The sequence below is a fragment of the Pituophis catenifer genome, unplaced genomic scaffold (genome assembly GCF_029215685.1).
Source record: "Pituophis catenifer annectens isolate HBS135680 unplaced genomic scaffold, rPitCat1.0.hap2 SCAF_9, whole genome shotgun sequence".
Taxonomy (NCBI): Eukaryota; Metazoa; Chordata; class Lepidosauria; order Squamata; family Colubridae; genus Pituophis; species Pituophis catenifer.
The window spans coordinates 28,097,721-28,168,163 of NW_027256889.1; the positions used below are offsets into that span (position 1 = coordinate 28,097,721).

A 70,443-nucleotide genomic window follows, 5' to 3' on the forward strand; every position below is an offset into this window, starting at 1 on the left:
GGGGCGAGGCTGAAGAGTAAGATGGAGGAGGATATTCAGCTGATGCTTTTGAAGCTTCGAAAGGCCAAAGATGGCAACTAAATTCTTATCCTGGAATGTTAATGGTTTAAATTCACCACAAAAGAGAAAGAAAGTATTTCACTACCTGAAACAATTTAAGAACGATGTTATTCGTTTGCAAGAGACACATATTAGATTATTAGACCAAAAATACTTGATAAATTCAAGATTAGGTACACATTTTGTGGCATCAGCACCAGAGAAGGAAAATGGGCTAGTTATATATGTAAAGAAAGGACTATCAGCTAATTTAACTGAGGCAGATACTCAAGGAAGATATATTGCAATTGAACTATTAACTCAGAGTGGAAAGATGCTTTTAATTGGAATATATGCACCTAATCAACAACAGGATAAATTTTATAAATTTTTACACACTAAAATAATACAATGGAACTATAAATCTTTTATCCTAATGGGTGATTGGAATGGAGTAATAGACACACAGAAAGATAAAAAAAGTTTATCAAAGATCTCAACACGTGCGAAATTACCTAAATCTTTTTTTAATATGATGGAAGATATGGAGCTGAGAGATATTTGGAGAGAGCGGAATGCTGAGGAAAGAGATTTTACATTTTTTTCCGATAGACATCAATCCTTTTCCAGGATTGGTTTTATACTAATTACAAATGATTTTTTTTTCTAGGGTGAAGAAGACGAAGATATGTCCAAGAATCTTAACCAATCATAGTCCGGTCTGGGTGGAATTTGAACAGGAGAGGGGGGAAAGGAGGTCTTGGAGGTTAAATGAAAATTTATTTAGATATGAAGAAAATGTGAATGAGCTTAAAAAACAAATGAAAGAATTTTTTGCTATTAACATGCATAAGGGTACCTCTATGGAAATGGTATGGGATGCAAGTAAGGCCTTCATGAGGGGAGCTTTAATACATATGAATAATAAACATAGATTAAAACAACAGAAGAAGAGGAAAGAGATAGAGGAAGAAATAAAAAAGAAAGAACAATTACTTATAATTAATCCAGGAGATAAGAAAGTAAAAAAAAACAATAAATATATTACAAGAGCAATTCAATATGTTAATGGCTGATCAAGTGGCAACTAGTTTACAATATGCTAAACACAATACATTTTGTAATGCTAATAAACCAGGCAGGTGGTTGGCTTACGTGTTGAGGAAAAAACAGAAGTCAAGTCATTGGTAAGATAGAATTTAGAGGTAAGGAGGTTTATCAACAGAATATGATCAAAAAAGCCTTTTTAGAATTTTACACAAAGCTATATGCCAGTGATTCAATACAAGGTAAAGATATAGCTAGATACCCAACAGAAGGGAATATCTCTGAATTAACGTTAGAACAGAGGGAAGGATTGAATCAGCCAATAACCTCTGAGGAGATTATTGCAGCAATTAAACAGTTAAAAACAGGTAAAGCTCCGGGAACAGATGGAATAACAGCTGTTTGTTACAAGAACTTACAGTCTGAAATGGTAGACCCGCTTAGAGTTTTATTTTGTAAAATTCAATCAGGGGGAGGTGTTCCACCCTCTTGGAGAACAGCTTTTGTTTCATTGATCCCGAAGGAAGATCAAAATTGTGTCAAACCTGAAAATTTTAGGCCAATATCACTTTTGAATACTGATTACAAAATCTTTGCCAAGATATTAGCGAATAGATTAATGCCAGTTATGCAACAAACAATTCATAATGATCAATCAGGGTTTATAAAAGGGAGGCAAATGAAATATAATGTTAGACAAATTGTAAACCTACTGGAATATTTGGAAAAAAACAACCAAGTCCCTGCAGCGTTCATATTTTTGGATGCAGAGAAGGCATTTGATTGATTGAATTGGCAATTTTTGTTTAAGATAATAGAAAAAATGCATTTTGGACAGTATTTTATACAATCAATTAGAGCAATATATCAGGAACAAATAGCACAAATAATAGTTAATGGAAGTTTAACAGATGTTTTCAAAATTGAGAAAGGAACAAGGCACAGTTGTCCTTTGTCTCCATTGCTGTTTATTCTAACTTTAGAAGTTTTGTTGAACAAGATACGTGATTCTGACAAAATAAAAGGAATTGTAATTAGATAGCAAGATTATAGATTAAGAGTGTTTGCAGATGACTTGGTTGTTATTTATCTTGACCTATAGAAACAGCTCCGCACATGTTGGATATATGGTCAATATGGTAGGGTATCTGGATTTAAAGTAAATCAACATAAGACAAAGATGATAACTAAAAACATGTCTATATCTCAAAGAGAAGACGTTTGCGAATTTAGCAGAAATGGCGAAAATTTCAGCGTATCTGAAGGACTATAGACAAGAAAGATACATATCGGAATGGAGAAGATGGATTGATTATATTCAAAATAAGTATCAGACAAGAAAATATCAAATAGCTTATGAATGAATGTTAAATTCTAGCCATAGTGGAGTTAAGGTTTCAGGGGGGGATTTGGTAGTTTAAGAATAAGTTAGGTTAATTTAGCTTATGATTGTTAATTGAAATGCCCTGTATTTTGCTCTGGGAAGTCTGGGGGGGAGGGAGGGGGGTGGGGTTGGTGGGGAGGGAAAGAGGGGGGGGAATATTGGGGGGGGATTTTCTTTGTAAAACTTTTCAATAAAAAAAACAACAACACTTAAAATGTAAAAAGTCCCTAGATCCCCATGAATCCAGCTCCCTGCCTCCCAATAGACTGCTGCCCAGGTTCTACTCGACCACATGTCATGAAGAGAGCCCATCTCTCACACACACACTATCTCTGGGTTTCACAGCTGAACAGTTCTTACTTTGAGGGGAAAAATGGATAACCTTCAGTGACATGCCTTGATGTAACATAGCCATGATTCCATGCCTCGCCTTCTACAATGATAGACATAAGGACAACTTTTTCTGACATTCTTTTAGGTATCTCAAGATTGGTGCTATATTATATCTGTCAGCTGAAGCATTTGTATGTCTCCAATGACCAGAAAGCAATAGGACAAAATATGGACCTCAAAGATTACATGCTCAAAATGTGCCATAATTGCATACTGTAACCTTGTTACATGACTTACATGAAAAATTTATATAATAAGAAATACTGGTCTAGAACAAATAGAAACAAGAATTAAAATACTTAGGAAAAGAGGTAAAAAACTTTGGTACAACTGATATCACCTTGATGTCTGGAAGCAAAGAACTTAAAGAATGTCATTGAAGGTTGAAGAATTGTTCTAAAACAGAAAAGGCTATTCTGATGCTCCTTGTTGAAAAAGCTTATGATAAGGCAGTGGGCACAAATAGGCAAAGAAGTTGAAGCAGTAACAGGTTTCCCCTTCCTAGGCACAGGGATGATGACTATAGCCATGAAATAAAGAGGAATTTCTTGCTTGGGAGAAAGGTGATGACAGATTTAAACAAAAATGTAGAGACAGCCTTTTGGCAATCATAAACATATTGCAAAGCGGTGACTTTCTCTCTTGTAAACTGTGACATCTGGACCCCAAGAAAGATGGAGGAGAGAATAATCAATGCCCACTGCTCCAGGAATCCAAAACTAGTATTCCAAGAAGCAAGCAGTTCAAGAAAATGTCAGTCTTGGGTTATAAACTTCCTTTTCAACACAATTAATTCCTAAAAAAGATTTAGGAATACCTCATTGGTTCTGGATTCTTATTGAAACCAAAATATCCCTTCCAAAGTCAATAAGGCCATAATTACATTGAAAAAATAAATTATAGAAAGTTTATTTACATTTCTAAGTGTTGGTAAAATTATCCTCAGGCAGCCTTTCTTCAGTGCTGTAGACCTCAACACACCACTTGGGAGGCTGCAAAAATATTAACATACATTTTTACAAGAAATTAGTTGCTTAATGAGGCCAGTAATAATGCTGTTATGATTTTATTGGATTTAAATTCCATTGTAGTGGGATACAATAAAGTGTCTAACATGTAAATGACAAGTTGACTTTATTTAATTTATCTTTGACTGACAAAGTCAGGAGATCAATGTCATCATTTCAAGCCAAGGGAAGAGGCATGATTTCATTCAGAGCAGGGCAGAGCAACAAAACTATTCTGTAAAGAGAGAGCCTTAAACAATACCTTTTAAGTAATGGTGGGCCCAGTGGAGAGAAGCCAATGGTCAGAAAATTTGCCAAGCACAGCCACTCCTCAACAGAACAGCTGTCCTAACCTTCAAAGGATTTCCTGGATAACAAGAGACACAAAGCAAATGACTGACTCACCTGAAGGATTGCCACATAGAAATTAGTACAGATTTCTTTGATACTGCTTGGGAGAAAGATGATGACAGATGTAGACATAAGGGCAGAGACAGCATTATGAATTAGCAGTTTCAAAAACAGCAAAGACCACAGAAATGTAGAGCTGGAAAGATCCTTTAATGGAACTTTTTGAAACATGCAGGGGAAACCAATTAAACCATTCTTGATGAACTGTTCAGATTCTTCTTAAAAATCTCCAGATATGGAGAATCTATCATCTCAGCCAGGAAATTTTGCACTAAGTGAAATCAAGGTAACTGCAACTTGTATTCATTATTTCTGGTTCTAATTTCTGTGGGAATGGAAAAGGGTTCTTGAACTTTTATCCCTTTTTACACTTTTGAGCACTGATAAAATCTCTCTCTTTTGTACTCTCCTCTCCAGACTGAACATCCCATGTCCCCTCATCAGAACTGGTAACCACCGGTTGTTACATATGTACATAGGATTTCCAACAGATCTCGTTAGCACAAAGAAGAGGGGGATACAGTGCTTTGATACAACACTTCTTTGAATGAAATCCTGGAAAAGATAATCAAGCAGAGGATTTGTGAGAACGTAGAAATGAACAAAATGATCTCTAGAAGCTAGCCTGGGTTTGTTAAAAACAGATCGTGCCAGAAAGCCTTATTGTCTTTTTTGATAAAGTGACTAAATTGAATTTACCTAGTATACTTGTACTTCAGCAAGGCATTTGACAAAATAGACCACAGCCTACTTCTTGATAAGATAGAACAATGTGAGATAGACAGCACCACCACCAGATGGATTCACAGCAGGCTAACAAACTTCACTCAATGGATAGTCCACAATGGAACTACATCGACATGGAGGGAAGCATGTAGTGCATTTCAACATCTTCATAATGCTCTAGATGAGGGGAAAGAAGGGGAACTTATTAAATTTGCAGATGACACCAAGCTGGAAGGAATTGCTAATACTTTGCCCCACAAAGCGACCTTGACTATGTGTCAGAATGATCACACAATTGGCAACTCTAAATCTCAACCAACAGCTCTGTCTTACACCTTGGCAACAAAAATCAGAACACCAAATACAAGCTGGGCAGATACAACCTCGTAGACGACCCCCACTCTGTTAAGGACCTAGAAGTACTCATCTCAAATGATCTAAGCCCCAGAACTCACTGTAACAGCATCACCAAAAAGGCATTAAGAGTTGCTAACCTAATTTTGCGAAGCTTCTTCTCCGGTAACATTGAACTGCAAACTAGGGCATACAAAACCTTTGCCAGACCAATTCTCGAATAAAGCTCATCTGCCTGGAATCCACAGTGTATATCGGACATTAATACAATTGAGTGGGTCCAGATGTATTTCACGAGAAGAGTACTCCACTCCTCTGGCCACAATAGAATACCTTATGCCACCAGGCTTGAAATTTTGGACTTGGACAACCTGGAACTACGCTACCTATGGTCTGACCTAAGTATAGTACACAAAATTGTCTGCTACAACGTCCTACCTGTCAATGACTTCTTCAGCTTCAACCACAATAATACACGGGCAAACAATAGATACAAACTGAAGGTAAACTGCTCTAAACTCGATTGTAGAAAATATGACTTCAGCAACAGAGTGGTCAATACCTGGAATGCTCTACCTGACTCCGTTGTTACATCCTCATACCCCCATAGCTTCCACCTTAAACTGTCTACCGTGGACCTCAGCCCATTCCTAAGAGGTCCATAAGGGGACGTGCATAAGCACACCATCATGCCTACCATCCCTGTCCCATTCTCCCATTTATTTGTACTCATTACCTGTGCTCATGTCCATGTTTATATTTATACCTGTTATCTCGTACGTTTGACAAACTAAATAAATAAATAAATCCAAAAGGATCTTAACAGACTTGAGCATTAGACCCTATCCACTCAAATGGAATTCAGTTTTCTTTTTGGGCTATGAATGAAATGAATGAATGCTGTCATTCAAAGGCACCTGGCAAAAAAAATAATGTGTGGATAAGCTTAATAATATAGTATTTCTTTTGCTACAAACAGTGGTGGCGCAGTGGTTACAATGCAGTACTGCAGGCTACTTCTGCTGACTGCCAGCTGCCAGTAATTTGGCAGTTAGATCCTGACCAGCTCAAGGTTGATTCAGCCTTCCATCCTTCTGAGGTGGGTCAAATGAGGACCCAGATTGTTGGGGGCAATAGGCTGACTCGGTAAACCACTCATAGAGAACTGCAAAACACTATAAAGTGGCATATAAATCTAAGTGCTAATGCTAATACAGATCCTTTGCTATTGATCAAAATAATCCACAGAAATATAAACAAAATATCAAAATATCATTTTAACCCTAGCTGCAAGAGGGAGATGAGGATTATAAACTGTTCCACTTCAACAGTCCAAGAGGAGTTGAGGACTAACTTTTAATTATATTTCATCATTACCTCAACAGGATAAAATTCTCGATAAATCCAGTATTCATTAAACAAAACTAATTTTCATTAATTTTTAAACTAATTTTTATTTTTTATAAAATTATGGTTTTATAAACTTTAATTTTTAATAAGTTAAATTATTATTATTAAATAAGGTTTTAATCTTTTAAATATTTTTTAACTTTTAAAATCTTTTAAAATCTTTTTAACACTTTTAAAATCTTCAAAGAATGGTAGAACCCAAGGTCTAATAAATTACATAAAATTGGACATTAGAAATTCTGCTAAAGAAAAGATTGTGCTATTAATAAATCCTGCATTAAATCAATTTCTTTGTAAATATAAAACCACTTTTTTAAGGGATCCTGGTTTGAAATCATAAGGAGCATTTGAGTTACAAGATTAATAATATAGTCATGGAAAAACACATAGTTATGGTGGGGGAAATTCTAACATTGTTGTGATCTTCAAAATATGTGCCATGTATGTATTCATACCTATAGAAATATAATCATACCAAATTATATCTATACCAAAAGTAAGCTGATTGAATTACTCGAGGAAAACATAAAGGATCTAGAAGATAGAGCAAAGAGTCTAAAGACAAGTCTAGCCACTCTGAGACTCAAGCAAAAAAAATGGCAAACCCCAACTAAAGGAAGAAGACTGAAATCAAACTGAACACCATAAGGAACAAATAACTGTCAGAAATAGTGAACATTTAGAAATAGACTCTCTAAAAGGTGTCATGTCACTCATAGAAGAAAAAAAATCCAATCCAGTCCAGCCCCACTGAAGCTAAACATAACCTCTTCTTGGAAAACAGCATGCAGATATCTGGAGAAGGAACATTACCAGGTATGCTAATGACAAGGGGACAAAAGTAGACCAGACCAGAATGTAGATCATCGTGTTCAGGACTTATAGCGGAGGTCATCGTGCAACGTCTAGAAGCCACAGCACTTCCACAAATATAACCGAGAAAATATGGATCAGATGATACCTTCACCACAATAAAATAAGGACCAATTAGAGAACACCCATCAATAACATTTTTAAAGAAATCCAGTTTGCTAGAGAAGAAGAAAATAACAACTCGCCACCCTTCCTGGACATCCTGATCAGCAGAAACCACAATGCTAAAGTAGAAATGCAAGTCTACCAAAAAACCACCCATACTAACCAGGTGCTCCACTACCAAAGCAACAACCCAACCTCCCACAAGAGAAACTATGTAGGGATTTTATTTAAAAGAACCCAAATACACTGCATCTATACAACACTTTCCAAAAAAATGGATACCCATGCAACTTGACCACTGACCACTCAACCTATTACAGCACAGCCAACACAAACCCTAAAAAGAATTACACTACCATACATCAAGAATATCTCAGAAACCACCAAGAGACTACTACAACTACATGGAATCAGCGTAGTACACAAGCCAACTAAAGTCCTTCAAAACATTCTAAAGCAACCAAAAGACTCAGCAACCCCAGAAGTTCTACATCAGGGGTCTCCAACCTTGGCAACTTTAAGTCTGGAGAAAAGCTGGCTGGGGAATTCTGGGAGTTGAAGTCCTCCAGGCTTAAAGTTGCCAAGGTTGGAGACCCCTGATCTACATCATTCAGTAAAGCTGGCTGGGGAATTCTGCGAGTTGAAGTCCTCCAGGCTTAAAGTTGCCAAGGTTGGAGACCCCTGATCTACATCATTCAGTGTAAGAACTGCAGCAACTATTATGTAGGACAAACAGGCTTAAAGTTGCCAAGGTTGGAGACCCCTGATCTACATCATTCAGTAAAGCTGGCTGGGGAATTCTGCGAGTTGAAGTCCTCCAGGCTTAAAGTTGCCAAGGTTGGAGACCCCTGATCTACATCATTCAGTGTAAGAACTGCAGCAACTATTATGTAGGACAAACAGGCTTAAAGTTGCCAAGGTTGGAGACCCCTGATCTACATCATTCAGTGTAAGAACTGCAGCAACTATTATGTAGGACAAACAGGCAGAAGACTGCCAGAACGCATCCATGAATACCAACTGGCAGTCAGAAGACACAATGAAAATTCTTGAATTTCATAACATATAGACAGATTTAACCATAATTTCAATTGGGAAAATGTGATAATCCTAGACCAAGCCAAGTCCAAAAATGGCAGGGAATTTCTAGAAGCCTGGCACTCTAACAAATCAGGCATCAACAGACACATAGACATTAAAAACATCTATAAACTATGCATAAGAGACAATCAACCTGCTCAAAATAGAACAAAGAGGCTCCAGCACCTGTCCACCAGTAATCAGCAGCCAGATCAGTATAGATTAACTCCAAGGTTAACATCAGACCAATAATCATGTAAACAAGACCCCAATCAAGAAACTGTTAAAGTCGATGGTTCTAGCCCAATAACTCACTAATCAAAATGTATTTTATTTTCAAGCTTTTATTTTAGACCTGGATAGATCCTAGGCCTCTTTATTCATTAGACCTTTAACGTTATGTTTCTCTCTTTTAGATACACAACTGGAACAGCCCAGATTTACTTCAGAGAGACCTTTTTATACCCGAGGGGAGGAGTCAGGAATCAGGTAGGGTTATGGAAATGAGGGGGCGTGTATTATTGTTAACCCTTGCAGAGATGTAAGAAGGTAGAGATACAGACAAGATATAAACAAGTTAGACATTTTACATAACAAAACCCCCTCTAAATGTCTAACTGATGGCTTGTACATAATATATACATATATAACTAAAAAAATTAATATTGATGAACATGAAGATAAATGGTTTATATACAAACGTGAAATTTTGACATGAGGTATGAGTGTTGCTTGTTGGGTAAAGGTTTGGTAAGTATGTCAGCTACTTGTTCCTCAGTGTCACAATGTATAGCTTTAATGAATCCGATTTCTGAGAACTGTCTAACGTGCTTACATTTAATATCTATGTGCCTTGACCTTTGTCCAATGGCATCAGAATTTGAGATTTCAATGGCAGCTTTATTATCTTCGTAAATAATTATAGGATATGATGGTTCTGTCCATATGTCACTGAGCAAGTCATCAAACCAAATTAAATTATTTGCTGCTTTAGATAGACAAATGAATTCTGCCGCGGTGGTGGAGGTAGCTACTAGTTTTTGTTTTCCTGTATACCAATGGATTGGGCAATTATTGAGAAAAAATACATATCCAGAAGTACTTTTTCTGGTTTTAATATCTCCTGCCCAATCTGCATCCTCATAACACGATAATTTGGGTTTTGTGGATAAGTTAGGTTCAAGGCATAATTGGGCATTAATACTATGTTTTAGATATCTGAGCAATTTCTTTATAGCATTCCAGTGGAATGTGGTGGGATTACTTACATGCCTGGATAATAAGTTAACAGCTAAAGCAATGTCGGGTCTAGTCCAATTTGCAATGTATAGTAATGATCCAATCGTGGATCTGTATAATTTATTATCAGGAAAGGGCTCTGCTTTATTGTACATATTTTTCAAAAAATCTTGTTGCATGGGAGTTTCGCTGGGTTTTGCTTCTGACATGTTGCATTTTAATAAAAGTTCGGTTATTTTCTCTTTTTGTGATAGTCGAAAACCTTTACTTGTTTTTGTTGCTTGAACTCCCAGATATTTGTCTATTTTTCCTAATGATTTTAATGAGAAGTGGTTTCCTAAATCAGAGGCGAATTTCTTACATTTAGCTTTTTCTTTACCTATATATAATATGTCGTCCACATAGACGAGGATGCCTTCAAAAGATCCCTTCTCTCTCTTTATGAAGAAGCATTTGTCTGCGGAGGTGGCGGTGAAGCCCATTGAGTTGAGTGCCTTAGATAGGCACTCGTACCACCTCTTGCCAGATTGTTTTAGTCCATATAGACTCTTATTAAGGAGCCATGTGTCGTCTTTTCCTTTGTTGTATCCTGGTAGAGCTTTTACATAAATTTCTTTGTCCAGTTTTGCATGAAGGTAGGCAGTTTGGATGTCAAATTGAAATACTTCCAACCCTAGGATGGTGGATATTACGAGGGCGCTCTTGACACTTTCAGCTCTGACAGTTGGGGAATAGGTATCTGTATAGTCTTCTGGGTACTTCTGAGCAAAACCCTGTGCCACTAGCCTTGCTTTGTACAATACGTTGTTGTTTTCTAGGGTCTTGATTCTGTACACCCATTTTGTCCCTATGGGTTTTTTATTTTCAGGTGTTTGTGTTGGTGAATATACTTGCAGGTCTCGGAGACTCTTCATTTCCTTTTCCATTGCTTCTTTTCATTTTTCTCTCTCCTCTAGGGGAAGTTTGAGTATATCTTCATATGAGCTGGGTGTTATGTTGTTGGTTTGTATGGACATAATGTAATCCTCGAGTCTTTTTGGTTTTTTGTTTCTACTTTCTCTGATTGGTTTGTCATTTTGTTTGTTTGTTTCGTGTAGGTATTCAGTCTCTTCATCAGTGAGTTTATCTATGTTCAAAGTGGGGTGTTCTTCCTTCCATTCTTTGACTTTTATTTCATGGTGTTTTGGTTTGTATGTTTCTGTATCCTCTTTCCTTTCAGTGATCAGCCGCTTATTCTCGTTTCTGTGTATGTGTATTTCTATTTGCAAAAATGTCATTGGAGTGTAACCTTGACCAATTTGAGTGTTCATGGAAGTCAGCTGATCTTGATACAACAAATTTGTTGTTCTGATCTAAGAATCTGAAACCTTTTGTTCCTGGTTCGTATCCCATAAATCTCATTCTTTTGGATATTTTATCTCCCTTCCTTCTTAATTGTCTGGGGATATGAACATCAGCGGGAACGCCAAATACGTGTAGGTGGGCCAGGTTGGGTTTTCTTTTGTACATCATTTCATAAGGGGTTTTGCCAATTGAACTAGACCATAATCTATTTAATGTGTAATTTGAGTAATGTAATGCTTCCGACCAAAATGATTTTCCCATCCCAGCATCCTCTAGAACACATCTTATCATGGTTTGGAGTACACCTTGTTTTCGTTCTACTACTCCATTTTGAAAAGCTGAGAAAGGTGATGAAGTAAAATGTAATATGCCTCGTTCTCTTACCCAACTCGTGAATTCTTTAGCCATGAATTCTGAACCTCGATCAGTCATTAATTGTTTGATTTTTGTATTGTGTTGTAATTCGATTCTTTTGTAAAATTCCTTAAACTTTTGGAATGCTTCATTCTTGTGTCTGAGTGAATATACATAACCATATCGACTGTAGTCATCTACAATGGTTAGGAAGAATCTTTCTCTATACCTAATGGATGGTCTCAGGGGTCCTACCAGGTCCATGTGTACCAGTTGGAATATAGAATCAGTGGTTCGCTCTGATTTCTTTGGTCTTGCTTTGACCTTAATTTTAGAACATTTGCAAACAGAACACTCCAAGTAATTTTCACAGTTTTTTACTTTTAGACCCTCGGCGCATTCCAACATTTTTTTGACAATTGGGAAACTAATATGCCCTAATTTTCTATGGAGAAGGTGAGCACAATTGTCATGCAACGGTTTGCCTACAGACATTTTACTTTTACTTGGTGAATTACACTTGTCCGGTCCTTCTGTTTCTTTGTTTCCTTCTGCCTTATCAGCAGAGTTTATGTTAATGCTTCCCTCTCTGTTTTCTATGGGTGTAAAGTAAGGTAGTCCATCGTGTATGATTACTTCCCCAATGTTTGTCCCCTGATTTGATACATATACTTTGCCTTTCTTAAACATCACTTCGATGTTTGTGTCTTGTGTGAGTTTTACTGTTGCTAGCACGTTGTATGGAATATCTGGTACATGCAAAACCCCCTCTATTTCTCCTATTCCTGAGATATGCACACTTCCTTTACCTATTACTTTAGCCTTACTCTGGTTGGCTACTTTGATCTCAAAATTTGTTTTCATGAGTGAGGTGAATAATCTTGGGTCATGTGAAGTATGGTTAGTGGCTCCCGAGTCTAGGAGCCACATGTTCTTGTATGTTTCTAGTTTGGTGTTTGAGTTCTCGTGTTTAAAACCATACATTGATTCAGAGTATCTATCTCGTGAGCTGTTTCTATGCTCGTAATTTCTCCTAGTGCTGGGAGACCAACCACGCTCTCTCTCTCTAAAAGTTCTGTTATCTGGTGAGCTTCCCCTTATGTGCCTTCTTCCGTGCTCAGGTCTCTCCCTACGATCAGTGTATCCTTTGTTTTTGTAGTTGTAGACAATCTCTTTTTAAATGATTTCTAGAACCGCAAGAAAAACATTCCTGTGAATTGCTTACTCTATCTTGGAATTCAACTCTCCTTATAGGTTTGGTTCCCTTCTAGATATATGGCAGTCCTTTCTCAGGTTGTCTTCTGCAATTAATCGATTTGTGAGTGTGCTCAGGGATATCTGCTCTAAGTTTATGCTATCTAATTGTGTTACAAAGTTGTCCCAGCTAGAGTCCAATGAATTAATAATGATACTCATCATGCTTTCTTGAGTTATTATTTCCCCCCTTTGTAATAGTTCTGCTCTAGTAGCATTAAGTTTCCATAGGTGTTCGCTCATGGGGACCCCTGGCCTGAGTTTTGCAGAGTGAAATTCCCTGGATATTCTAGTGGTGGTTGCTCTGCTTTGACTGTAGAATAAACTATATAATTTTTGCATAACTTCATACACAGTTAGGTTGTTATCTATGCTAGGGTACATAGTGGGTGGTATACTTGTTAATAATAGACAAAATGCTTTGTGGTGGATACAATCAATTTCAAATGACCAGGGTTTTTTTGGAGGTTTAGAAATTAAGAAAAGTACATTTTCTCTCATAAAAATAATTTGTAACTGTTGACTCCATTCTAAAAGGTTTCCTCCATCTAATTGTAATTTTGGAAAATTAATAGGCAGTGTTCCAGAATTATTAGAATAATTACTTACTGGGGGTAGCTGTCCATGGTCTGGGATGTGACTGAATTCACAGTAGGGCAATGGTATGCTTGGGCTAATGGAAAAAAAACTGTCAGTAAAAATTCTTTTTTCTATCATTGCAGGTAAGTACTGCGCATGCGTGAAGCCCATTTCGCGCTGGGAGCTGTCAGGTGAGGAGCTCGCGGCTGCTGCTCCTCGGCCTAGGCCCAGGCCTGCCAATGGAATGCTGGGATCACCTCCTGCACACCTGGATTCTACACTGGATGCATGGATCTGTCGCTGGGTGGCTGGATCCCCGGCGATGACAGGCAGAAGACGCGGCGGCAAGGCGGTCGTAAGACGAGGATCATCGGGGTTCGAAGGCTCTGCGGCGGCGACGGCAGCGGCGGCGAGTCTTGGCCCATGGAGGATGGTTCCTGGATGATCAGAAAAACCTGGTGGAGGTCGTAGGATAGGTGAGTTGTTGATTTGATTTTCTTTTCTTGGGTCCCGTTCCGGCAGTAGTATGGGTGGTGAGTTCGAATCTTGCCATGTAATTGATTTGTAGTCGGTTGGTGTTTTTTGTTTGTCGTGGTAGTTTATTTCTTCTCTGGGTGGTATTAGGGTTGGTATTTTATTGCTTGTAGTCATGTTGGTTTGTATTTGATTTTCGGGTTTTTCTTTGTTTGTTTTAAAGTTTTGGTTAATTTGCTGAGTTAAATTTGAATATTGGCTTTCTATTGGTTGTTGGCCATTCCAAGATGGCCGTCGGAGCCGGAGCACGGGAACAGATTCGGCTATTTCTGGGTTGTCCGACTGAGGTGGCTTATCTTTGTCTGAGGTGGTGATTTCTCTAATCATCGCTGATGCTTTGGTAGTTGTTTCATGGTTTATTAAGAGGTTTTGGAGTTTAGCGATAAGATTTTCTTCGCTGTCCGGCATCTCCATTAACCTCATTATGGATAGTCTTAGCTCATCACCTTTTTGTGATTTTTCTTCTTCTTGGTCCTCATTCCTGAGCAGCGAGATTTGATTGTTGTCTTGCTCACCCTCATTTAAAGTAGTTCTTGTAGTGGCATCTTTGGTTGTCAGCTGTGCAGCCATTTTCTTGGTGAAGGCTCTTGTGTTTACTCTGTTTATATTTTCAGAGTAAGCATTTGTTTCAGTCATTTTACAGAGTTATGGGCAACCATCCCCTAGCTACCATTTTGTTAAAGTCGATGGTTCTAGCCCAATAACTCACTAATCAAAATGTATTTTATTTTCAAGCTTTTATTTTAGACCTGGATAGATCCTAGGCCTCTTTATTCATTAGACCTTTAACGTTATGTTTCTCTCTTTTAGATACACAACTGGAACAGCCCAGATTTACCTCAGAGAGACCTTTTTATACCCGAGGGGAGGAGTCAGGAATCAGGTAGGGTTATGGAAATGAGGGGGCGTGTATTATTGTTAACCCTTGCAGAGATGTAAAAAGGTAATTTATGTAAAAAAATGTAAAAATACAGACAAGATATAAACAAGTTAGACATTTTACATAACAGAAACTGCCAAAGAGCCATCAGTAAACAGCCCAACCAAAGAATCTCTTAAGGCCACCCCCCACGCACAGACAAGCAAGTCACTGGAATATATACTAACAGCAGTTAGTTCCCTAGTTAGGGTACTACATCTACATTCAGGGAAGTAAGTAGTGGGGTACCCCAACGTTCTGTTTTAGGCCCAGTAATCTTCAATAGCTTCATAAACGATTTAGATGAAGGGGTAGAAGGGGAAATTATCAAATTTGCAGATGACACCAAGCTGGGGGGAATAGCCAACACTTTAAAAGGTAAGGTCATGGATGGAGAGTTTCTCTTCACTTAATGAAGAGAAATCCAACCTAGAGCTAAGAAGAAATTTTCTGACAATGAGATCAATTAACCAGTGGAACTGCTTGCCTCCAGAAGTTGTGGTGCTCCATCACTGGAGGTTTTCAGGAAGAGATTGGACAGCCATTTGTCTGGGATCTCCTGCTTGAGCAAAGGATTGGACTAGAAGACCTCCAAGGTCCCTCCCAACGCTGTTATTCTGTATTCTAAATCAATTTTATAATGTCAATAACTTGGTTCCTCTTTCCTATAACCTTTAGAATAAACGTTTAGTCAAAACACGGTATCAAACTAAAATTTCTGTGGAGTTCTACTGCCATCTTGTGACTTATAGAGGTATTTATTGTAACTTGCTAGATTGAAATGTATTGTATATATTACACAGTAAGAAATAATTTTGAAAATATAGTGCTTAGATTTTTTTCCCAAATAAAGCCTTTGTTAGCACAAAGCCTTTGTTTGTGTTGTTACAACTTTTCCTAAATGCAAATTTTACAGCCGCTTTTGCAGAATAAAGCATGTGTGGACAAATCACCAAGATGCTGGACGGAGGAAAAGCCATTCAGTACAATAGTAACAGGGAACTTTTGACCTCCAAGTTCTTCTAAACCAAGGCTGTCAAACTCGATTTCATTGAGGGCCACATCAGGCTTATAGTTGACCTCGGGGGGGTGGGATGACCGTGGTGGGCCTGACTGGGGTGGGCATGGCCATGGTGGGCGTGGCCAGCTCAACATCGCTCATGGCCAGGGGCGCCTGCGGTGGCCCAGGTGTGGCTGGGGGATCCATTGTCTCCAGCAGAGGAAGGCAAGACCAGGATGAGTGCCAAACCTTTGTCCACCAGAAGAGCCTTGCCATCCCTCTCAGGCCACGCGGAGGATCCCCGGATAGTGGCACAGGCTGCCCAGAGCCCTGGTGTGTGCAGGAAGGCAAAGTGTTTGGGTATACCTTCAACCTGCCTCACTGCTATAGCTTGTAAATCCTAACAACTATATAGTAGGGCCAGCTATCCCAACATTTATCATAAATGGAGGCCTTATTCTCTTGGAAATGGTAACATTCATGCTAAAAATTTGAGGATCACATCCTGTTCATATGGCTGGAGGCCTGAAATCATTACAACAGCCCTGTGGGAGTTGATGAGAATTTATTTATTTTACTTTACTTATTTTTTAAACTTTTATGCTGCCCATCTCCTCTACAAGATGACTCTGGACCATAATTTGGTGCAAAACATTTGAGTCAACATGGCTTTGCCTGCCTACCAATTGTAGGCCACTAATTCCATAAATATTTCTTCTACATCTTTCTGCAAAAATGATTTACATGTTTACTCTCGGCAGTGTTTATAGATTCGAAATAAGAAAATATATAGGACTTCTGGTTGACATCGTGGCATGAATTCCTGGAAAATAGCGGCGTTCTGCCAGGCTCCATGAAATGCAACCGGCAACTGCTTGCTGGGAGTCCCCTATGGGGTTAAGCCTCCCTGGAGGGGTGGTGAAGATAGAAGAGACACTTCGTCGATCGTGAGGAAAACGCAATTTGCTTGCTCAACTGAAGAAAGTTCTCCTGAATGGCAGCAGGGACGATGGCCATTTTTGGGACATTAAGATCTTGTGCTGGAACAGTGTGGACAGAGCAGTGAAACTGGATGAGAAAATTTCCAACTGTTGTCTTAGAGACTTAATTTAAAGTTCCAAAAATGTTCTCCAAATGCTAAAAAAGTGGCGATTGGATTTATGGAGAAAAATTAAAAATAAAAACTAAAGAGGAAGATTAAAGATTTAGAAGTAAAAGAAAAACCTAAAGGATAATTTAAAACATAGGAAGCCTGGAAAAACCAAACAACTGTGAAAAGTGACTATTAGGAGAAACTGCTGTTCTAATCAGCTGTTTCTGGATTTTTAAATTCTGTGGAATGCTGGAATTGGGAGTAGGGGAGCCATCTACTGGAGGAAGATTACTGCATTGTAAATAATCCAAAAGGAAATGAAGAGAAAGTAATAACATCTGGAAAACTATCGGACCTTGACTTTATCTTAGTAGGCAATTGGAATGCTGGGAAATATTTACTGAACTTTTTGAAGATTCAGAAGACAAATTTCTCCCCTTTTTAAATGCAAATTTTAATGTGTTAAATGCAAATTTTAATGTGTTTTTAAATTATGGGGTATTTCAAATTTGTTCAGCCAAATTATTTAATTCGTTTTTATTCTATTTTAAATTTTTGTATTTATGTGTTTTATCCTGTGGCTGTTCACCGCCCTGAGTCCTTCGGGAGTAGGGCAGTATAGAAATTTAAATAAATAAATTAAATTAAATTAAACACTAAAACTCTACTGGAACATTACACTGAAAAGCAGATTTGAAAGATTGGAAGAAACTTGGAGGGCTAAGTTCGATTTGGGTTATTAACATTACGTGATAGATCCATGATGGCGAACCTATGGCATGCGTGCCGGAAGTGACACGCAGAGCCATCTCTCCAGGCATGCGAGCCATCGCCTGTTGCTCTTCCAGGTTCTGGCGCATTGGCCAGCTAGTGTTCACACGCGCGAGAGCTCCAGAAACCAGAAGAGCCGCCACCCGGTGCTCATGTGCACACCGGGAAAATGATTTTCCGGCTTCCACGCCAGCCACCTGGTCTTCAGGTTTCTGGCACACATGCGCTTGCAAAGACCAACTGAAGCTCTTCCGGTTTCTGGTGCGTACACACACATGCTCCCATTTCAGCACTTGGTGCCGAAAAGGTTCCCCAACACTGTGATAGATCATCTTACGAAGCAAAAGAAGAAAAGTGACAGAAGGGGGGGGGGAGGGAAAAAAACATATGCAAAAAGAAAACATGTAACAGGTGCAAAAGTATGCACGTAGCAAAAAAGTGTCCCCAAGAGTGGCGTAGGAGGCTAATGCCTCCTAAGGCAGCATTTAACATCCAGCTGCCTGCAATTACTGCAAGTTCAAATCTCACCAGGCTCAAGGTCGACTCAGCCTTCCATCCTTTCTAAGGTAGGTGAAATGAGGACCCAGATTGTGGGGGCAATAAGCTGACTTTGTATAAATATACAAAAGTATGAAGGCTATTGCTTAAAGCATTGTAAGCCGCCCTGAGTCTCCAGAGAAGGGCGGCATATAAATCAAATAAAAAAAAAAAAAAGAGAAATCCACAGCACTGCTTGGCAAAAACAGCTGGTTACTTTTGCTTACAAGTTGAAAGAAAACATGGTAAAGCAGAAGACATAATTTCTGTACAGTGTTAATTAGAATCTGCAACTGCAGCCAATAATTCATTCCACTACAATATACCATATTTTTCGGATCATAAGATGCACTTTTTCCCCCCCAAAGAAGAGGGTGAAAATCTGGGTGCATCTTATACTCCGAACGTAGTCCTGCCCAGCTTCTCAAACGGAGGGTTCAGAGGCTGAAAAAAGCATCAGAAACGAAGCTTCAGAAAAAAAGACTCCAAACAGAGCTTCAGTAAAAAAAGCCTCAGAAACAGAGCTTCAGAGGCTTTTTTCCTGAAGCTGTTTTGGAGGCTTTCAGAGGCAGAAAAGTTTTCTCTGAAATGGAGTTTCAGAGGCAGAAAAAAATCAAGCCACAGAGCTCACAACCAATGAACTTGTTGCTAAAATTCACCTCTGGGAACAGCTGACTGGGGGTATTCCATGATGCCGATCCACCCGCCAATCAACGTTTTTCTTATTTTCCTCCCCAAAAACTAAGGTGCGTCTTATACTCCAGTGTGTCTTATACTTGGTGAGTTTACAACTTCCCACTGGAAATACAAAAATTGTATTTCCTTGTATTTAATTCAGAGGAGAGAAACTTGTCGAGATAAAGATCTTTTATTAACGTAGTCTGGGAACATATCCACTCCAGACCTGACCTTCTGGCAGAATGCAATCACCTGTGAAGAGTGTTCAAGCATCTGTTAAACCTTCAACAAACTCACATTGACATTTTGAGTAAAGAACAGAGTCGGAGGCTCTGGAAGTGCTGTCATCATTAAGAAAATAGCATTTACCTGGCCAAACACGGATGATCTACAGGAAGATTCACAGAAAACATTTCATCAGATGGCAAGTATTCTTACTGAAGGAAGTTTCACATGTTGTTACAAATGAACAAAATTGTTTGCAACTTATAACCCAAACCTGTAATTGCTCCATTCTTCTCAAAGCCGCACATATTTTTTTAAAAAATAAAATGGCCCTCTTATGTGATCATGCGGCCTCAAGAATGAAATATGGAATGAAACCAAATGAATTCTAGCCATTTTAGCCATGGCAGGGTGAAATGGAATTATTTGTGAGTGTAAAGGTTTCTCCTGATCAGTTGTGCCCCCCTCTAAGGGACGGCGCTCATCCCCGTTTCCTAGCAGAGGGAGCCAGCGCAGCCCAAAGAGGCTTCAGAAAAATAGTGTAAAAGAAAAAACAGAGCAAGAATGAATGAGGGAACCGATATCGAGTGACCAAAAGCTTGACAATTCCAGACGTAACATTTCAAAGAGTTCTGCGGACAGTTAGAGCTAGAAAAGCAGATAAGCGCTTTCATTCCATGGGTTTGCAGAGGAGAGGTCACAAGATAGATTACTTTTTTCAGGCATTGCCACAAAAGTATGCGATAACTCAGGTGGAATGTGTTGAGCAAATAAATTAGGAACCACGTTTGAATTTCAGAGCCTCTGGAGCACATCCTGAAACAAACAAGGAAGTTCCCCCGTGGAGGAGAGGAGAGGCCGCCTGCCTAAGTATGACGAAAGGCACCACTCTGCATCGTGGCTTCCCCTCATACGGTCACTCCTGGGTGTCCGTATGAGCTATGACAGCAAGTCCCCAAGGCAGACTCCGCTTGCTTCAAACGAGACGGATGACGTTGTGCCGCCCGTCCTCCGTGCTGCTGCTCCTGCCCTGATCCACACCCAGGGTAGGCAAGCAAGCCCCAGGCCGTCCCAACTCAGTCCTCCTTCGGGGTGCCGTTATGAGTCACTGCTTTCAAATTGGGAATGTTGGCTTGATGGCCGCAGGGGCGGTGAGAGGAAAGGCCCACTTCAAAGACCTCGTGGATGGCCTTCCGGAAGCAGTGGAAATTGTAGTCTATGAGGCCTGCGAAGAAAAAGGGAAGAGAGGTGTCAGTTGGGAAGATCTCAGGAAACTTCTGTTCCTTCAGCTTTCCCACTGACCATGGCATTTGATTATGATGGCAACTAGGACTGCAAAGATTGGGTCACTAAGCAATGCAACTGCACTTTACAACTGCATCATCTAATAACCAAAATTCCAGTCCCAATTGCTGTAAGTCAAGGACTACCTGTACTGTATGGCATTTAATGTAATGTTAGTATAATGCCCTTTTTCTGTGGTTGTCATTTGTGCAGGGGTTCAAACACTGATTTAAGAAAAGTTATATGGCCGCCCACTCACTCTCAGTGACTCTGGGTGGCTGACAAAAATAACGTTTTTTAATTTATTATATGGCTACTTAGCTAAGGTATTCAAGCTAAGAGAAATTACCCTCCCTCCCATGCTAGAATAATTATTTCATTGTCTGCAAGGGCAACCTTTAATGCAGCTTTAAAACAATTTCGCCAAAAGGAGTGATAAGTAACAGTTTTATGGAACATTCCAAGCAGCCTCTGCTTCCAATGAACTGAACAGCTGAAGCATTTCTAAGGTTGCTCTGTGATGCTTGGAACACTTGAGCTATGTTCCAACTTTCACCTCTCTAGGACAGGGGTCCCCAACCCCACGGCCTGTTCGGCACAGCTCATCTTGTGTGCTACAGTTCCCCTCTTGTCCCTCCCCCGCCAGGTTGGGGACTGCTGCTCTAAGACACAGCCAGCTCAGACTAAATATTTCAGATGAAACTGTTTTGCCCCGAGTTTGAAGCAGGGCCTATTTTCTATTTTGGAAAAAATAACAAAACTATGATTATTGTTTTTAATGGTGGTGTTTGTGCTGCTGGTCCGTGACTGTGATAAAGACTGAAAAAGATTGACGGAACAAAATGATGAGGCGCACAAGCCCATTTGCTCACCTTTGCGTTCAAAGCTTTCTTCTCTGAGGATACACACCAAGGCTAGAAATTTTGTCACTTCTTTTAAATATAAAACAGTTGTGTTATTGAGCTTAATAATTGCCATAGATTCCTCGTCATATGCACTACCGCTGCCATCTTCTTTTAACCTAGAGTAGGTTGAAGGAAAAAGACACAGCATACCTGAGATTTAGACTGACCACTTAAACTTGATACAACTCAGATGCCTCATTTATATTTAAGCAACTGAACAGAACTTTACCACAAACGTACAATCTTTACAATTTATGACAACTTCGGAAATGTACATTTGCTTTTTAGCTTTATTAATCTGCAGATACGTTTTAATATCCTTACATTTATATTAATATATATTTACGATTCACGATTGCTGTTCCATACTTCCAGAGCATTTACTTACCCATATATGCAAGAAACATCAATGACAACGTCAATCATGTCGCAACATAACTCGTAGGACTGCATGTCAACAGGGGAACTGTCTGTTGCAATATAGATCTTGCTGACAACATCAAAAAGAAAAGCTTTTTCTATCCCCGAGTTCTTCAGAACATGAAAAGACAGGTTTAAATTAAGATTACATCTCACAAATGCCCACATTTGTCCCAAGATTCATTTGCTTTTATTTATTTTGCAATACTTTATTGTACATACTTAGGAGGTAAAAATATCCACAATATAACACACTACATATTTTAATAATTTTTACTAGCGTGCAATCCAAATCTTTGATGTACAAAGATTATTAGTTTAAAATGTCTAATATAAACCAGATAATCTGTTAAAGCTCAGCAAGATTCAGCAGTCTCCAACCCACCTCTGCTTTGGAGGCAAAAGTTCTCTCCAAGATCTCTTGGTGTCAGTTTCATCATCTCCTAAATGAAAATCACTCATTTGCTAACTTTCACCACATTATTCACCCTTTCAAAATGTGGAATAATTAACTGCTACTTACTGATATAAAGATATTCAGCAAGTTTTCCAAAGTGGGCAGCTGTGGAATGAGCTTCTGCACCACCTTACTGAAGGCCTCAAATATTGAATGATCATAGATGCTGGTCAAATAAAAGCTAAAAACAAAAACAAAAAAAAGAACTCTATAATTAGTTACCGGAATGGTTTCAAATGTTACCTGCTGTTTTGGCCAAACTAATACCACCACTGATACCATTCCCCAACTAGAATCTGTTGAAATTCATTTCTTTGTGCGATTCACAATTAACTAATATAGTTATGATTTACTGAAACCACCTGGATCTGCATGGCACATTAAGATTATGAAATCTGCACTAACATTTTTATTTCAATTAACAAACTGCTTAATCTGTAAATAAATGATCTGTTATACTGATCTACTATATTTATACCAAATCAAGAAGAGGACTAATTGGTGAGAGGGAAAGAACTTTGTTTCAAGATGAACCAAATTTCAGTTTCCAGAAATTCAAGAAAATGATAAAATCATTTGATGAGAAAAAGTAGAATTGCTAATTGTGACAGCATTTGAGATTCAGAAAAAGTATATTCTGGGCTTTGGCTGTTAGTGCTGAATCATTAAACAATCGTGCAGGTCATTAAGTGGAGCATGAGGTGCCTCAGGCATGGGCCTTGGAAGCTGAGCAGAGGCCCAGGCTCGCCTGCCCTGACCCTCCCAAGGCCTCACCCACCACCACCTCGATGCCCCATGCTCCACTTCTTGCCCCCTGGCCTCACAGGCCTTTTCCCTCTCTCACCGGATCGTCACAGGGCCGATTCACCCAGCAGCCCAAATACCCTCCTTCTCTTCCAGAGCACTGGAATGGATTGCTTTGTCGCATGGCTGCATGGCACAATTCTGGAAGCCGCTGCCACTGTGTCTGAGACAAAATGGCGGCCACTTTCAGGTTGCTATCGTGCAGCCTGGGAACAAGATTTGCCATTTTGCTGTTTAAGGCGGATTGCACAGTGCTTTCTGCAGCTTCCAGACCTTGTTAAGGCAGCAAAATGCAGCTTCTGTTGTTGGGACACTCAGCAGTGGCATTTTCTGGCCAGGGAAAAACGGCGGCCACTTCTGGAATCGTGCCATGGGTACCATCAAATCAGCATTTCTGTACTGAAAGAGGCCTCCCTGCTATCCACGTGTTCTGGCCCCAACTTGTAATTAGTAACAGCCATTCAAAAGCATGTAAGAAACTACAGAAACGTCACTTGCCTAAGATGTAGTTTTTCTAAGCCGGCATCGGCAAGATCATCATTGGCCCTTTGATGGATGTCCCTTTGAGTTTCAATTTTATGGTCGTCCGATAAGCCGTCCACTTTATGAATAAAAACTTCAAAGTTCATTTCTGGGTTGATTTTGTAGGCTTTGGAAACGGTAATATGGAGCCTGGTTAATGCTTCCATGTAGTCATCCTGTAAAAAAAATGGGATATATCTGTTTTTGCAGGATCCTTTTAGTTTACCGGACACCGTAAAAACGTGCAAGATTTTTGCAGGCCTTGGATCTTTTGAAGAATCCCAAGAGCAGTTTGGACTGGGGGCCATTTCTAGACCCTTGAGAAGTGGAGACAAAAGCAGAGGAAACCGTAACAGGCTAATGGCATCGTTACCGCAAACCCTGGTTAGTTTATGCTGAGCTCAGCGTTGCTGTGGGGGCCTTGGCTGGTCCCCCCTCCCCCACCTGCGCGTCGATGACGTAGATGAGCGCTCCGGTGCCTCGGAAGATCATCTCGTAGTCGAAGGTGGGGTCGAAGAAGTCCATCTGACCAGGGAAGTCCCAGATCTGGAAATTGACGAAGGAGCTGCTGGAGACGTCGTCCTTGTAGATTTTGTTGGTGCTCTCCAGGAAGAGCGTCTCGTTGGGGGACATTTTGTGGAAGACCACCTGTCGGACACAAACCACGGGCTGCTCAGGCCGGGCCTCCCCCTCCCCTCCCTTTCCTCCCCCTCTTCCTCCTCCCTCCCCCTCCCCCTCTTTCCCTCCCCCCCCCGCAGAGCCCGGCCTCCGCCCAAGGGCACCTTCTGGATCGAGGACTTCCCGCTGCGCCGAAGCCCCATCAGCAGGATGCGGGGCTGCTTGGAGGAGTCGCCCCCGCCGGCCCCCAGCCCGCCTCCGGGCCCCGCCAGGCCCAGCCCGCCGCCGCCGCCGCCCGCCAGCTCGGCCCCGTCGTCCTCCCCCGCCTCGTCCTCGTCGGCGCCGTAGCCGAAGTCTTTGGGGAAGGCATCGGCCGCGCCCAGGCTGCCCGCGGGCAAAGCTGCGCCGGACAGCTGCGCCGGCTCCTCGGAGGCGCCCGCGGCCCCGAACGGCATGGCGGCCATGACAGCCCGGCCCCAAGCGGACGCCCAGCCCATTGGCCGGCGCCGGAGGCCACGTGACACCCCCTCTCCCACGGACACACCTCCCTGGCGCCGGGCTGCTTCCGGGTCCGGGCCGCCGCGGGCGCCCCCTCCGGCCGGGCGGTTGCAGGGCAGCCAAGCGGCAGCCAGCCCAGCCGAGGCTCCTGCAGCCCCCGGGCGCTTCGTGATCGGCGCCCTCCGAGAGTCCGGAGCCCCGAGAGCGAGGCTGAAGCCGGGGAAGGGAAGAGGCAGCGGTGACCGGATTCGCGTCCTTGTGAGCCACGACTTGTAAGGAGGGAACAATTTGGCTCAATCTAATGGAAGAAGTGAAAGTCAAGTAGCAGCTCTTATCCAGATGTAGAAGGACGGACAGAAGTGGAAGAGGCGATGGAAGGGGATGTTGAAAGGCTGGTGAAATGGTGAAATTCTGTGCCTCAAAAGGTGAATTTACAGTGCAGGGCAGGGGTGAAATTCAGCAGGTTCTGACAGGTTCTGGAGAACCGGTAGCGGAAATTTTGAGTAGTACGAAGAACCGGCAAATGCCACCTCTGGCTGGGATGGGAATGGGGATTTTGCAGTATCCTTCCCCTGCCACGCCCACCAAATCCCACCACGCCCACCAAGCCACGCCCACAGAACCGGTAGTAAAAAAAATGGATTTCACCACTTGTGCAGGGGATGGAAAAGGTCCCAGGTTTAATTGCACAATTTAAACTAGCCACGGCTGCTTCTTGAGCCTTGTTAATAAGATGAGGCTGCTAGGCTAATTTTTAGGGGAGATAAATCAGAAGAAAGTAACATAATTACAAAGCAGGTTCCCATATTATAGCAAGATGTACATTAAGTACATAACCCAGAGGCAAAACCTGGATTGACCATTACTTGAGCTGCATAGCTGTTTAATCCTTTCCAGTTTCTTAATAATTTCCAGAATAAGATCTTTCAAAGCTGGGACATGAGAATGTATTTATTTCCTGGATTGCTTCCAGAGACAAAAGACAAAACAATTCATTTTATTTCAGGTAGACTATATCAGTCCCTGGAAGCTCTATAAAATGTTATGTCACCTAAACCTTTTCCCATCTTGCTCCCATATCGGATCACCTTCAGCAGATTAGAACTCTGATGATGTTACCTAGTTAGAGTAATTAAACATTTTAAGAAAAAAAGCAAACTCGGAAAGCACCGGGGACCCCTCAACTTTCAAGTTCTATCTAGGCTTGCAGGGGAGAAGATACTTAAGGATGGACATGGAGTCCCAAAGGTGCTTTTTCAAAAGGCAACTGGACTTTGTTTGGTTTTTGTTGTTGTTGTTGTTGAAGATGCTTGTCATCCAAGAAACTTCTCCAGTTCTGACTGAAGGGTGGAGAATGAAAGGATTTATATTCCTTGCCGTCATTCTTCCATCTTCCGTCTTCCACCATTCCACCTCATCCCTGAATTCTTCCCATCCTCTCACCGTAGTGACTGCATAGCAACAATGTCTGGGAGGCAAAGCAGCATTTGAAGCCCAGTGACAAATTATCACAGCTCACATCTTCACACTTGCTCAACTTATCCGAACACTGCCTCTCCGCTGTAAGGATTCGTAGCATTGATGAGGCAGATGAGGGTCCATACTAGGGCCAAAAAATGTATCCTGTACATTTGCTGAGCCTGGGGAGGAGGAGTGGCAGAGGGCGAGTAGAGAAGGAAGGGAAAGAAGGGGCTTCAAAAGTTGAAGATACCTGCGATGAAAGCCAAGGCTTGACATTATTTTGGTCTCTCAACTGTCTCTGTAAAGGCTGTTGTGTCCTTAGCTACTTGAGATTGTGCCCATTGTGGTGCCATTTGACGTAGCTGAATGGATAAAGTTGCCATTGATCCCTGTAGGCACAACGGCCTCCCATCCTGGCCGTGAAGGTCAGGATAGTTCATGCACTCAGGGCCTCCCTGCCATGTCACTCTGGTTATTACACATTCAGAATAACAGAGTGGGAAGGGATCCTGGAGGTCATCTAGTCCACCTCCCTGCTGAAGCAGGAGACCCTATATCAGTGATGGCTAACCTTTTTTCCTTCGGGTGCCAAAAGCATGCACGTGCATGCTATCGTGCGCATGCACTTGCCCACACCCATAATGCATGCCCCTCCCGCATGGCCCGCCCCTCTGCACATGTGTGTGACCCCCCCACATGCGCACGCGACCCCTGCATGCACGTACAAACCCCCCTTTTGGCCTCAGATCCCAAAACAACTGGGGGGGAAAGCCTTTACCTCCCAAAACGGCTGGGGTGGGGGGGAAGCTTCCAAAATGGGAAAAAAAACCTTTGCCTCCCAAAACATCGCTGGGAGGGGAATCTCCGGAGATCTGGGAAGGCACAGGCAGCAGAAAGTGAGGAGAAAGGTAGGTCTCCCCACGCATGCCGCTTGCAGGGCAGACCCGAAAATCAGCTGGCCGGCAGGAAGTGATTGCGCATGCGCAGTGGAGCTGAGCTAGGTGACGGCTCGTGTGCTCACAGAGAGGGCTCTGCGTGCCACCTGTGGCATGCATGCCATAGGTTCGCCATCACGGCCCTATATCCTTTCAGACATATGGTTGTCCAATCTTTTCTTAAAACCTTAAAAGACAAAATGGGCAAAGCTGTCCTCTCTCCCCTTCCCCCTGGATAGCGTAAGTGATGCACTGCTTTCTGGGACACAGGGGAGGGAGCCTGGTAGAAGACTATCCAGTGGGTCCCATGCAGCTTCTAAGAGACCTGATGGTCTTGGAAAGCCTCTGGAGGCTACTCAAACCTTGTTAGGTAATGTGGGAGACTCCTTACTGTCCTGCCTCTTCCCCACCCCCCAAGGCCCACCACCCTCCTCTCTAGGACTTTTTTTTTTTTGTCAATTTCATGATGTATGGCATGCCATCAAAGCAGAAGGTTCTGTTCCTCCCTATGAACAGGTTGTTACAAGGAATGGTGGATCAGGCCCAATAAAGAGACTTGAGTCATCTGGTAAAATATAACTCTTTTATTTGCAGGTTCATCACATCATCACTTGAATGCATCAGGAACTGGGGTGAGGAGAGGTGTGCCCACCTTTTATACCTGTGGGCGGGGATTCAGGTAAGGAGGGGCCTATGGGAGGAGCTGACCAGGTGGGAGTCTGGGTTAACCCCTGCACTACTGCACTATAGCTGATCCCTGGCACGGGCAGAGCATTTATACCTGACAAATCCCCCTCTAAATGCCTGACCCGTGTCTGTAGGCCTGACTGACTAGTTGGTACCCTGGGGTGGATGTTGAGCTTGGAAACTAAGTGTGAGTGTTGTTTGCCTTGTAGGGGTTTCGTGAGTATGTCTGCGGTCTGTTCCTCTGTATCGCAGTGTATGGCTTTTATGAAACCAATTCTGGAGAGCTGTCTAACGTGCTTATATTTTATGTCTATGTGCCTTGACCTTTGTCCTACAGCGTCGGACATGGATATCTCTATGGCGGCTTTGTTATCTTCATATATATTTATTGGGTAAGCTGGTTCTCTCCACACGCTGGCAAGTAGGTCGTCGAACCAGATGAGGTTGTTGGCGGCTTTGGAGAGGCATATGTATTCGGCTTCGGTAGTCGAAGTTGCCACCAGGATTTGTTTGCCTGAGTACCAATGCACTGGGCAGTTATTTAAGTAGAATATGTACCCAGATGTGCTTTTGCGGCCTTTGGCGTCTCCGGCCCAGTCAGCATCAGCGTAGCATGAGAGGATGGGTTCTTCGGATTTTTCAGGCTCTAGGGTTAAGCATGCATTGACACTCTGTTTCAGGTATCTTAGTACCCTTTTCACTGCGTCCCAGTGGTATGTGGTGGGTTTGCTCACGTGCCTGGATAGTAAATTAACGGATAGGGCAATGTCCAGTCTGGTCCAGTTGGCGATATACAGGAGGGAGCCTATGATTGACCTGTACAGCGTGTTGTCTCCAAATTCGGGTGATTCATCATGCATGTTTTTTAGAAAGTCCGCCTGCATGGGTGAATCACATCCCTTGGCGTCTGCCATGTTGCATTTATGGAGCAACTCTTCTATCTTCTCTTTCTGCGACAGTTGGAAACCCTTTGGCGTCTGGTTGACTTGTACTCCCAGGTATCGGTTTATCCTCCCAAGGTACTTTAGGGTGAAATGCTCGCTCAGCCTGCTGGCGAAGGTGTTGCGGTTGGCTTCGTGTTTGCTGATGTATAGAATGTCATCCACGTAAACTAGGATGTATTCTGGTGAGTCCCCCTCTTTCCTGGTGAAGAAACAGTTGTCAGCTATGGTCGCCGTGAATCCCATAGACTTCAGGGCCTCTACCAGGCATTCGTACCACCGTTTGCCTGATTGCTTTAGTCCATACAGGCTCTTATGAAGTAACCAGGTGTCCCCTCTGTTGGTTTCTTTGCTGTGGGGGGCTCTGATGTATATCTCCTTGTCTAGGTTGGCGTGCAGGTAAGCGGTCTGCACATCGAACTGGTGTACTTCCAGCCCTAGCAAGGATGCGATGACCAGGGCGCTCTTGACGCTCTCTGTTCTTACGGTGGGCGAATAGGTGTCTGTGTAATCCTCCGGAAACCTTTGAGCAAACCCCTGGGCAACTAATCTTGCCTTGTATAGGCTTTGGCCCCCCTCTAAGTTCTTGACTTTGAATATCCATCGGGTGCCTATTGTGTTCTTGCCCTCTGGGACTTTGGTGGGGGTGTACACCTCCAGCTTCCTCAGGCTGTCCAGTTCCTTGGCCATGGCTAACTCCCACTTTACCCTCTCCCCCTGGGGTAGTCTTAGCACCTCTTCGTATGAGTTTGGCGTAACGTGGTTTGCATGCACGTGCATCACGTAATCATTTAACCTTTTTGGCAGCTGGTTTCTGGTCGATCTGACCGGCCTGGTTGCTGCCTGTTCAGTGTCATGCAGATATCTGGCTTCTCTTTGTGTCAGTGATTCGACACTTATCTTGGGATGATTCTCTTTCCATCCCTCAACCTTGATGCCTTGGAGGTCGGGCTTGGGCCTGCTCCCTTCCTGCTTACTCACTGTCTTGTTTTTGTTTTGGGTTTGCTCGATTGGGCTATCCTCCTGCTTGGTGGGTACCTCATTTAGGTGTAACCTGGACCAGTTGGCTTGCTCATGGAATGCCGCTGTTCTGGAGACCACAAACCTATTATTATTGTCCACAAACCTGAAGCCCTTGGTTCCTGTCTCGTACCCCATAAACCTGAGCCTTCTGGACACCTTATCCCCTTTCTTGCGCAACTGCTTGGGTATGTGTACATCAGCCGTTACACCGAACACATGTAGGTGTGCTATCTGCGGCTTCTTGTTATACATGACCTCGTAGGGTGTTTTGTCTGTCACACTGGACCATGTTCTATTTAATGTATAGTTGGAGTAGACCAGGGCTTCAGACCAGAAGTGTTGGCCAATTCCCGCGTCCTCTAGGGCGCACCTGACCATCGTTTGCAGCGTGGAGTTCCGTCGTTCTGCGACCCCGTTCTGAAAGGCGGAAAACGGGGACGACGTAAAGTGAATCACGCCTTTGGACCTGAGCCAATGTGAGAAGTCCTTAGATAGAAACTCAGACCCTCTGTCGGTCATGATCTGTTTGATCTGTTTGTTGTTTTGGATTTCTACTCTTTTATAGAATTCTTTGAATTTTTGGAAGGCCTCATCCTTTTTTCTTAAGGTGTAGACGAAGCCATATCGACTATGGTCATCCACTATGGTGAGGAAGTACCTTTTTTTATAAGTTATGGATGGCCTTAGGGGCCCTACCAGGTCCATGTGTACTAGGTCGAATATTTGGTTGGCGGCGCGTAATGACTTCTTGGGTCTGGGTTTTACTTTTAGTTTTGAACACTTGCACACCGAGCACTCGAGGTAGTTTTCACAGTTTTTTATTATGGCACCCTCGGTACAATTGGCCATTTTTTGTATCACAGGAAAACTGGCGTGTCCAAGCTTGCGATGCAGCAGGTGGGCACAGTTGTCGTGCATTGGTTTGCCTATTGAGGGTCTCCTTTGGGTGTATTTGTTGTGTTGTGTCTCTGGTGTCGTGTTGTCATTGTTATCTACCTCCCTCCCGTCTACCTGTTCACCCTCAGCCCTGCCTTGGTCAGTGTCTTCTGCATTCTCTGAGCTGGTGTTTATGCTGTGGGCGTAATCCTCACAGAAAGTTATGTATGGTAACCCTTGGTCAATGGTTACTCTCCCTATATCCTTCCCGTCCTTGCTAACCTTCACGTTGCCTTTTGAGAATATCATCTCAATCCCTGATTCCCTGCTAAGTTTTACTGCAGCCAGGATGTTGTGGGGTATCTCCGGGACTAGTAGTACCCCCTCTATTTTCCCTACGCCTGGTAATGTAATTGCCCCTTTGCCTGTTACTCTAACTTGGTTTTGGTCTGCAACTTTGATAGAAAAATCCTCTCTCTTGAATGATGAGAGGAGTTCCTGATTGTATGTGGTGTGGTTGGAGGCTCCCGAGTCCAGGAGCCAAGAGCTGGTGTCTTTGTTTTGGTGTGTGGTGTGTGTGTGCTCCCCTATCCCATATAGGGACCCTGTCCTGCTGTCGCGTGAGCTGTCCCTGTTTCCCTTCCTATCCCTGGGGATGGGTGAGTCTCTACGCCTATACCTATCTTCGGATGTGTGCCTTTCTGTTTGTCTGTACCTATGCTCTGGCCTGCCTCTCTCCCTATAGTTCTTGGGGCAGTCCCTTTTGATGTGTCCCCTCGACCCGCAGATGTAGCACTCGGGCGTGTTGTGTTGTTTCTCTTGGAAGACTACTCTCTTCTCACTCTTGTGTTCTCTGGGAGGGCCGGGGCGGCCCCTCCTCAGATTATCTTCTGCGATGAGCCTGTTGGATAGCCTCTCCACAGACAGCATCCCTAGGCTGACGGTGTCTAAGTGTGTCAGGAAGCTATTCCATGAGTGATCTAAAGAGTTGATTATCACACTCTTCATGATTTGGTCAGAAATAACTTCTCCCCTAAGATGTAGCTCTGCTCTGGTACCGCTTAAGGACACTAGGTGCTCACTCATGGGTGTCCCTGGCTTAAGTCTGGCGGAAAAGAATTCCTTGGAAATTTGTGTGGTGGTGGACACACTCTCACTATAAAACAACCCAAACATTTTCCCTATGATTTCGGATACTGTGAGGTTGTGGCCAATACAGTGGTAAATGGTGGGGGAAATACTGGCAATTAAAAGGTAGAATGCCTTATGGTGCATGCAATCTAGCTCTAAAGTCCATGGTCTCTCAGGGGGGTCATTAATAAAATGAGACATGTTTTCTTTCAGAAATACCACCTGGAGCTGCTGTGACCACTCTAGGATATTGCCCCCATCCATCCTCAACTTGGGAAAGTCAACAGGTAAGTTCCCAGCACTAGTAGTAAAATTACTTACTGCTGGCTGCTGTCCATGGTTCCTTATGTCTCTATAGCAGCAATAGGGCATAGGAACGCTTGCCGGTAATTTAAAAGTCCCGCTTTGTAATTTTTTTCTTTTTTCTTCTTCTAGGCGGAAGAGCGCATGCGCGAAGTCCATTTCAGCTCCGCCGTCGCCGAGGAAGGACCTGTTCATCGCGGCTCCGCTGTGGAGGCCTCTGCCGGTCGGGTAGGCCTCGGCTTCGTACTTGGGGGTCCAGATGTGCTCCTGGGGGCGTCGCCCAGCGGCTGCTTCTCCCGAGTGAAGATCCTGGCGGCGTTGGGGCTCCGGTGACGGCTGTAAGTAGCTGCCCCAATCCATGCGGTCCGGGGTGCGCGGCCTGGGCGATCGGAGGCGCGGTGTCCCTGGGGTGCGAAGGTGGGCTGGCGAATCGCCGCGGGCGTCGGTGGCTCTTGGGTGGGCGCTCCGCTGTCCCTCTCCTCGTCTTCCCTTCTGCTTCGGCCTCTCCGGCTTCTCTTTGGTAATTTTGAGGCCTGGGCCGAAGGCGGCGGCAAGGGTCTTCATGGCCCTATCGACTTGCCGCTCGCTGGGGGTGTACCAGGGGTCGGAGTCAGATTCGGTTCCCTCTCCCTGGTCACTTTCATCATTGTTTATGGCCCGGCATTTTTCGCGCGCCGGCCATTTTGAATTCTGATCGCTGATTGGTTGGGGGTCGGCCATCTTGTCTGACCATGTGGACAAAGATGGCCGCCGTTTCAAATTTAGAGCGGGGCTTTGGGGCTCGGTGGCCGTTGGAAGTGCCCTTTTGGGCGATCCACTCACCGAGTCCAGCTCCTCAAGTTCAGAGTCCGAGCCCTCTTCGCTCCTTGCCACTTCGCGGTCGATTATGAAGCTCCGCAGGTCGGCAAGGAGGTTCTTGTCACCGGCTCGCTCTTTCAGCAGCTGCAGGACGTCGAGTCGCAGCTTCTCTTCCTCTTGGTCGTGGTGGTGGGCCCTTTTTCCTTTTTCGATCTCCCCCTTTTCTTCCGTCGCTGTGGCTTTGGGGGTGGCTGAGGTTCCTGCCTTCCCTGGCGAGTCCGATGGGTTGCTCTCCCGTTGCTTCGGAGGTGTCGCCATTCTGCAGGTAGGTATGGGTCCTTGTTTTGTGGCTTGGGATCTTTGGGCCTTACCAACCATCCTCTGCTACCATTTTGTTACAAGGAATGGTGGATCAGGCCCAATAAAGAGACTTGAGTCATCTGGTAAAATATAACTCTTTTATTTGCAGGTTCATCACATCATCACTTGAATGCATCAGGAACTGGGGTGAGGAGAGGTGTGCCCACCTTTTATACCTGTGGGCGGGGATTCAGGTAAGGAGGGGCCTATGGGAGGAGCTGACCAGGTGGGAGTCTGGGTTAACCCCTGCACTACTGCACTATAGCTGATCCCTGGCACGGGCAGAGCATTTATACCTGACACAGGTCAAGGGAAGTCCCCATTGCAGCTGCTGCTGCTGAGATGGAAAGATAGGAAGTCATCAAGTGATTTTACAGGCTGGCATATTTTCGGAAGAAATGAGGCAGGTCACAAAGATATCATGGTAAAGTGTGGCATTCCTGCTCCATCAACCCAAAATGTGATGGATCCTCCATATCACCATCCTTCCTATGGAGATCCAGTGTGATGAACAAAATCATCCAGAGGGAATTCATGGTCTGAAGTATTACTCTAGTTGGCCCTACCATGGGGTGCGGAGACTTATTGGGAGGCAACTGTTCTTAAGGCAGCTCCCCATAAAAGCTTAAGCCACCCCACCAGGGTGACATGTAAACGTTCTGCTGGAGGCAGGTAAACTGCAGCAAGCTGGAATGCCCTGGGCAACAGATACATTGGTACATTCAGAAGTGTGTGTGTATACACATACACATACACATACACATACACATACACATACACATACATGCATACATACATACATACATACATACATACATATGTGGACAATACAACATACAAGATAAAATATTAAATTATCATGAAACCATGATAAATAGGATAGATGTTACAATTCAATATCTAATGAAGCTAACCATCTAACTGCTTAATTGTTTCTGGTGTGGCTACCATGAAATTATCCCAGGTGCCTTGAAATTTCCTAAGGAAATATTCTCAAACTTTGTTTTGTTGGTTTGTTGGTTTGTAAAATTTATTGATCACAGGATGTATGTATTATCAGTCAGGTTTTCCATTGTTGGCCTGGCGCCTTGCTGGGTTCCTGCCATCAAAGGGGAAGGGAGGGGGGAGGCATTTGGGGCCATCCACACCTGTGTATCTAATGGTGGGAAATGGGGGAGGGGGAAGTGACAATGGAAGAAGACCAGATCACCAAACCGGCTGGTACCAGGCTCTTCAAGGCCATTTGCCCTGAGAATGGAATGTTACCAGTTTCAGACTTCAAGAGTTGCTCAAAACATCTTAGTGGTATCGCATTGGCTGGCTGGGGGTCTGGTCATGGGGGAGGGATTGGGGGTTGGAAAGAAGGCCTCCAATGCTCCTCTCATTCCCCAGGTTGCACAGACCCTCAGGCCCTGGGCCTTCGGCTGATGCTGTGCAACACCCGGTCCGTGGTAAATAAAGCCCCCCTCATTTGTGATCTTGTTCAGGAGGGGGGAGCGGACCTGGAGGGTATTAGGGAGACCTGGTTGGGCCAGGAGGAGGGGGTCCCCCTTGTTGAGATGTGCCCACCCGGTTTCCGCGCATTCCATCAGCCGAGGACACAGGGGAGGGGCGGGGGGGTGACGGTTGTCATTAGAGAAGGTCTTGGTCCGAGGGAGGCCACTGTTCCTCAGACAGCTGGATGTGAGTCCCTCCTTGTGAAGTGGGGTCATGGGGTGCAGATGGGCGTGCTGGTTACGTACCTGGCTCCCTGCCACGTGACGGCAGCCCTGCCCGAGCTCCTCAACGTTATAGCCGCAGTGGCGGTTGACACCCCCAGGCTTATGGTCATAGGGGATTTTAACCTACCATCCATTGGTGAGGCGACTGAGGTGGCTCAGGAGTTCATGGCTTCCATGACGGCCATGGACCTGACCCAGTTAGTTCATGGCCCTACTCACACGGGGTGAAACACGCTAGACCTGGTTTTTGTCTCTGGTCAGTGGTTGAGTGATCTTGAGATAGGGGATATAGTGATCGAGCCCTTGTCATGGTCGGATCACTCCCTCCTTTGCTTTGACCTTCAAACCGCCGCACCCCGCCGCAGGGAGGCGGAACCATTGAGGTGGTACCGCCCCAGGCGCCTGATGGATCCAGATAGGTTCCAGACGGAGCTTGGGCCATTTCCTGAGGCTCTGGCACATGGCTCGACTGAGGAGCTGGTGGCTGCCTGGGATAGGGTGGCCGCTGGAGCTTTGGATCGGGTCGTGCCTTTGCGGCGTCTGACCTGGCGCCGATCTCACCTGGCTCCTTGGTTCACCGAGGAGCTGAGGGAGATGAAGCGCTGGAAAAGATGCCTGGAGAGTGGTTGGAGGGCCAGCCATTCTGAATCTGACCGAACACTGGTAAGGTCTCATATTAAGACCTACCTGGTGGCGATAAAAGCGGCGAAGTATAACTATTTTGCCGCTCTTATTGCATCATCAGATAATCGCCCGGCCACCCTGTTTAGGGTGACCCGCTCCCTGCTCCACCAGGAAGCGCGGGAGGACCCCTTGGAGGGTACAACCGAGGATTTTGTACAGTATCTGTATGACAAAATCGCTCAGATTCGGGAACACCTGGACTCTGACTGGGTAGATTCAGGGGGGAGGACAGAGGCAGGTCTTGTGAGTATTATCTGGGAAGAGTTTGATTCTGTGACGCCCGAACACGTGGACAGGATACTGGGCAGACTGAGCGCAGCCACATGTTTACTAGACCCGTGTCCCTCCTGGTTGGTGCTGGCCTCTCAGGTGGTTACACGAGGCTGGCTCCAGGGGATTATAAATGCTTCTTTGAGTGAGGGTGTCTTCCCTGCCGCCTTGAAAGAGGCGGTGGTGAGGCCTCTCCTCAAGAAGCCTTCCCTGGACCGACAGTGTTGGCAAATTATTGTCCAGTCTCCAACCTTCGCTTCGTTGCGAAGGTTGTTGAGAGTGTGGTAGCGCGACAGCTCCCCCAGTACCTGGATGAATCGTCATATCTGGATCCGTTCCAGTCGGGCTTCAGGCCTGGGTACAGCACGGAAACGGCTTTGGTCACGTTGGTTGATGATCTCTGGAGGGCTCGGGACAGGGGTTGTTCCTCTGTCCTAGTCCTATTAGACCTCTCAGCGGCTTTTGATACCATCGACCATGGTATCATGCTGCACCGGTTAGAGGAGTTAGGGGTGGGGGGCATCGTCCTATGGTGGTTCTCCTCCTTTCTCTCTGACCGGTCACAGTCCATGTTGACAGGGGAGCAGAGGTTGACCCCGAGGCCCCTTGTATGTGGGGTGCCACAAGGGTCGGTCCTCTCGCCCCTTCTGTTCAACATTTATGTGAAGCCGCTGGGTGAGATCATCCGTGGTTTCGGGGTGAAGTACCATCAGTACGCTGACGACACTCAGCTGTACATCTCCACCCCGGACCACCCCAATGATGCCCTTGAAGTGATATCCCGGTGCCTGGAGGCCGTGCGGATCTGGATGGGAAGAAACAGACTCAGGCTCAACCCATCCAAGACCGAGTGGCTGTGGTTTCCGACGTCCTGATATAGTCAGTTGGTGCCATCACTGACTATTGGGGGCGAGTCATTGGCCCCCACGGAGAGGGTTTGCAACTTGGGTGTCCTCCTGGACTCACGGCTGTCTTTGAAAGAGCACATGACAGCCGTGGACAGGGGGACTTTTTATCCGCCTGATTCGCCAGTTGCATCCCTTTCTGGATCGGGACTCGTTAAATACATTCACTCATGCTCTCGTTACTTCCTGCCTGGACTACTGCAATGCTCTCTACATGGGGCTCCCCTTGAGGAGCACCCGGAGGCTCCAGCTGGTCAAGAATGCGGCCGCGCGGGTGGTTATGGGAGCGACGTGGCGCTCCCATGTGACCCCCCTCCTGCACGAGCTGCACTGGCTCCCGGTGGTCTTCCGGATGCGCTTCAAGGTTTTGGTTACCACCTTTAGAGCGCTCCATGGCATCGGACCAGGGTATTTACGAGACCGCTTTCTGCTACCAATAGCCTCTCACCAATCAGTACGCTCCCATAGAGAGGGGCTTCTCAGGGTGCCATCTGCCAAACAGTGTCAACTGGTGGCCCCCAGGGGGAGAGCCTTCTCTGTGGGGGCACCTACCATCTGGAACGAGCTCCCCCCAGAGATACGGAGGATCCCGGACCTGCGCACGTTTCGTCGTGCTCTCAAAACTTTTTTATTTCAGCAAGCTGGCCTGGCCTAACTCTCCTCTTTTAAATTTTTAATTCGTTTGATTTTATAAATTGGGTGTTTTAATCTGTGTTTCGACCAAAATATTTAATAATTTTAAGGGATTTTTAATATTTGTATTATCTGTATTTTATCTTGGCTGTTCACCACCCTGAGTCCTCCGGGAGTAGGGCGGTATAGAAATTTGATTAATAAATAATAAATAAATAAATAAATAAATAAATAAATAAATAAATAAATAAATAAATAAATAAATTTTGTTCAGGAACACCAGTTTCTGCCTGACTTTGCTGCAACCAGGTTCTTTCAATAAAAGTTCCTTTCCTTCAATTAAATTGAGTCACGAGTCTTATTTTCTGGACAGAATGCAGAGAAGAGCAACAGAGATGATTAGGGGACTGGAGGCTAAAACTTATGAAAACAATTGCTGGAATTGGGTATGTCCAGTTTAATGAAAAGAAGAACTTGGGTGACATGGTAGCAATGTTCTGATATCTCAGGACTTGCAACAAAGAAGAGGGAGTCAAGCTATTCTCCAAAGCACCTGAAGGCAGAACAAGGAGCAATGGATGGAAACTAATCAAGGAGAGAAGCAACTTAGAACTAAGGAGAAATTTCCAGACAAAACAATTAATCAGTGGAACAACTTGCCTCCAGAAGTTGTGAATGCTCCAACACTGGAAGTTTTCAAGAAGATGTTGGATAACCATTTGTCTGAAGTGGTGTAGGGTTTCCTGCCTAAGCAGGGGGTTGGACTAGATGACCTCCAAGGTCCCTTCCAACTCTGTTCTATTTCCTGAGACAGCCAACAGGCCGCTCAGACAGTTATCCTTCATTGCGATGCACCAGTTGTGATGTGGGCTCTCAGCCTTAGTTCTGACATGGACTTGCAGAAGTACTCTGATACAACATGAACATTCTTCTCGGAAGCTAGAAGAAGACAGTAAGATGTTGGGAACAGGATAAAGATCCTCAACATCTGGTTTAGTTTGGTCTTTTTTCCCCAAAAGGAAACAGTGTTCAAATGCAAACCAATTAACAAAAGATGTGGGGGGGGGGAGAGATGGCAATCCAAATTATGTTCTGATGGCAGGATGTTTGTCTTCAGAATCAGATCAAACATTTCAAGAAATTTGGAAAGCTTGTGTATATCATCTTGGAATCACTTTTTGTGATTTTTTGAGAAATCATGGCGGATGGATAAAGTGCAAAAAGCTACAAAAAGGAGGAGCCAAGGTACTTAGACCTGTAGCTTAGTTTCACACTGGGCAAGTATTGGAACAGATTATTAAGCAAATTATTACTTGTTAGCATTTAGAAAATAACTCATTCCTGAGCAGGAGCAAGCATAACATTTGGTATTAATCATGCAAGATCAACTTGATCTCTTTTGATAGAGTGACCAGTTTAGTTATTGAACCTAGTGGGCACCTTGTCCTCAGCAAAGCACTCAACACAGCAAAACCTCCATGATTGCTATTCCCACTTCAAAGCTGGTTGAAGAACTGTATCTAGCAAATGACCATCAACAGCTCTACCACTGTGATGGTGCAGTGGTTGGAATGCAGTACTGCAGGCTATTTTTGCTGCCTGCAATTTGGCAGTTCAAATCTCACCAGGCTCAAGGTTGACTCAGCCTTCCATCCTTCCAAGGTCGGTAAAATGAGGACCCAGATTGTTGAGGGCAAGAGGCTGACTCTGTAAACCGCTTAGAGTGGTCTGTAGAGCACTGTAAAGTGGCATATAAGTTAAGTGCTATTGATATTTTATCTATTCATGGTATCTGACTTCCTGAAGAGGTTTCCAAATTTGGCAACTTTAATACTTCTGGACTTCAGTTCCCAGAATTCCCCAGCCAGCATGGCTGGCTTAACATCTTAAAGTCTAAAGTCGTCAAGTTTGGACACTCCCTGATATAGCCTGTCAATTAAAGGGTGGGATGGGAGTGCTTCAGCATTCTTTCATTTTTGGCCTAGTATTTTTAAAATCTCATGTTCAAAATGCTTTAACCTGCTGTTTTCAGATACCCTTGTTGGGATTAGCTTGGCGTATACCAGTGATGGCTAACCTTTTTACCATTGTGTGCCAAAAGCGGGGGGAGACGGAAGGGGTCATGCACGCATGTGCCCTCATCCATAAGTCTATGTGCCCCACCCCCCGCGCTTTTGGCACATGATGGCACAGTGGGCCCGGTAGACCCGTTTTTCACTCTCCCCAGGCTCCAGAGCCTTTCTAGGAGCCTGGGGAGGGTGAAAACGGCCTTCCCCACCCCACCGGAGGCCCTCCGAAGGCTGGAAATGGCCCGATTGCCGACTGGTGGGCCCAGAAGCTGGAGCTGAGCTTGCGTGCCCACTGATATGGCTCTGTGTGCCACCTGTGGCACGCGTACCATAGGTTCACCATCATGGGTATATAGATTTGCTGAGGTAACTATCAATTAAGAATCAATAAACCTAACAAATTCTGGGGAGAAAAGCTTGAGATGAGGGTCAGAAACACACATAATCCATTGGTGCACAAATTCATTACAGGTAGTCCTTGACATAGAACCATTCATTCATCTGCTGAAGAAGTTGTAAAAAAAATGATTTTAAAAGGTAAAAAAAGCCTCTGACGATCACAGCTGAGCTGCACGATCGTCAGAGGCTTTTTTTTTACTTTTAAAAGTAAAAAAAAAGATTGTGCGCCACAGCTGATCACCCCCCTCTCATACGCTGTTCTACTTACCACATGCCTCCTTTTGGCGTGCACTGCATACACGCACCTCACATTTGGTGTGTGGTGTGCACTGCGCATGTGCAGCCAGCGAACTGGTAGTAAACTGGTTCAGATTTCACCACTGGCTGGGACTGCTGGGAAAAGACCCCCTTTGCCCCCAGCATCACGCACAGCTGGGGCCGAGAGAACTCAGCACTTCCTTCTCTTCCTCTACAGTCAGCTGGAATGTTTCGGGGTGAGGGGGAGGAGGAGGGTTGACAGCTGAATGTTCCTTTCCGTATTTACATTGCAGAAGGAAGGGAGGTTAATATTTCCCTTGCAAAAATAGCCCACATTACAAACAGTGGTTGCACTGAAGCCCCTCTAAAGGCACACCAGCTGGAGGGGAGAAAGTGCTACAGCATCATTCTGTGCCTTTGTTTTAATCTGAGGTCTGCAATCAAGAAACCTGGATGTTAAAATAATAAATATAACATTTATATGCTATCATATACAAATGTTTATTACAATAAATCTAATAAATCCACTCTTTCTTAAGACATAATCTTGGTGCCCCAGGCCGGCTGGAGTCCATCCAGCTGCCCACTCAGTAGGCCCTTCCTTCAGGGGACTCACCCGGAGGGAACTCTGGGCAAGCAGGGGGGCAGTGCTTCTCTGCCAGGCCGGCTTCCCTGCTCCCCAGGGAGGCCATGCCCAGCAACGGTTTGTGGGCTGCCACATGGACAAGTCCCGCCTTAAAGTTGCTGGAGGCTACAGACCAGGACAACCAAGTGGAGTTGCCATTGCCAGCGGGAGAGTGACAGGGGGCAACATCAGATTAGATTAACAGAGTTGGAAGGGACCTTGTAGGTCATCTAGTCCAAACCCCCACCCCCGCCCAAGCAGGAGACCCTACACCATTTCTGACAGATGGCAGTCCGGTCTCTTCTTGAAAGCTTCCAGTGATGAAGTGCCCACACTTCTGAAGGCAACTTCTGTTCCATGAGTTATTTGCTCTCATTTCCAGGTTGAATCTCTCCTTGTTCAGTTTCCATCCATTATTCCTTCTCTGGCCTTCAGGTGCTTTGGAAACTAGCTTGACCCCTTCCTCTCTGTGGCAGCCCCTCAAATATTGGAAGATGCTCTCCTGTCTCCCCTGGTCCTTCTCTTCACTAGACTAGCCAGGCCGAGTTCCTGCAACCGTTCATCGTCTGTTTTAGCCTCCAGACCCCTAATCCTCTTGGTTGCCCATCAGCCTGTCTTTCCCCGCCTCAACTCTTCCCTTCATCGCATCCCCGAGGAATAGGCGCCCCTCCGGGTGTCCGCCGCCCTGCCTACCCTTCCAGCGGAGCGAGCTCCGTGGTGCATCCGCCCCCCTCCGACCCAGGCGTTTCCTGGCCGAGGGAAGGGAAGGAAGGGAAGGGGCGGGCGGGGCGCAGAGCTTGGCCGGCCCTCCTCGCTTTGCCTTTCCCCGCTGCTGCGCCGGGAGAGCTCCTGGCTGACGCGCCCAGGTAAGAGCTTCTGGCCGCGGCGGCGGCTTCTCTGGTCTGGCTCGGGACTCCCTCCGCTGCCTGGCGTCTCCGGCCGTCGGGGCTGAGCTGCTCTCTGGAGACCGGGGCTGGCTGGCTGGCTGGCTGGCTGGACGGCGGCTTCCGAGCTGCCCGGGCGTAGCCGACGAAGCTCCTTCCTCCTCGGCTTACCTTGGATTAGCCGGCCGGCCCGTTCGTCGATCCCAGCGATGGGCGTGGGGGAGGGAAGGGAGAACGGAGCCCGGCTGCGGCTCGCGTGCAAGACGAAGCAGGGCAGGGAGGCGGCCTTTTGCTCCCTTCCTCCGTCCGCAGGCGGGGTTGGCCACCCGGTCTCCTGACTGGTTCCGTCAAGCCGGCATTTGGTTCAGGCAATCTGGCGTTCCCCGGCTCTCCTGTGCCCCGGAGACGGGTCGGGCGGCCCTCGTCGGCTGCCTCCGCCCCGTCCTGGCTGGGGCTGAGAAGGGTTAGGGGGACCCCCGGGTGGGTGAGCAGGGCGACTCCAGGAGCTGCCCGGTCAAGGAAAGGCCGCCCCCGGTGAAGAACTGGCCCAAGCGTTCCCTGTGTTCAGGCAGCACCTGAGTGGCTACCGGGAGAGCCCTGGAGAACCTACCCAAAGCTCCAGGGCGGCTCTTTTCTTTAACCCAAATGATGGAAAATTCTTCCTTGATCTGCTGGTACTGGGCAGGATTGGGGAAGGTCAGTGCTAACTCCAGATGGCACCACAGAAGGTGGGGAAGGTGAAGGTGCCCCGAATCCTGCCTTGCAGGCAGCTAAGAGCTGGTCCCAGCCAAGGAAGAGGCTCCTTCGTGGCTGGCCCTTGAGGGGCAGCAGCCGTCATGGAGCTGGAGCGATTCAACCTGGAAGACGCGCAGGAGACCTGGCGGGAAGAGGAGCAGAACGAGGAGGAGAAGAGCAGATGCCCTTGGATCAGGTGCAACAGCATCCACAATACGGTTTCCAAATGGATGCTTCCCGGGGAGGCCAGAGCTACTTACCTGGAAAGAGCCAGCTGCATTCCACCGCCCATTTTCATCCTGGCCGTCAGCTTAGCTGAGGTAAAAAGCTCTTTCTTGTATTTGTACATTTTATTTCTACACGTGTTTCAAGATTTTTACCATGGATGAAATGTTCCAGGATCACTTGTTTAATCTATAGATCAGGGGTCTCTAAACTTGGCAAATTTAAAACTTGTAGACTTCAACTGCCAGAAGTCTCCAGCCAGCAATGCTGGGGAATTCTGGGAGTTGAAGTCCACATGTCTTAAAGTTGCCACGTTTGGAGACCCCTGATCTTTAGAATTAATTTTCACAAATAGATGACTCTAATTCCCTTTTTACTAGTGTTATTTTTTTTAAAAAAAATCATGATAGACCTTTTACTTCTCATTTTAAGTGAGCCTGAATGTTTCACCAATTCCTAAAAGGAATTTATCCAGGGAAAGGACCTTTCCACAGGTATCTTCACCTGGGCCTTCTCTCTGTTCTGGTTTACCTGCTTTGCAGAAGGTGCTCACTTACCTGTTTCCCCCCAAATATAAGACTGTTTCATCCAAGATAAACAAGTAAAAGGCCAGTGAAAACCCTGTGAAGAAATGTCATCGTGGTGTTTTCAGAATAGCAATATTTTAAATATATTATTAATGTTGGGCTGTTTTAATTATATAGATGGTAGATTTGAAAGCTGATTGAGTATTGGAGTTGTCTATAAACCTAGTAAAATGAGTAAATAAACTGAGCTCTACTAAGAAGATTTCCTGAGAGAGAAAATTTCAGAGATCCCTTTTCTTTTCCAGGAAAGTGATGTGAAGGATAGTTTTCTGTGAGATGCCAAGCAAATGATTGCAGGTTTCTTGTGACCACAAAAGCCATGGATCTAAGGGGACAAGGGAGGGACTCAATGGGCACTGCTGAAAATTTGCAAGATTACTGAAAAATCCCTGCTTAGAAATATATCTAAAGAACAATGTGACTCTTCCTTCCTTACACTACCAGTAGTTCATTTAATGTTTAATTTTGATAGTTTTTATACACAGAAGGAAACTTTAAAAGAGAAAAGAACCAGTGGGTCAAAACGATAAGGAAGTAAACTCAAATTAAAGAACTTTCCTGCCTCTGAAATGATATTTTCCCTGTGTGAAGGAGGTCTTCAAGGATGGATAGCCACCTGTTCAAAATGCTTTAGGTTTGCAGTTCAGATTGGCCGAGGGGACCACTAAAGACATCTATGAGAAATAAAAAAGAAATTATATGCCTAATTTAAAAAGGGGGGAAAGAAAAAAAGTACCAAAACACATTATCGTATTTAAAACAGACAACTTAAACAAATGGAATAATATTGAGTGAATTTTCCATTTTACTCATTACCAGATCAGAGCAGAGAATTGAAATCATGCCATTAATTCATAGCGGTAAATCATTATGGCACATTCTTTCCACTGTAACAATATAATTTTGTTTACAGTATAATCTTGTTTTGGGGGGCAGCATCTAAATCTACAGTCCTTTGTAGAATATTGAATCATAGGGCTGGAAGGGACATTGGAGGTCTTCTAGTCCAACCCTTTGCTCAAGCAGGAGATCTTACATTATCCTGATCAAATAGCTATCCAGTCTATTTTTGAAAGCCTCCAGTGATGATGGAGCACCCACAACTCCAGGAGGGAAACTATTCCATTGATTAACTGTTCTCACCATCAGGAAATTTCTTCTTACTTCTAGGTTGGATCTCTCTTAACAAGCTGCCACTCATTGAGCCGTGGTGGCGCAGTGGTTAGAGTGCAGTACTGCAGGCTACTTCTGCTGACTGCCAGCTGACTGCAATTTGGCAGTTCAAATCTCATCAGGCTCAAGGTTGACTCAGCCTTCCATCCTTCCGAGGTGGGTAAAATGAGGACCCAGATTGTTGGGGGCAAGAGGCTGACTCTGTAAACCGCTTAGAGAGGGTTGTAAAGCACTGTGAAGTGGTATATAAGACTAAGTGCTATTGCTATTACTTCTGGTCCTGCCCTCAAGTTCTTTGGAGAATAAATCAACCCCCTCTTCTCTGTGACAGCCTCTTCAGTACCGGAAGATAGTTATCATATCCCCTTTAATCCTTGTCTTAGATAGGCTAGACATACCTAGCTCCCTTAACTGTTCACCATACGATTTAGCCTACAGCTCCTTTATTATCTTTGTTGCTCTTCTCTGCACACTTTCTAGGGTCTCAACATTTTTGTGCATTATGGTGGCCAGAACTTTATGCAGTATTCCAAGTATGGCCTCACTAGTGTGGTATGAAACGGTATTATCATAATTCACATATTGATAAATTCCAAATAGTTTTGTATATAATACAAAATTCTCTTTCACATCTCCAGAACTCATTATTTTTCCTAAAACTACATGATCAAGAATATTAAATGAACATGGGACTGCAATAGAGCAAGCCCATATCATATATCAAGTTTTACCTAAAATGGTGAGGAGGGAAGCCTATGTCCCCTCCCCCAAATCGTATGATATTATTGATCTATGTCTGCTAATTGTTTCAGACATTGTGGCTTGTGATACAGTAGATTGTGGGAAGTCTGGAAGTTCATTCCTACGATTAACTTTCTGGAGGACTTACTCCTGGTCAACTGAAGAGAACAGGTGCCAATTGCTTGGGTCTTTACCTGTATTGTTATCTCAGTCAGGTATGGTCTGAAGGGCTTTCTCTTGTTTATTTCTAGCTGTCAGTGTTCATTTATTATGCTGTTTGGAAGCCCCAGACTCAATGGATCACACTAGAAGTGGGAATCTGGGAAAGTCCGCTTATTTATAGGCCCGAGAAGCGAAAGGAAGCCTGGAGATTTTTGTCTTACATGTTTCTGCATGCTGGGTAAGCAGTCTGTTATGCTCATTTTGACAGGTGCTGAATGAGGCTTTGGGCTTGGCTTTGTTATTCTACTTGGTTTTCCATTGGGATTGAAGCTGCTTTATGGCCTTGGGCTAAGATCACACCTAGAACCCGGGGAATTGCTGCAGTCTAATTGTACTTAATTACTTCACTGCCACTTCAGTTGTTTGTTTTATAATTGTGCTAAACACTGAATATTTATATATTCATTAAATTTGTATCCAATTTTATCATTAACATAATCTCAGTGTTCGAATAATCTTTAAACTGATGTATTATATGTTTGTTTGTTTTAAAAGAAATAAAAAACTTTTTATAAAAAACAACATAATCTATGCTGTGGGTTTTTTTCTGGAAGAGATAAGTATTAATTTCAAATTCTTCTTTCCTTCTGCAGCATTGAACATATTATAGGGAACCTTGTTCTCCAGCTCTGCCTGGGTATTCCCCTGGAATTAGTTCATAAAGGACACAGAGTGGGAGCTGTGTATCTTGCAGGAGTGATTGGAGGTAAGTTGTGCCAGAAAAAGACTTGGTAGCAATTGACCCACTTTTCGATGCAAAACAGCAGGAGGGACATAGCCTGTCAAAATAAAAAAAATCTTACATTTTAACTTGCATGTCAACAACCAAACTTAATAGCTGCTTAGTTATAGGGGAAGGAATAGCAGAACCTGCAGGTGGAGTCAAAAGAGCAATCTGCCCAGCATCTCTATGTGGCCACAAGTGAATTAAGTCCAACCCCCCCTTGAATTCCATTGATATTTATGTGCATAGGCATCATTTGCAATACAGCAGTTAAATTAGACCTTTGGGGGTGGACCTGGTCCTTAGTGCCTGACATTAGGCATTCCAAACTGCTAGCATTATCTTGGTTAATTGGCCTAATTCTCTTTAGGTTCTTTGGCAAGTTCCATCTGTGATCCTCTGCTGGGTCTCGTGGGAGCATCAGGAGGTGTCTATGCTCTGATTGGAGGATACTTCATGAATATTCTAGTGGTAAGGAGGTTGCTTGGACATGGGAGGGGGAATAAGATTTCCCATTGCAGCGATGCAACCAGATGTTGGAAATTAGGGTCATTAAGCAAGGACTAATTGTGGAGATAGAACTCTGAAAGAAAACTATCCCTCTCAATGCTTTGGGTCACTGGCCAAAGTTTTCATAATCTAAACCTGGGTTTACAGTCACAGAATATCATCCAGGAGAAAAAAAGTCTCAAGATGGAAATTAGCTTAGAAGACAGTAATGATTATTAAGTGGATTCCTTTGTTCTCTCTGAGCTTGGTTGTTTGCTTGCTAAGTAACTAGGTGGTATCATCAGTGTGAATGAGTGTGAGGTTTACTTCCTATTATTGTTGTGGTCCGCCAGCAGCCTGCAGAGCTGGCAGTAGAGTCGGACAGTGAGGAGGCTGGGGAGGAACATGGGCCAGTCCTGGAGTCTGGGGAAGACCCGGATGAGGGCTCTGTGTCGGAGGCAGAGATGGGGCCAGGGACATCTGGGAGTGATGCGCAGACTCTGGAGTCTCCAGAGTTGGACAGCAGAGAGGCAGAGGATCAGGAGGAGCCTGTTCTTAGTGCGCGCATGTACAGAGCTGCCAGAAGGCACGAGCAGTTAAAACCAAAGGGACGACTTGGGAATAATGCCTGGAGATGATTGGCCCCTCCCATAAGGTTTAAAAGAGGAGCAAAGGCACGTGGGCACTTTGCAGGAAAGCAACGTTGTTAATTCTGTTCCCAGTCGGCATCTCTATTTGATTCTGGAATCCTTGTGGCTTTGCCAAGTAGGTCTTTGGCAGAGTGTCAAGAGAGATAAAGGTGGGTGATTATCTGGAAGGACTTCTCCCGAAGGACTTTTTGCAACTAATTGGGATTCAGCTGTGAATGAATGTAATTCACAGCTGTGGCAATAAAAGAGGTTTTTGGGACTACTCGTGTGTTTTAATGGCTCAGGAAGCCGAGGTCACAACAATTATATACAATAGCTTGCCCTACCAGTGTTGGTGAGGATATAGTTTTCTCCTTGGTAGTTCCTTGATTATTGTTTTCTGCTTTATTCTTTGTCTGGTGTTGATCTTTGCCTACCTGGATGTCGGCTGCTGGAGAGGATGCATTCTGATCTTTTTGTTTTCTTAGCTATGTTTATTGTTACTTTTGAATGGCAAGTAAATATGGTATATATCAACAGGGAACAAACTCCATACTCACTTGCACTGATGATGTTACTTAGTTGGGTAATGAAACGTCTGCAAGCAAACAATAAAGCTCAATGAGCACCAAGGATCCCACAGTTCAATTCTTAAGGTCTACTCATAACGTGAAATAAATAGAATTATTCACAAGTACTGTTGATTTAATAACCATGGTATCATAGAGCAGTTTGAAATAATAATAATAATAATAATAATAATAATAATAATAAGAAGAAGAAGAAGAAGAAGAAGAAGAAGAAGAAGAAGAAGAAGAAGAAGAAGAAGAAGAAGAAGAAGAAAGAAGTAATTGAGCAGCGAGCTGAAAATTGGAAAAGCAAAGCTCTGCATGGCCAATACTTAAAAAGTATTGAAGGCAAAGCTGACCAGAAACTAACTTGGAACTGGTTAAGATCAGGAGTACTGAAAAAAGAAACAGAAAGCTTTATTTTGGCAGCTCAAGAACAAGCCCTAGCCGTAAACTGCATGAAGGCAAACATTCAACATCTTACCACCAACAGCAAATGCCGCCTCTGCAATGAGAAAGATGAGACAGTCGACCACCTGATCAGTGGGTGCAGCAAAATTTCACAAACTGACTACCTACAACGCCATGACCGCGTTGCTAAGATCATCCATTGGAAATTGTGCCAGAAGTTTGGATTTGAGTACAGCAAAAACCACTGGGAACATCAGGTTGAGAAAGTTTTAGAGAATGAGAAACTCAAGATCTTGTGGGACTTTAGGATTCAGACTGACAGGCACTTGGCCCACATCACACCTGACATAACAATAGTTGAAAAGAAAAAAGTATGGTTCATTGACATTGCAATACCTGGTGATGCACGGATTGAAGATAAGCAGCAAGAACAAATCACAAAGTACCGGGACTTGCAAATTGAAGTTGAGCGACTGTGGAAAAAGAAATCGTGTGTTGTCCCGATTGTAATTGGAGCCCTTGGAGCAATACCCAAAGGGCTACCCCGCTATTTAGAAATTCTAAATTTACCAGACTTGAACATTTTGACTCTACAAAAAACCACCTTACTCGGAACAGCTTACATCGTCCGATGATACCTTAACAGTTCCTAGGTCCTTGGTTAGGACTCGAGCTGCTGAGCTATTAACCAGCCTCAAAGGCTGTGAATCTCACTAAAGATTAACTAATCATCATCATCATCATCATCATCATCATCATCTCTATGCATACCCCCTTGTCATGGGGGAGGGGCTTGCAATGCTCTGAGAGACTGAGAGCCAAGTTGGCCAGAATGTGTTCTGCTAGAAGGGTCAGGCCGGAAAGGTCTCAGCAGAAGAGCCAGACTAAGCCTATCGCTAACCTATTTATTATGGTAAGAAAACAGAAAAAGAATCCTACATCAGATTCAATTCAATTCAATTCAAACCTTTATTGTCAGAGTACAACATGTGTGCAATGAGATTGGCTGAGCCTCCCTTCGTGCACCCCCCCCAACACAATACAACTCACAGTGAAAGACCAAAAAAAAAAAAAAATTCCCTAGCCCAGTGAATCCTACTTACAACCACTCAGTCCTATTGCACCCTGTGAACTTATTGTATGTTGCGCCGGCCCCGCAAGTCAATTGTACTATGTTGTTGTAGAGTTATTTTTCATTCAGGAGCCTGACAGCCCATGGATAAAGATCAGTCTTAACCCAGGTCAACCAGGACCACATCAGATGTTAGAGTCCCTCGGCATCTGTCGCCAGTTGATTAAAGGGACTCAGAAGATGGCTGAGCAACCAGGGCCTAGGTCTGTAGGGTTACTGGAAGAACATCAGACAGACAAGACAAAGCTAAACTGTGTTTCAAAATCACACCATTATGGACTGTAATTATAAATAGGAACCAACTAATCAGGACTAAAAGTGAATATTTGAACATTGGAAAATAATTTATCCAGACTCCAATATCACTGAACAACAATTAGCAGATCAGAGATTCGTTACAAGAAATAAATGTTCAGGGAAGCAAAACTGGAAGTGATTCAGAAAAAAATATGAAAATAAAAGACCCAAAGCCAATGGTAGAATGAAACTCAGATAACAATTTGGAAATATAAAGGAAACAACTGATTGAACTATACACATCATTGCTTAGAAGAAGTAATAACAGCAGAACCAGTACAGGTCATGACTGGAACAGCCTATGAAGCAACCTCCTGACAAGAAGAATGAAAAGATAAGATTGTGGCATATGCAAAATTACCAGTAGAAAGGCCAAGACGGCTGGCATTGAAAGCAATGCCCAAAACAGACCTATAATAAAGGATGTGAACAAGGCGTTTGAAAGGATTAAAATAACTTCAATCGAACAGACCAATCAACTTGTCTACAGTACAACAGTGGTGGTTACAGAACAACTGCGTACTGAAATTAGAAAACCAAAAGCAAAATTGTATTCAGTCCCAGAGTGGAAGATCAGACTGGATGCCAAAAAAGAGAGAGAGAGAGAGAGAGAGAGAGAGAGAGAGAAATTAAGATCAGTTGTGAATAATTTTAAAAAAATCATGAAAATTGTTTTTTAAAAAATTGAAGAATGTAAAAGATCAGGACAAGCATAATAAAAAATATTGACATAGCACCAGAAAAGTTGAAAAAACTTAAGAAATTATAAAGGAACAAATAACAGCAGTAATTAGGAAAATTGAAGGCTTTGAGGCACAAATCATCCAATTTAAGCAAAATCAGCTATTTCAATCAGATCAGAGGAGATTCTGCCAAAATATAAATGGCAATAGAAATTCTGGGAAAAAAAATAAAACAAAAAAAAAGAAACAATCCAGTTTTGGAAAGATTTATGGAAAACCCTATATTCTGTAGGTAGCCTTTGACATAGGACCGTAATGGAGGCTGCCCATCCAGCTACCCAGAACTCAGCCAGCCAACTCTGAGCCTCAGCAGCACCCAGCCTACCTTACTGCTTTTTGCAAGATGTGCCCAGCCAATGCCATGCAAGGCGAAGCTCAGCTTTCCTCCAGAGGCTGCCTCGTGGCAACCAGGTGCAATTCTGCCAGCAGGTGCAATTTTCATCATCGTCTAGCACCGGCTGGGGAATTCTGGGAGTTGAAGTCCACAAGTCTTAAAGTTGCCAAGTTTGGAGACCCCTGCTCTAGTGGGCTCCATTTGTTATGGTGGCTCCAGAAGCTGCACAAACAAATGGCTTGTGAGAATAGCACAGGCTTGCATGGTGAAAAATTGAAAATCAATTTTTTTTTCCTCAGTGAAATGAACAGTGAAACATAATGAAAAATACCGGTAGTCAAAAATGAGCAGGTTAAAATATTGTAGGATTACTGAATACAGATTGATAAAATCTTGGCTCAAAACACACTAGATCTAACTATGGTTGAAAAGAAGAAAGCGTGGATAATTGTGGTGGCAATACCAGGAGGTAATAGAAGAAATGGAGAATAAAATTCTAATAGAATAGAACAAGATCTGAAAATCAAAACTGAAAGATTAATGCATGAGCTGTGATAGTCTCAGTAGTTATTAGCACACCAAAAAAATCTTTTGATAGCATTTAGAAAATCTGCATTGACAAAATTTCTGTCTATCAATTGCAAAAGGCCAAACTGCTTAGATTGGATATACTCTGCTGATATGACATCCCATTAGGTTGGGAAGAACTGAGTGCAAATGAAAGCCAATTCCAGCTAAGGATTAAGCGGCTCTGACTTCCATTGTTGTGAACAGAGACTGCAATAGAGCAATTTGGTCTAATCGTTAAGGCACCAGGCTAGAGACTTCTTGGTCTCCTTCATTGGATGAGAACTGCCCAGTGTGGTTGAAACTCTGGCATAGCTCTCCTCTTGCTCAGCGCAGACAAGCCCCACAACCACATCAAAGTAGTACTTCCTTGGGGATAAAAACAGAGCAGTTTGGTTTAGTGGTGAAGGCACCAGGCTAGAAACAGGACACTCATGAGTTCTGGTCCCGCTTTAGGCATGAAAGCCAGCTGGGTGATTTTGGATTAATAGCCAGGAGATGGTGAGTTCTAGTCTCACCTTTGCCATGAAAGCCAGCTGGGAGACTTTGGACCAGTCGAGCTCTCTCAGCCGATTCACCTCACAGGATCGTTGTTGTAGGGAAAATAGGAGGAGGAAAAAGTCATGTTCACCACCTTGAATTATTTATAAAAATAATAAAGATGGAATTAAAAATTAAAAAAAGAAAAATTAATTCACGCTTATAGTGTGAAAATGTTAATATCATATCGGCTGTTCAGTAATGGAATTGTCCTGGGAAGTGGTGGAGTTTCCTTGGAGAATAGAATAGAATTCTTTATTGGCCAAGTGTGATGGGACACACTGTCAGATCCCTAAAAGTGATATTGCCATTCAATTGGGAGAAGGGGGGGGGCTGAATTCAATTTATTAGCATTGCCTGTGTCAATGGATATTTTACAACCTATATCCTGGCGCCAAAGTGCCCTGAGATCTCCTTACCATTGGGAATGTTTATGACAGCCATGTGGGATGTTTCACTTTAAAGGATAACGAAGGATAGCAATGGGAATGCATGATAGTCCGGTTCTCAGGGCAGCTGGTAAAGAAAATATCTTTACACTTATGTATTGGCTAAAATCTGCATTCTGGCTAATGGGAGGGGTCTCTACTGCTTTAATCCTACTTGTCTTGCCTAAGGGTATTCAGACCTTGCTTTGACTCCATTTCTTTGCTTTGAATCCATTGCTGTCACTTCTGTTTAATAAAAGGTTCCTTTTGAAATACTCATTTCAAGAGTTTTCACTTTCTTAAGCTAGAGGGAGAGGCAATCCTGATACACACAAGGAATTTGTCTTTGGTGCATATGCTCTCAGTGTACATAAAAAGACAATATACATTCGTCAAGAATCACAAGGCACAACACCCAGTCACAGTCATACGGTACAATAAGCAATCAAATCATACTAGGAAACAATGGTGTTTAAAGAGATAATGGAAGTTCATCTATCAGGAATGCTGTCAGAGAGGGTTCTGCATTAGGCAGAGGGTCAGACTAGGGAAGCTTTTAAGACCCTTTCAAATCTTTATAATTCTGTGATCTTGATTTAATTCTTTGGTAATATAATTTTACTTTCTGGTAAAAAGTAAATTTATAGCTTGAAATGGAATTGTTTTAGAGTTTGTTCATATCTCTTTTTCTTTCAGAACTTCCGAGAAATGATTCCTCTCTTTGGAATTGCAAGACTGCTATTCATTGGCTTAATAGGTAATTTTTTAAAATGTTCTCTTCTCTGAGCTAAAATTGAAGAAGTTGCCATCCTGTTTTTTCTCTGTCCTTTGTGAAGCACATGTACACTTCTATTCTTTCACATACCAAGTTAGTCATGGAGAGAAAAGTTTATATTTTAACATCCTCTTACAGTTTGGATAAGGGTGGTATGTTGGGATAATTAAAATAAACCATGTTCTGTGTAATATCAGAAAAGCAAACAACTGGTTTTTTTTTTTGTTTGTTTGTTTGTCTTATCAAAGACAAAATATACTTAGCGAGATCTGCAATGGAGCTGTTAATGTTATTTTTAATAATAGCTTTGGGGACAAACTTTGAACTGAAGGAATTGGTCTGCTTCAATTGTGGGGAGTTTGGAAAGGAAATTTGGAGTAGTGACTATGACAACAATGCATTAAATGGCTTCTCACTTTCGTTTTTGCTTTGCGAAAGAAAAAGAAAAATGACAGTGTGAGGAATCTGTTGTTAAAATTTGTAAATTTAAAAAGTACTTGGTGGTTGCTTGCAGATATAAACTGGGAGGTGAAAAAGAAAAAAAAATTGCCTGGTTTCTTCATCCAGAGGTCCTCCAATAAAAGATCATTATGGAATGGTGCCTCAGAACATCCTGACATCCCCTAGCTAGCTGGGAGTTCCTAGGCTTCCTTCCCAGAGCTTCTCCGTTTGGTCCAGTGCTAGAAAAAAACAGGAAAGAAGAGCACTCTGGATCTTTCCACACAAAACTCAGAAATACAGAACTTCACCATCCTTGCACTAATTCTGAAACATGAGGCTGGGCAGACTTGCATGTGCAAAAATGAAAAGGGAAAGGAAAGGAAAGTCGTCCGTAATGCATTTGAAGCCAAGCTATAGATAGGAAAAATGTTTATAGGAGAAAGGAAAATGTGCAAAAACCAAGTGGATTCCAAGTAAAATCAATACAGTCAACCCACCCAATTCAGTCACTTGTTGCCCCTTTGACCAATCCTTGGATTTTAGCAGATGTTTATTGCAAAGAGAATAGCTGGAGAGAGGTCACTGGGGGTCTATTCTGGGTGCTTTTAAGCACTTTGGTTTCTGGAAAATGGGCAATACGTTTAAACCAGCCTTTGGGGGAGACTGATTCTGGTTTTGCCCAATCAAGGACAATGCTGTATCATAGTGCCCTGGCCAAAGCAGCAAATTGGGAATTATTTTGGGTAAAACTCACCTTAATGACCTCGATGAAATTATAAATGGCATTTCACGGGAGAGGCTCTATTAAGAAACAAAAGCTCAAGTCCATTTTCTCAGCCTAGGATCAGATCATTAGGTACTGGCACACCAAAGGTTTTTTCACCTATGCCTTTTTAAATCATAGTTATCCATAACATTCTGTTCGCATCTTGTGTGATCCGTCAGTGGTTCCCATGGCTTCTTAATGTGGCATACTCTTCAGACTAAGTGAGGCGAGAAGGCAGGCTTCATAGTGTGCCTTGTAGAGGGCACAAATAACGGGATTGCTTTCCCCAAGTCCCCATTCCTGAGTCCACCCAAGCGATCAGTATTAATGGAAAAACAGGCCTAGTCTTCGCTCCTGGAACATTGTACCTTGGTGTGCTCCACGATGTGTTAGGGAGAAGATTATGAAGTAGACGGGACAATTTCAGAGAAGGTGGCTCCAGCTTTGTATGGCCTTTTATGGAGAGTCTTAGACTTCACGCCAGGGCCAAGGCCAGAGCCCTCTGCCGTTTTAAATGATACCTACCTAGTTATTCCTTTGGGAACAATCTCTCAATTAACGTGCAACACTAAAAAGTTGGTTTCTGACCATTTGCATTAAATTCTTAGTTGGAACAGATGTAGGATTTGCTTTGTACAGAAGATTTCTCTCTCCTTCAATGGGAATTCAGGTAAGTGCATATTTCCTGTTAAAAACTACCTTCGCTCTCTTAGCTTGCTGGTTCATTCTGCTGCCAATTCTGATAAATAAATCAGGCATTCTCTTATTTCTTTTCAATGCAAACTTACACCAGGTACTTTTTCTTACCACATTATCTGAATGTTGCATTTTCTCCCTCTATATCTTGTATAACATTGACTTATTCTCTCCTCTTTTCCCTTTTCAGCACAAACCTCAAGATAATTAATTAATTACATTTTTATGCTGCCCGCCTCCTCTATAAGGTGACTCTGGGAGGTTTGCAGGTTGTAAAACAAATAAAATATATTACAATATTAAAAACATGCAGATTAAAATTTTAAAGACTATATAAACACTCAAATTAAGAAATGGGCAGCATAGGAATGAGGTCTTCTTATCTGGTCAACTATCTCCACCCCCGTCAGGATCCCAAACCAACTGGTAAAGTCAAGTTTTAATACCCTTCCAGAACATCAAAAGGGTGGGAATAGTTTTCACCTCCAGTGGTAGAGTATTCCACAGGGACGGAGCCACAGGGGAAAAAGTTCTTCTCCTTGAACCTGCCTGCCGGATTAGCAGAGATCCATAGCAGGCTTCTTCCGTGGTGCAAGTGGAACAGGCTAAGTTCCATTGGGGAGAGATGGCTCAATAAGTACCGCGGATCCATGCCATACAGAGATTTAAAGGTAACAATCAACACCTTGAATTGGGCCTTTAAGCACACTCACAATCAATGCAGCTTGCCCAGTAATGGTATTAGGATTAGAACTAATCAGGTCCATGCTAGCAACTCTGTACTAGAAATTCTTACTATGACTGACTTCTGGCATTCTCTCTGTATGAATAGAATCAGTAGAACAAAGTAGATCAACTTATTCAGAGCTGCAGTTTGGAGATATTTATTTTATTTTATTTTATTTTGAATTTGTATACCGCCCTTCTCCCTGAGGACTCAGGGCGGTGAACAGCCAAGTAAAAACATCAAGTACAAATATTAAAATACAGTTAAAATATACATATATAAATTTGGCCCCATTAATTAAAAACAATAAACAAAACAATAAACAAAAACAGATATGTTTTTAAGAGGAAAGCAATTATTTCACGAAGGCCCTGAATCAAGCGTTCTCCTCAGAATTAGGTACACTTTCTGAATAGGGTGAGAGCGAGAGAGCGAGGTGGACTTCTTTGAGTACAATTGCTCTCTAGGGTTTATTTTGGAAACCTCCTTATCTTCTAATTTCCTTCTTGTGGCATCTCCACTCTTTATCCCTATTTGATTAAGGGAGAGTCTGCTACTTGGGAGCTGTTCTTGCAAATCCCTTTGCAGCTGTTCTTGTCCATGCTTTGTAATGCTGGAAGCACCAAAATCCTGCATATTTGCCAATATTTCTGTTTTGATTTTCACTAATGCTGCAACAATCTTCGTGTTGTCCTTTGGTTGTTTGCATCAAAGGTTGACACTCCAAGCAGAAATACAGCCATTAAAAATATGTATGTGTGTGTTTTTTCCCCTTAAGGTTTCCTTTGTGGCCCACATTGCAGGCGGCCTTGCTGGAATGTCAGTAGGTTATGTCATATTCAGCAATTTTGATAAAAATTTCATTAAAGATCCTAGATTCTGGATATGTATAAGTGCATTTTTAATCTTTGTGGTACTTGCTGTATTGTTCAATGTGTTTTTCTCACCAGCAAACCAGTAGAATGCAACATTCAATAACATTGTATAATTCTGAAGGATAATTTTAAAAATCTTTTTAAAATCTTTGTTTTGTTTTCATGTTATCATCTTATAGTTTGTATGACAATATATTGTAATATGAAGCTTTTTAATTGCTAAATTGTCCAGACTTTCAGAGTCATTATGATTTTTATGGAGTCTTTTGCTAGAATTTTTTGTCAGTAATGGATTTGAGTTTTTAGCTCCTGCTTCTAGTGTCAGTTATCTAGCTGCCAGGCCTTCTGTCACCTTCCTTTTTGACTTGATTTTTCTAAGCAGAGGGGCTGCTCCAATGACTCTTGCCTTTGGTGAATTATTTGCAGTGCTGTGCCATAGTTTCATTTGCACAAAAACTTGCTGATAACTGATAAGCCAATCGTGCGCAGATGGCCTGCCTTGAGAAAGGTGAAAGCTTGCTGGTGTCCAGATGCTTTAGAAGAAATCTTCTCAGATCATCAGCATTGCATTTCCTCCAGCATCATTTCATAAATGGTAATACTCATAAATGGTAATAGACTGATTTGAGTGGACAAATACATTCATTTTGAAAGGAGGCCAACACATTTTTCATCAAGGGATGTTTCAGGCTGGGATATGGATCTGAAACAGCACGGACTGCACTTGTGGGTGAAAGATGGGGATAGCGTGTCTATCCTTACCCTCCGGGGCCTTTGATATGTACATACTGTCCATGATATTCTTCTGAACATGTATAAGTTGGGTGCAGAGTGTGCTGCTGATTCTCCTTTCTCTGGAATTGGTTGCAATCGGTGTTGATGGGAGGATAGAAGGATTTCCACAACTTCATGTTTAATATCAATTGTTCCCTTTCCTGGGTGAAGAGGTACTGTACATGGCCAGTCAGGCTTTGATCTCCCCTCAAATGGATTACTGCAATGCACTTTACACGGAGTTGCCCTCGAAGAAACTCCACTTGGTCCAGAATGCAAAAGCAGAGGCAATTATGGGTGTGTTTCATTATGTCCATATTATACCTTTGCTTTGCAATCTGCACTGGCTCACAATTTGCTTCCAGGTGCAACTACAGGTGCTTGTTATTACCTATAAAGTCTTACATGACATAGGGCCAGGTATTTGAAGGATGGCTTTATCCCTGCATTTTTTATCAATAGCATTAGGTCAGGCAGAAGGGGCTCACTCGAGGTCAGGGGTGTCAAACTGGCGACCCGTGGGCCAGATGCATCATGCGCAGGCCACGCCCACCCCAGCTCCGTGAATGGGAAAAACATAAAACACCACATGATGGCAACATGACACGGCAAGTTTGACACCCGTGCTCTAGGCCCTGTCAATCATGGATTGTTATATGCAATATCCCAGAAAGCAAACTGTTTCCCTCTGTGTCTGCCTCCTGAAACCCCCACCAGTTTGGCTGGTCCTGACTCAGTTACCTCCCAGAAGGTCCAGAACACCTGTTTTCCTAGGCATGGGGGTAAAGGTTGGTGAACGGTGTTTCTGGAACCACTTGTTACATATATTTTATGTATGTGTGTATATATATATGCACACACACACACACATATAATTTATGTTGCATTTCTAAATCTTTGTTAGCTGCCCAGAATCAAGATGGGTGGCCAAATAAATCAATTTAAATAAATAAAATTAAACTTTAAATAAACAATTGTATGTGGTGGTGTTTGGAGAGACTGAATAGAAAATGTTAGCATTTTTATTCCATAAATCCTGTTCCTTTGGTATGAAGAGATAAGCTTGTCCAAGCTCCCTTTTTAAACTGTAGCAATGAAGGAAGGAAAGTGCTTCTGCCACTGGTACTTCCCAGATGTGCTGGATTACCACTCTCAAAATTCCCAGCCAGCAAGTTTTGGGGAAGCAACTTTAATTGGCTTGCTTATTGAGACGCAAAGAGATATTTGGAAGTGTTCGTTATTTTCTCCTAAAGAGTCTTCAAGGCCCCTGCATATGTTCTTCAAGCATAAGGCAAAAGGAAGATAGTTCCAACTTCCTCTCTCCGTGTTCTTCCAATAGCTAAACTAAATTAGAATGCAGTACTGCAGGTTAACTCATTGCTCACTCCAGGAGTTCAATTCTGACTCAGGTTTGACTCAGCCTTCCATCCTTCTGAGGTCGGTAAAATAAAGACTCTGTCATCAGTCTGACTAACAAACCCAACAAACGTAGACATTCCCGAAACTTTGAAATCCAAAAAGCAAAACTTTATTGAATACATCATTTCGGCACCGAAGAAAGAAAACTGGCTCTAACTTTTCCCGTATAATATAGTTAAAAGAATAGAGTTCTCCCCTCCTCCCATTGGACAGGTTACACTGTCCAATTATGAATTGTTCTTTTGTTTTGAGAACAGTTCACGTCTTGGCCAACACCTGCAGAAGTGTCCTTGGTGGGGGCTGGACTCACGGAGTCTGCAGCCTCCACATTCCATCTTCCTCTTCCCTCCCCCCAATTCTTTGGCAAGTTGAAAAGCACTAATATTCATAGGAAGCATAAATGAATAAATGTTGGCTTGTAGTTGTTCATTAGACAATGTATATTGCCCATGTAATCTAAGTGGCATACAAAGAAAAACATTAACACAATTTAAACGTATAAAAAACCCCAGAACTGGTTAACATATGTCCTGGGGCAAAAAAAAAAAAAAAAAATCATTCCACTTTTAGCCGCTAAGATTTCTAATTTTATTTATATTCCATTTATATTACTTTTATAAATAACTCAAGGCAGTAAGCATATCTAATATTCCTTCCTCCTCCCGTTTCCCCCCAAACCCTAACCCAAACAACAACCCTGTGAGGTGGTTTGGGATGAGAGTGGGGGACTGATTCCAGAGTCGCCCAGCCAGCTTTCACAGCTAAGGGGACTAGAACTCGCCGTTGCCTGGTTTCCACCCTTTAGCAAATAAACTGGCCCAGAGTGCCATGTTTGTGACTACTAGTCTAGGCAGCATCCAGAGGGTTGGGGCAGGCAATATTGCATCAAGGAAGCAATTCTGGCTTTGGTGCCCCCCAAATCAACCCCACCAAGAGCTCCAGAAAGTCCCGTGAGTGAGCCTCGGAACAAGCCGTCACAGCCTCAACTCCAACCCGTGTGGGATTTGTTGTCTAGTTTTGAAGTAAACCAACACCAGCTCAAATTTAGAAGAGAAAACAATGGTGATTTTATTTACTACTTTGCAAAGAGGTTGCTCTCTCCCCTCCCCCCATGCACACGCAGGTACAGTGGACACACCTTAAATCAGTGTTTCTCAACCTTGGAAGCTTGAAGATGGGTGGACTTCAACTCCCAGAATCCCCCAGCGCTGCTGGCTAGAGGATTCTGGGAGTTTTTTGTTTTTTTTTAATTTGTATACCGCCCTACTCCCGAAGGACTCAGGGCGGTGAACAGCCATAAAATAAAACATATAGATACAAAATTTAAAATAGAGATAAAACTAATTAAATAAATTTGGCTGAACCATTTTAAAACCCCAATAAATTAAAACCAAATTTAAAATTCCATTTAAAAAGAGGAAAAGTTTAGGTCAGGCCAGCTTGATGGAATAAGAACGTCTTAAGCACACGACAGAAGGTACGCAGATCCGGAATCCTCCGTATCTCCGGGGGGAGCTCGTTCCAGATCGTAGGTGCCCCCACAGAGAAGGCTCTCCCCCTGGGGGCCGCCAGTCGACATTGTTTGGCCTACGGCACCCGGAGGAGCCCCTCTCTATGGTCGGTGGGAGGCTATTGGTGGCAGCAGGCGGTCCCGTAAATAGCCAGGTCCTAAGCCATGGAGCGCTCTGAAGGTGATAACCAAAACCTTGAAGCGCACTCGGAAGACCACCGGGAGCCAGTGCAGCTCGCGCAGGAGAGGCGTTACATGGGAGCGCCACGTTGCTCCCATCACCACCCGCGCGGCCGCACTCTGTGCCAGTTGGAGCCTCCGAGTGCTCCTCAAGGGGAGCCCCATGTAGAGAGCGTTACAATAGTCCAGACGGGAGGTGACGAGGGCATGAGTGACCGTGTGTAACGAGTCCTGATCCAGAAAGGGACGCAACTGGCGAATCAGGCGGACCTGATGAAAAATCTTCCCGGTCACGGCCGTCAAGTGCTCTTCTAAAGACAGCCGTGAATCCAGGAGGACACCCAAGTTGCGAACCCTCTCCGTGGGGGCCAATGCTTCGCCCCCAATAGTCAGCGATGGCACCAGCTGACTATATCGGGACGTCGGAAACCACAGCCACTCGGTCTTGGATGGGTTGAGCCTGAGCCTGTTTCTCCCCATCCAGATCCGTACGGCCTCCAGGCACTGGGACATCACTTCAAGGGCATCGTTGGGGTGGTCTGGGGTGGAGATGTACAGCTGGGTGTCGTCAGCGTACTGATGGTACTCCACCCCGAAACCACGGATGATCTCGCCCAGCGGCTTCACATAAATGTTGAACAGAAGGGGCGAGAGGACCGATCCTTGTGGCACCCCACATATAAGGGGCCTCAGGGTCGACCTCTGCCCCCCTGTCAACACAGACTGCGACCGGTCGGAGAGAAAGGAGAAGAACCACCGTAATACGGTGCCTCCCACCCCCAACTCTTCCAACCGGTGCAGCATGATACCATGGTCGATGGTATCAAAAGCCGCTGAGAGATCTAATAGGACCAGGACAGAGGAACAACCTCTGTCCCGAGCCCTCCAGAGATCATCCACCAACGCGACCAATGCCGTTTCCGTGCTGTACCCAGGCCTGAAACCCGACTGGAACGGATCTAGATATGTCGTTTCATCCAGGTACTGGGGAAGCTGTCGTGCAACCACACTCTCAACAACCTTCGCCACAAAGCGAATGTTGGAGACTGGACGATAGTTAGCCAATGTTGCCGGGTCCAGGGAAGGCTTATTGAGGAGAGGTCTCACCACCGCCTCTTTCAAGGCGGCGGGAAAGACACCCTCGCCCAATGAAGCATTTATAATCCCCTGGAGCCAGCCTCGCGTCACCTCCCGGGAAGCCAGCACCAACCAGGAGGGGCACGGGTCCAACAAACATGTGGTCGCATTCAGTCTACCCAGAATCCTGTCCACGTCCTCAGGGGTCACAGAATCAAACTCATCCCAGATAACATTCTCAGGACCTGCCCCCGTCATCCCCGCTGGATCTACTCAGTCGGAGTCCAGATCTTCCCGAATCTGAGTGATTTTGTCATACAGATACTGAACAAAATCCTCGGCTCTTCCCTCCAAGGGGTCCTCCCTCGCTTCCTGGTGGAGCCGGGAGCGGGTCACCCTAAACAGGGCGGCCGGGCGGTTATCTGATGACGCAATAAGAGCAGCAAGATAAGTGCATTTTGCTGCTTTTATTGCCACTAGGTAATTCTTAATATGAGATCTTACCAGTGTCCGGTCAGATTCAGTACGAATGGCCCTCCAACTACTCTCTAGGCGTCTTTTCCGGCGTTTCATCTCCCTCAGCTCCTCAGTAAACCAAGGAGCCAGGTGAGATCGGCGCCGGGTCAGAGGCCGCAAAGGCACGACTCGATCCAGAGCTCCAGCGGCCGCCCTATCCCAGGCGGCCACTAGGTCTCCAGTCGAGGCGTGAGCCAGAACCTCAGGAATTGGCCCAAGCTCCATCTGGAACCTATCAGGTTCCATCAGGCGCCTGGGGCGGTACCATCTCATCGGTTCCGCCTCCCTGCGGTGGGGTGCAGCGGTTCGAAGGTCAAGGCGAAGGAGAGAGTGATCCGACCATGACAAGGGCTCGATGACTATGTCCCCTATCTCGAGATCACTCAGCCACTGTCCAGAGACAAAAATCAGGTCCAGTGTGTTTCCCCCTATGTGCGTAGGGCCATGAATTAGTTGGGTCAGATCCATAGCCGTCATGGAAGCCATGAACTCCCGAGCCACCTCAGACGTCTCACCCACGGACGGCAGGTTGAAATCCCCCATGACCATAAGTCTGGGGGTATCAACCGCCACCGCGGCGATAACGTTGAGTAGCTCGGGCAGGGCTGCTGCCACGTGGCAGGGAGCCAGGTACGTGATCAGCAAACCCCTCTGAACCCCATGACCCCACTTCACAAGGAGGGACTCACAACCGGCCGTCTGAGGAACAGTGGCCTCCCTAGGCCTAAGGCCTTCTCTAATAATAACCGCTACTCCCCCGCCCCTCCCCTGTGACCTCGGCTGATGGAATGCCAGGAAGCCTGGTGGGCACATTTCTACCAGAGGGACCCCTCCCTCCGGGCCCAACCAGGTCTCCGTAATACCCGCCAGGTCCGCTCCCCCCTCCTGAACCAGATCACAAATGAGGGGGGCTTTATTTATTACGGACCTGGCGTTGCACAACATCAGTCGAAGGCCCGGGCCCTGAGGGTCTGTACAACCTGGAGAACGAGTGGAGCCTTGGGGGCCGGAGCATGCTACCGCTCGGAGACAGCGGGTGCGCGCTCCCTTAACATGATATGGCCCCCTGCTCCCGCCATATCTACCCCTCCCACTCACAGTACCGATGATAGAAACACAATCTGGACAAGCTCGACCCCCCCCATCCCCTCCGGATCCCCCATCCCCTCCGCCGCGCATAGTGGCCAGGCCTGACCCTCCCCTTGGTGGGTCTTCCCCCAAACCCACAACCCTAGTTCCAATTTTTCCCTCCCCCCCGGGACCCCTTAAAAATTTACCCAATTTACTTAAAAAACCCCTCAACCCCCTCTTCGCGGCATGCCACCTCTCTGGGTTCCAAAGCCCGTCATTGAGGTAGGCCCTCGATAATGTGGAGGGCCAGACCTGCGAGAGGGGAGAGTCTCGCAGCGCAAGAAGCTCAATGGTTGAATACATCCACAGAATGGGAAAGGGTGAAGATGGTGTCTGGCCAGGGTTCCATAAAGTCTAAAGGTCCTGAGGACAAAAGGCAGCAACAAAAACGTGGGTAATTGGACTCCACTGTCCTCTCACGACAGTTGAAGTCCACCCATCTTCAAGCTACCAAGGTTGAGAAACACCGCCTTAAATCATCAGTGTCTGCCTTATATTCTCTATTGCCCTTCCAAATTTACCTGCCACCATTTCCTGATTGGCTTAGTACTCATGCTGTCACAACCTATCCCAAGCGTCTGAAGTGAATACATTATCTCCGCCCCTGATTCTATCTCCCCCTCCCCCTCTCCCTCTCCTTTTATGGTCCTAGTTCCTAAGGGCTCTCTCTAGAGCAGAGGTCTCCATACTTGGCAGCTTTAAGACTTGTGGACTTCAAATCCCATAATCCTTCAGCGAGCATTAGCTGTACTGTACTCCAGCATAGCTGGCTGGAGGATTCTGGGAGTTGAAGTCCACACATCTTTAAAGCGGCCAAGTTTGGGGACCTCTGCTCTAGAGTAACTGTCCTTGCAGCCAATTCTGGCTAAGGCCGGTTTCCAGCCTAGCCAAGGCCTCTGACCCTGGCTCCTGCCTACAATTCTCAGGCTTCAGCCTGGCTCAGGAGATCAGAAAGGCAGACAAGGCCGCCATGTCCCCTTACACCAGGGCTCTCCAGCCTTGGCAATTTTAAGACTTGTGGACTTCAACTCCCAGAATCCTCCAGCCAGCCTAGCTGGACTGTACTCCGGCATAGCTTGCTGAAGGATTCTGGGAGTTGAAGTCCACAAGTCTTAAAATTGCCATGGTTGGAGACCCCTGCCTTACACTTTCTGTAGAAACAACCGGCTCTCTTTCCCTCACCCAGCAAAATGGCTCCCTGCAACTTCAGCCTCAGCCCTCGATTCCCGCCTCAGCCCCCCAAAGGGAAGAGGGAGGGGAGGCAGCGGGGAGGCCCCCCAGCATTTCAGAGCTCCTCAGGGCGGCTGCACGGAGCTGCCTCTTTCCTTCGCCTCCACTCCCGACTCACGCAGCTCCTCAAGCATCAACTGCTCCCAATCGCCCAAAGGGGCTCCGCAACGCGGGTCCGGCAGGGCCGTCCCGGCTCAGCAGAAGCGTCGCGAGGCCAAGCAACCGCTCCTAGGCCCAGAGGAAGGGGGCGGGGCCTCCTCTTACTCCTCGCGCAGACAGGGAGGCCCCGCCCTTCCTCCGCCTCTGGCCCAGGGGAAGCCGGCGGCGGAAGGGGAGGGGCCCGCGGGGGCGGTGCCACCTGGTGTCCATGGCGACGCGCGGACGCCGCGGCGCGCTCAAGAGGCGGGCGGCGGCGCACGCGTCTTCCCGTTTCCTGCGTGGCTGGCCCGGGAGCAGCAGAAGCAGCAGCGAGAGGAGCCGAAGGCGCCCATGGCCACCTACAAGGTGAGGAGGGGGAGGGGGGGCGCTGTCGGGACCGGGCTTGGAGGGGGCGGACCGCGCTTGACTCCCTCCTTCCCGCCCGCCCTGCGGTGTAGGCCGCCGACTCCAAGAGGGAGCAGTTCCGGCGCTACCTGGAGAAGTCCGGCGTGATGGACACCCTGACCAAAGGTGAGGTGGCTCGGCGCTGGAGGGGGGAAGAGGGGGGAGGGGGAGTCGCCGCTCGGTTCTGCCTGCCGGGTCTCCAGCGCCGCTTCCGCTTTCTCACCCTGCAGTGCTGGTGGCGCTGTACGAGGAGCCCGAGAAGCCCAGCTGCGCCCTCGAGTATCCTTGGCCGGCCGGCCGGGCGGAGCGGGTGGGAGGGCCGGGCTGGGCCTTGGGAAGCGTCACGGCCCTTGACTCCCGCCTCAAAGCTTCCTGAAGCACCACCTGGGAGCTGCGGCGCCCGAGAACCCCGAGGTGGAAGCTCTCCGCCTGGAGGTGGCCGAGATGAAGGAGAAGTACGAAGCCCTGCTGGAAGAAAACCGGAAGCTGAAAGCCAAGGTAAAGCAGTCTCCCGGGAGGCCTCGGCCTTTCGCTGGGGAAGAATCGACTGCCAGGCTGGCTCCCTGCGCCTGGGGGAGACTAACCGCCTCGCCCTCCTTTTCAGCTGGCCCAGTACGAACCGCCGCAGGAAGAAAAGCGGGGAGAATAAGCCTTGTACATGCCTCAATAAAAGATCTGGAAGGACACGTGTCTGGGTCTTGCAACTTTTTCTTGTGGCCATGGTTTTACCTGGAGGGCTGTTCAGGTGGGCCCCTTTCAGTGCAAAGTTGAGCAACTTGTTCTGCAACCATTTGAAGTTACAGTGAGGCTGAACGAATGGTGGTTACAACTGATCCTTGGAGTTCTGGCCACCCAGCACACCTGTGGTCACAATCTGGGCAAATAGCAACCGGTTCACACAACTGATTGTAGCGCTCCATCATTGCACGTTCCCCATTTGCAACCTTCCCTGAAGCCTCTCCTAATCCACCTGTGTATCCTCACCCAGACCCTCTACTTGGGCAGGTCTTCCTGACCGGTATTGGTCTCCCATGCACCCTTCCTGATCAGCATTCCCTTGTTCCCTCTCCCATTGGGCAGCAGCCACTTGCCTGCCTGCAGTCCTTGGACTTGCAAGTTTTTGCCACCTTCTCCACTAACTATGGTTGCGGGAAGCCAGCGAGAAGTAGCCACACCTAATAATGTGAGATTCAATTAATGATGGCACCTGGGACTACAGAGATTGCCATTGCTAAGGGATAGGTCAAAAAGCCATGACGACGGTATCCCAATTGCCACTGCAAGTTGAGCATTGCCTGTATGTCTATCACAGGTTTAGACATTCCCCCTTGATTGAAATATATTCATCTTTCAATCAAGTTATAGATCAGTGACAATGTTCTAATATTCTGGAATAATTGCTCATATTACAGAGTTAAGCTGTTACTAGCTGAAAAGATAAAATCTGCCTAGGATTGGGAGGAAGAGTAGATGAAGTGATGCTTTTACATCTTTTTAAGTTTAGAAGTAAAGGGTTATGGCAATAAAGGAAAATAAGAAAAAGCTGAGATGTACAGGTGTAAAGTAAGGTAAACTTTCCTAACCAGGCAAATCAAGACCAAAAAATAATAGAAGTAATAGAAATATAAGATACTTTTTACAAGTACAAATGTAACAAACTAGTCGTTAGAAGTAACTACGTTTATACCTCTATTGGATAAATATATAGAGTTATTAGGTCTTCCCTTCCCCGGCTTCAGCCTCGCTCTCGGGGCTCCGGACTCTCGGAGGGCGCCGATCACGAAGCGCCCGGGGGCTGCAGGAGCCTCGGCTGGGCTGGCTGCCGCTTGGCTGCCCTGCAACCGCCCGGCCGGAGGGGGCGCCCGCGGCGGCCCGGACCCGGAAGCAGCCCGGCGCCAGAGAGGGGTGTCCGTGGGAGAGGGGGTGTCACGTGGCCTCCGGCGCCGGCCAATGGGCTGGGCGTCCGCTTGGGGCCGGGCTGTCATGGCCGCCATGCCGTTCGGGGCCGCGGGCGCCTCCGAGGAGCCGGCGCAGCTGTCCGGCGCAGCTTTGCCCGCGGGCAGCCTGGGCGCGGCCGATGCCTTCCCCAAAGACTTCGGCTACGGCGCCGACGAGGACGAGGCGGGGGAGGACGACGGGGCCGAGCTGGCGGGCGGCGGCGGCGGCGGGCTGGGCCTGGCGGGGCCCGGAGGCGGGCTGGGGGCCGGCGGGGGCGACTCCTCCAAGCAGCCCCGCATCCTGCTGATGGGACTTCGGCGCAGCGGGAAGTCCTCGATCCAGAAGGTGCCCTTGGGCGGAGGCCGGGCTCTGCGGGGGGGAGGGAAAGAGGGGGAGGGGGAGGGAGGAGGAAGAGGGGGAGGAAAGGGAGGGGAGGGGGAGGCCCGGCCTGAGCAGCCCGTGGTTTGTGTCCGACAGGTGGTCTTCCACAAAATGTCCCCCAACGAGACGCTCTTCCTGGAGAGCACCAACAAAATCTACAAGGACGACGTCTCCAGCAGCTCCTTCGTCAATTTCCAGATCTGGGACTTCCCTGGTCAGATGGACTTCTTCGACCCCACCTTCGACTACGAGATGATCTTCCGAGGCACCGGAGCGCTCATCTACGTCATCGACGCGCAGGTGGGGGAGGGGGGACCAGCCAAGGCCCCCACAGCAACGCTGAGCTCAGCATAAACTAACCAGGGTTTGCGGTAACGATGCCATTAGCCTGTTACGGTTTCCTCTGCTTTTGTCTCCACTTCTCAAGGGTCTAGAAATGGCCCCCAGTCCAAACTGCTCTTGGGATTCTTCAAAAGATCCAAGGCCTGCAAAAATCTTGCACGTTTTTACGGTGTCCGGTAAACTAAAAGGATCCTGCAAAAACAGATATATCCCATTTTTTTTACAGGATGACTACATGGAAGCATTAACCAGGCTCCATATTACCGTTTCCAAAGCCTACAAAATCAACCCAGAAATGAACTTTGAAGTTTTTATTCATAAAGTGGACGGCTTATCGGACGACCATAAAATTGAAACTCAAAGGGACATCCATCAAAGGGCCAATGATGATCTTGCCGATGCCGGCTTAGAAAAACTACATCTTAGGCAAGTGACGTTTCTGTAGTTTCTTACATGCTTTTGAATGGCTGTTACTAATTACAAGTTGGGGCCAGAACACGTGGATAGCAGGGAGGCCTCTTTCAGTACAGAAATGCTGATTTGATGGTACCCATGGCACGATTCCAGAAGTGGCCGCCGTTTTTCCCTGGCCAGAAAATGCCACTGCTGAATGTCCCAACAACAGAAGCTGCATTTTGCTGCCTTAACAAGGTCTGGAAGCTGCAGAAAGCACTGTGCAATCCGCCTTAAACAGCAAAATGGCAAATCTTGTTCCCAGGCTGCACGATAGCAACCTGAAAGTGGCCGCCATTTTGTCTCAGACACAGTGGCAGCGGCTTCCAGAATTGTGCCATGCAGCCATGCGACAAAGCAATCCATTCCAGTGCTCTGGAAGAGAAGGAGGGTATTTGGGCTGCTGGGTGAATCGGCCCTGTGACGATCCGGTGAGAGAGGGAAAAGGCCTGTGAGGCCAGGGGGCAAGAAGTGGAGCATGGGGCATCGAGGTGGTGGTGGGTGAGGCCTTGGGAGGGTCAGGGCAGGCGAGCCTGGGCCTCTGCTCAGCTTCCAAGGCCCATGCCTGAGGCACCTCATGCTCCACTTAATGACCTGCACGATTGTTTAATGATTCAGCACTAACAGCCAAAGCCCAGAATATACTTTTTCTGAATCTCAAATGCTGTCACAATTAGCAATTCTACTTTTTCTCATCAAATGATTTTATCATTTTCTTGAATTTCTGGAAACTGAAATTTGGTTCATCTTGAAACAAAGTTCTTTCCCTCTCACCAATTAGTCCTCTTCTTGATTTGGTATAAATATAGTAGATCAGTATAACAGATCATTTATTTACAGATTAAGCAGTTTGTTAATTGAAATAAAAATGTTAGTGCAGATTTCATAATCTTAATGTGCCATGTAGATCCAGGTGGTTTCAGTAAATCATAACTATATTAGTTAATTGTGAATCGCACAAAGAAATGAATTTCAACAGATTCTAGTTGGGGAATGGTATCAGTGGTGGTATTAGTTTGGCCAAAACAGCAGGTAACATTTGAAACCATTCCGGTAACTAATTATAGAGTTCTTTTTTTTGTTTTTGTTTTTAGCTTTTATTTGACCAGCATCTATGATCATTCAATATTTGAGGCCTTCAGTAAGGTGGTGCAGAAGCTCATTCCACAGCTGCCCACTTTGGAAAACTTGCTGAATATCTTTATATCAGTAAGTAGCAGTTAATTATTCCACATTTTGAAAGGGTGAATAATGTGGTGAAAGTTAGCAAATGAGTGATTTTCATTTAGGAGATGATGAAACTGACACCAAGAGATCTTGGAGAGAACTTTTGCCTCCAAAGCAGAGGTGGGTTGGAGACTGCTGAATCTTGCTGAGCTTTAACAGATTATCTGGTTTATATTAGACATTTTAAACTAATAATCTTTGTACATCAAAGATTTGGATTGCACGCTAGTAAAAATTATTAAAATATGTAGTGTGTTATATTGTGGATATTTTTACCTCCTAAGTATGTACAATAAAGTATTGCAAAATAAATAAAAGCAAATGAATCTTGGGACAAATGTGGGCATTTGTGAGATGTAATCTTAATTTAAACCTGTCTTTTCATGTTCTGAAGAACTCGGGGATAGAAAAAGCTTTTCTTTTTGATGTTGTCAGCAAGATCTATATTGCAACAGACAGTTCCCCTGTTGACATGCAGTCCTACGAGTTATGTTGCGACATGATTGACGTTGTCATTGATGTTTCTTGCATATATGGGTAAGTAAATGCTCTGGAAGTATGGAACAGCAATCGTGAATCGTAAATATATATTAATATAAATGTAAGGATATTAAAACGTATCTGCAGATTAATAAAACTAAAAAGCAAATGTACATTTCCGAAGTTGTCATAAATTGTAAAGATTGTACGTTTGTGGTAAAGTTCTGTTCAGTTGCTTAAATATAAATGAGGCATCTGAGTTGTATCAAGTTTAAGTGGTCAGTCTAAATCTCAGGTATGCTGTGTCTTTTTCCTTCAACCTACTCTAGGTTAAAAGAAGATGGCAGCGGTAGTGCATATGACGAGGAATCTATGGCAATTATTAAGCTCAATAACACAACTGTTTTATATTTAAAAGAAGTGACAAAATTTCTAGCCTTGGTGTGTATCCTCAGAGAAGAAAGCTTTGAACGCAAAGGTGAGCAAATGGGCTTGTGCGCCTCATCATTTTGTTCCGTCAATCTTTTTCAGTCTTTATCACAGTCACGGACCAGCAGCACAAACACCACCATTAAAAACAATAATCATA

General features: G+C 44.8%; 4 protein-coding genes across 4 annotated transcripts in view; 3 read left to right on the top strand and 1 right to left on the bottom strand.

The window, feature by feature from the left end:
* Positions 1–19,302: 19,302 nt before the first annotated feature.
* Positions 19,303–24,841, bottom strand: LOC139321204 (ras-related GTP-binding protein C). The gene is made up of 7 exons (XM_070949856.1): positions 24,531–24,841; positions 24,193–24,396; positions 23,725–23,924; positions 22,489–22,603; positions 21,934–22,076; positions 21,513–21,661; positions 19,303–20,581 (listed from the first exon to the last, which is right to left on the bottom strand). Exons 1-7 carry the CDS (start codon positions 24,828–24,830, stop codon positions 20,433–20,435), a joined length of 1,260 nt encoding a protein of 419 aa, XP_070805957.1. The 5' UTR covers positions 24,831–24,841; the 3' UTR covers positions 19,303–20,432.
* Positions 24,842–42,663: 17,822 nt separating this feature from the next.
* On the top strand, positions 42,664–56,739 carry RHBDL2 (rhomboid like 2). The gene is made up of 7 exons (XM_070949902.1): positions 42,664–42,882; positions 45,540–45,688; positions 46,104–46,216; positions 46,605–46,705; positions 53,070–53,130; positions 54,964–55,025; positions 56,557–56,739. Exons 1-7 carry the CDS (start codon positions 42,664–42,666, stop codon positions 56,737–56,739), a joined length of 888 nt encoding a protein of 295 aa, XP_070806003.1.
* An 8,151-nt stretch (positions 56,740–64,890) lies between these two features.
* MYCBP (MYC binding protein) lies at positions 64,891–65,717 on the top strand. The gene is made up of 5 exons (XM_070949773.1): positions 64,891–64,994; positions 65,087–65,159; positions 65,264–65,312; positions 65,402–65,531; positions 65,638–65,717. The coding sequence occupies exons 1-5, from the start codon at positions 64,980–64,982 to the stop codon at positions 65,680–65,682; spliced, it is 312 nt and encodes a 103-aa protein (XP_070805874.1). The 5' UTR covers positions 64,891–64,979; the 3' UTR covers positions 65,683–65,717.
* A 1,288-nt stretch (positions 65,718–67,005) lies between these two features.
* Positions 67,006–70,443, top strand: part of LOC139321093 (ras-related GTP-binding protein C) — a 5,537-nt gene continuing 2,099 nt past the window's right edge. The window contains exons 1-6 of the mRNA XM_070949710.1: positions 67,006–67,316; positions 67,449–67,652; positions 67,921–68,120; positions 69,242–69,356; positions 69,769–69,911; positions 70,184–70,332. Of these exons, the coding sequence (XP_070805811.1) occupies positions 67,017–67,316; positions 67,449–67,652; positions 67,921–68,120; positions 69,242–69,356; positions 69,769–69,911; positions 70,184–70,332 (1,111 nt within the window). The 5' untranslated portion in view covers positions 67,006–67,016. The remainder of the gene's footprint in view (positions 67,317–67,448; positions 67,653–67,920; positions 68,121–69,241; positions 69,357–69,768; positions 69,912–70,183; positions 70,333–70,443) is intronic.

Bases quoted from the DNA above. Each gene is read 5' to 3' on its own strand.
- MYCBP (XM_070949773.1), top strand. The intron at 65,313-65,401 runs GTATCCTTGGCC...CCCGCCTCAAAG, and splicing joins AAGCCCAGCTGCGCCCTCGA to CTTCCTGAAGCACCACCTGG. The intron at 65,532-65,637 runs GTAAAGCAGTCT...CCTCCTTTTCAG, and splicing joins ACCGGAAGCTGAAAGCCAAG to CTGGCCCAGTACGAACCGCC.
- RHBDL2 (XM_070949902.1), top strand. From the start codon at position 42,664: ATGGAGCTGGAGCGATTCAACCTGGAAGACGCGCAGGAGACCTGGCGG. The intron at 42,883-45,539 runs GTAAAAAGCTCT...GTTTATTTCTAG, and splicing joins TGGCCGTCAGCTTAGCTGAG to CTGTCAGTGTTCATTTATTA. The intron at 53,131-54,963 runs GTAATTTTTTAA...TTAAATTCTTAG, and splicing joins GCTATTCATTGGCTTAATAG to TTGGAACAGATGTAGGATTT.
- LOC139321204 (XM_070949856.1), bottom strand. From the start codon at position 24,830: ATGGCCGCCATGCCGTTCGGGGCCGCGGGCGCCTCCGAGGAGCCGGCG. The intron at 24,397-24,530 runs GTGCCCTTGGGC...TGTGTCCGACAG, and splicing joins GGAAGTCCTCGATCCAGAAG to GTGGTCTTCCACAAAATGTC. The intron at 21,662-21,933 runs GTAAGTAAATGC...AACCTACTCTAG, and splicing joins GATGTTTCTTGCATATATGG to GTTAAAAGAAGATGGCAGCG.